This window comes from Hyperoodon ampullatus (assembly GCF_949752795.1).
Source record: "Hyperoodon ampullatus genome assembly, chromosome: 12".
Classification (NCBI taxonomy): Eukaryota; Metazoa; Chordata; class Mammalia; order Artiodactyla; family Ziphiidae; genus Hyperoodon; species Hyperoodon ampullatus.
The window spans coordinates 22486175-22558263 of record NC_136925.1 but is presented as its reverse complement, the minus strand read 5'-3'; the positions used below and the strand labels follow the sequence as shown (position 1 = coordinate 22558263).

Below are 72089 nucleotides of genomic sequence, written 5' to 3'. Positions count from 1 at the left end.
CGTGGCCTTTAAAGAGGTAATCAAGTTAAAATAAGGCCATTAAGGTAGGCCCTAATCCAACAGTACTAGTGTCCTTATAAGAAGGGAAAGAGAAACCAGGAGTTCACATGCACAGAGAAAAGACCATGTGAAGACACAACAAGAAGGTGGCCATCTGCAAGCCAAGGAGAGAGGCCTCAGGAGAAACCAAATTAGCTAACATCTTTTTTTTTTTAAGTTAAAAAAAATTTTTTTTGAAGTATAGTTGATTTACAATGTGTTAATTTCTGCTGTACAGCAAAGTGACTCAGTTACACATATGTATACATTCTTATATATATATATATATATAAGAATATATATATATTCTTTTGCATTATGGTTTATCATAGGATATTGAATATAGTTCTCTGTGCTATAAAGTAGGACCTTGTTGTTTATCAAATCTGCTAACACCTTGATCTGAGACTTTCCAGCCTCCAGAACTGTGAGAAAATAAATTTCTGTTGTTTAAGCCACCCAGTCTGTGGTACTTTGTTACAGCAGCCCTGGAAAACTAATACAGAGGGGAAACCCATAGATTAAAAAAAAAAAAAAAAGACTTAGAAGACATAACAAAAACATTTTATGGAACAACACTAAACCACAGTGTCCAGACCTACAAGAAAGTGATTACTACAGCAAATAATACAGGCAGCCTTCACTTTACATGGTTATAATGTGCACAATTTCAGGTCCCACAGTTTAAATTACACCAGTCCTCCAACAACACGGCTCAAATCTCACTTACCGTGGTGAATTAACTTTCAGAAACTGCATGAGGTACAAACTTCACTAACAGCACTCCAGTCTACAAATCACTATATAATTAATAGATGACCTTCATGATCAGTGACCAATCATGTCACATCTTTCCAAGTCTGTCCGTGATTGGTCACTCATTTGTTACTCAGTTCACACAAACAGCAAACCATGTATCTGTGTTGTCTTCTTGTCTCCCAGTGAAAAACCCATATAATAGCTTACCAAAATAAACAATTAAAATAGGTAATTAGCCAACAAAGAAGAAAGTGCAGCAAAGAAATCAAAAGTGGTAACACTGGAAGTGAAATTTGAATGGAACAGGATGGAGTCACAGAAGAAATGTTTGACTGTGGGAAAGTTGATGCGCTACCACCCGAAGCCTCTAGATGTGCAGCCAGAGGAACTGAATGAAGGGAACTGATCGCCATAAATGACGAAAGTGTGGAGATGAAAAGGATGAAGAAATGACGTTGCAAAAAGTCCACATTAAAGCAACTCCTGCAGATACTTCACAACACTGAAAACGCAAAGGATAAAATGTTGGAAACGGATCCAAACTTCTACAGGAGTATGAAAGTTCATCAAGGCATAGAAAAGATGCTTGTTGAAGATGCAGACTAGTATATATAGGAAGGATAAATAACAAGATCCTATTGTATAGCACAGGGAACTATATTCAATATCCTGTGATAAACCAGAATGGAAAAGAATATGAAAAAGAATGTATATATATGTATAACTGAATCACTTTGCTGTACAGAAGAAATTAACGTGACATTGTAAATCAAGTATACTTCAATAGAATAAATTTTGAAAAGAAAAGATGCTTGTTCTGTATCATAAATTATAGGATGGGAAAAGGCAAACCAAACTCTTGATAAGAGTTTACAAAGAAATAAAAGTCTAATTCTCAATGTTGCTAATGTTTTCAATTACTGTGTACTAAATTTTAGTATTTTTTCATTTCCCTCTACAATTATAACAGACAGTAAAAGAGTTTTTAATGTTCTGGCCAAACATTTAAAGGTCTCAGAACAATCGCAATTTCTCCCACTGATTATTAAGATAGCCTATCAGGATTTCAGCATTTCTTTATAGTACCACAGTGCCGTGTAAGGCAAGGACTGCCTGTGGTTAATTTGGAGGGAGGGAGGGAGTTATGATTGAGATGCAACCCAAGGAGGGGCTTCTGGGGTGACTGGCAAAGTTCGATTTCCTGACTGGCGTGGCTGTTATAAGGGTATTTGGCTTATAATAATTTGTTAAACTAAAAAATGTTTCCGGGCCTCAAATCCATGGGGGCAGGGGACTAGTCAGTGAGGACCCGTCTGAAACATGGGTCCAGTGGTCACCTTTCTAAGAGAAAGGAAAAGGAGAGCCACAGAAGTAAGAAGGTGACTCGGCAGAGGGCACAAAGGCTGCTGTCAGACATGAAATTGGAACCCAAGCCTCCTGGCAGCCAAGTCGCACTCTTCTCTTTAAAGCCTGCCAGTCTCCCACGAAACAGAGTTCTCCTGAAGGGCATCTGTATTGTGCAAGAGAGGTAATTCAGCCAGGTTTGAATGTAGAGGCCTGGGGTTTTAAGATACATTACCTAATGCTAATAAGAAAGAAAAAGACAAATACGTAGGGAGGCCAAGATAGAGTCATTGACCTTAAAATTTTTTTTTCCTCAATTATTTTTCAGGTAGAGTGATTAGGCTTTGCAGAGAAGAGTAACACAGTTTGGCCTCCCTGATCCTAGGGCAGCAATACACTCAAACTTAATGAATGCCATTTATTCTGAGGGGCTGAGACAGCGCTGCTGGGGATTTATGGTATCTGGTTAGGTTACAATCAATACTTGGTCTTTCCTTTTACATTTTTTTATTTTTATTTTTATTTTTTTTTTATTTTTTATTTTTTTGCGATATGTGGGCCTCTCACTGTTGTGGCCTCTCCCGTTGCGGAGCACAGGCTCCAGACGCGCAGGCTCAGCGGCCATGGCTCACGGGCCCAGCTGCTCCGCGGCATGTGGGATCCTCCCAGAGCGGGGCACGAACCCGTGTCCCCTGCATCGGCAGGCGGACTCTCAACCACTGCGCCACCAGGGAAGCCCTATTATTTTTAATTTTTAAAAATTAAAACAATTTTTATTTTATATTGGAGTATAGTTGATTAACAATGCTGTGTTAGTTACAGGTGATTTTACAGTTACAGTTACAGCAAAGTGATTCAGTTGTACCCATAGAGGTATCCATTCTTTTTGATTTTTCCTTTTAGATTTAGTACTATAACATAGAATTTTTCCCTTCATTTGAATACCCTAATAGCCTCTGACATTGCTTTTTTCATACAAAATCCAGGACTTCCCTGGCGGTCCAGTGGTTAAGACTCCGCCATTCCACTGCAGGGGCCACGGGTTCTTTTCCTGGTTGGGGAACTAAAGATCCCGCATGCTATGTGACACGGCCAAAAAGAAAAAAGAAAAAAGTCCATCATAGGGCTTCCCTGGTGGCGCAGTGGTTGAGAGTCCGCCTGCCGATGCAGGGGACACGGGTTCGTGCCCCGGTTTGGGAGGATCCCACATGCCGCGGAGCGGCTGGGTCCGTGCGCCATGGCCGCTGAGCCTGCGCATCCGGAGCCTGTGCTCCGCAACGGGAGAGGCCACAGCAGTGAGAAGCCCGCGTACCACAAAAAAAAAAAAAAAAAAAAGTCCATCATAGCTTCTGTCTGTTTACTGATTTGGGGAATATGTTTTCTCTCCACTATATACACAGCTTTTATTAACACTAACAAGAAGTACGCCTTGTACACCTGAGACATTAACATCCATCCTATTTAGTTGGCTGGGAAATTCAAAGCAAATACTTCGTCTCTTAAGATTTACTCTCTTACCCTCAAAGTTAATGTCTCTGACATTAAGGGAATTCCAAAGGCTGGGGAGAGAAGGACATAATAAGAAACAGCACGGAAGTCCTGGGGCAAAAATCTGGTACAATATTTCATGTTCTACTTTTAGACACAAAAACATGGTCACGTTGAACACAGTCAATTATAAGCACAGTGTTAGTGTTTTTGAGTCTTTAAATACCAAGGGAAGAATATAAATTTGTGAATTTAGGATTTAAAAGGACAGAAATGCACTGAGCATCAAGACAATTTGTTTTTGGTATATCAAAATAATCTATTTTTAAAGACAGAAGCCTTATTTTTTTCAAAATGGCCTTTTCTCAAGGGTTTAGTAATAGGAAGGAAAGAAATTCTGGTGTCTAGAGATAAATTAGACCTGTTGCATATTTTGCCGGGAAGAAAAGGAATGATCTAAAGCTATCATTTTAATAAAAATAGAAGATGGTTGTTTATTTAGCAGCCTCTTGAGAACATGTTCCCTGATGGTATTCCTAACTTCCCGGCAATGCTGGGCTCCCTTAAAGAGGGTATACTTTGAATGATTAGTAATTCTAATCATATATTAAATATCCTGGGTCTAAGGGAACTCATTATTGAAAGGAATCCTTTGATAATCTTACATAGGATTCTTTAAATCCTTATTAGCATATGCTTTTGAAATCAGTTTCCCAAGACATCTCCCAACAGGAAGGTATCTAATTAGCTGTTAAGTCCTTCATTGGATGATAGAGTGTTTACTTTACATTTCAGAGTACAAAATACCCTGGCTTACATCCAATCAAACACCCAGGTTTATTTCAGCAGGGTAGCAGAGACGGAAATGTTTAAAGGCACATGATCCTCAATTTTAACACTGCTTTTGAACAGCAACACAGCTCCACTCGTAGTAAGTACTGAAAGTGTGAGGTTCTTTGATTCTTCCTTCAAGTTTTTATTTTCCTGGTTTTTGTTTTTGGACTATTTTTTTGCGGGGGCGGGGTGTCTCACTTTTTTCCATATTGTATTAAAACCCAACAGGTGCCAGGGGATTTTGCCATTATTCATTAGTGGCTTTGCAGCTCTTTACTCGGTTTTTGAATAGCCAATGGAGGAAAACAAAGGCTTCAGTGAGCAAACCGTTCATTAAGTATCACATAACCTAGGGTAATACATTCTGGAGATTAAGGAAGTTATAAACCATTAAATCAGCATCCGTTCTTAAAGCACCTATAAAGCACCTGGACTTAGGTTCTTCCTCTCATAGTAACTTCTTCTGCTATTAACTTTTATCTTGATTTTTAAAAAGAGACAGCTAGCCCAGGGCTATACTGCTAATTTTAGCTTTAATTTGTTCCCTCTTAGCATCAGGAGGCATACAGAGCTGCAACGTAAACGAATCACTTTCTCTGAAGCCCCAGTGCCAACTTCCCTATCATTATTTCTATTTGAAAGCAAAGCAGCAGATGGCTGTATAGGTGCAGTCAGGCAGTCAATGATTTGATTTATACGATAAGCCCACTGCCGGGTCTCTCTGCACATGTTCAGAATGCTGATGACGAACGCCGCTGGGCAGTCCCCCTTTGGTTCCAAGCTCTCCTATATTGTAGGCAAGGCTTCAATTCCGGCTGAGTCAAGAAGCATATCTGGAGCTGTCAGAGAAACTATTTCTAGGGACCCAAGGACAAGTTGCCACAAGGGTCTGAGTTACTTGAAGTCCAGGCCACCTGCATCAGAATCTGGGGTGCCAGTTACACATGCATCTTCCCAGGCCTGATGAATCAGGACCTAAGGAATGAGGGTGGGCATCTTTGAATTTGAATAGAGTTCCCAGATGATTCTTATGCATGGTAAATTGGAAATGGATTGGTCTAAGGAAGCCTACCGGAAGACAGACTGGCAGATAGCTAACTAGAAGATCAACTGAGCAACTTGCCCAAGGTCACTTAAAGTCTACTTTAACTACCTCGATAGGTAGGTTTTATTATCCTCACTATGATGGCGAAGTGTGGGCCAGAGATTAAGTAAATCCTAAGTAGGATCAGAGTTACCTCAAACCAAGTTCTACTAATTTTAAGGGTTTAAGGGTCTAGTGAAAGGGTTAGCAAACTTTCCATAAAGGGACACTAAATAAATACATTAGGTGTTGTGGGCCGTATGGTCTCTGTGACAGTTACCCAACTCTGCCAGTATATAGTGTGAAAGCAACCACAGGAGGTATGTAAATCAATGAGTATGGCTGTGTTCTAACAAAACTTTACAAAACAGGCAGTGGGCTAGACTTGGCCCATGGCTATAATTTGCTGACCTTTGGTCTAGTGCATCTTTAATTCCAACATGGGCACCATAAAATGTAACTTTAAAAGAAAAAAATTAGGACTTAAAAGATGGTAAATATTCATTATTGGGACCTCTTCCTTAGGTAGAACAGCCCAGTCTCAACTAGTAATGGGTAAATGAAACACTACTACAGGCTGACCTCGAAGACATTGTGGATTTGGTTCCAGACCACTGCAATAAAGTGAATACTGCAATAAAGCAAGTCACACGAGTGTCTTGGTTTCCCAGTGCATATAAAAGTTATATTTACACTACACTGTAGTCTATTTAGCACGTAATAGCATTATGTCTTAAAAATGTACATACTTAATTTTAAAATATTTTATTGCCAAAATATGCTTACCATTGTCTGAGCTTTCAGTGAGTCATAATTTTTTTGCAATAGTAACATCAAAGATCACTGAACAGAGATCTTCATAACAAATATACTAAAAATGAAAAAGGTTGAAATATTGCAAGAATTACCAAAACGTGACACAGAGACACAAAGTGAGCAAATGCCATTGGAAAAATGGTGCCGATGGACTTGCTCAATACAGGATGACCACAAATCTTCAATTTGTAAAAAACACAGTATCTGTGAAGCACACTAAAGCAAAGCACAGTAAAGTGAAGAGCAATAAAACAAGATATGCCTGTATAGTTAGTGTAACTACTAAAGTTGTGGACCACTTTCTCCATGACTCCAGCTAAGTACTGGGATCCTTCACACTCGATATTCTCCATTTCTAGCTGTCGGATGCTGAATATAGCCAAATGGCACCCTCCTAGGCACAAAATGGCTTCAAGCAAATAAGATAAACAGATCCAAATCGTACAACATTAATTTCCCTTAAGAGCAAATAAGTAGGGCTTCCCTGGTGGTGCCATGGTTAAGAATCTGCCTGCCAATTCAGGGGACACGAGTTCGAGCCCTGGTCCGGGAGGATCCTGCATGCCATGGAGCAACTAAGCCCGTGCGCCACAACTACTGAGCCTGTGCCCTAGAGCCCGCGAGCCACAGCTACTGAGCCCGCGCACCTAGAGCCCGTGCTCTGCAAAAAGAGAAGCCACCGCAACGAGAAGCTGGCACCACAACGAAGAGTAGATTTCGCTCGCCACAACTAGAGAAAGTCCGCGCGCAGCAACGAAGACCCAACGCAGCCAAAAATAAATAAATTTAAAAAAAATTAAGATCTTTAAAGAGCAAATAAAAGTGACACATACATTTATGATTGTGTAACACATCCCACGGTGAAGACTGCTTTTCTTTTTTTTGAAGAAGAAGAAGAAGAAAAAAATGTTCATACCTGCCTATTGCCAGCAGCTGGAAGTAGTTTTAAATTACTATGAGAACATTCACGAACCCAATAAGATATGCATATTCTTGTTCTTTGCTAATCTTCCTCTTTGCTAATGTTCCATCTTTCTCAAATGTACAATTCTCTAGGGGGCTGGGTGACTCTGAATAAATAAAATATACTTCATTCCCTAATAAATGTATAAAACTAGATGGCTTAATCCCATTTTTATTTGCTCAACAATTATGACAAAATTGTTTCCCGTATGAAGGTCTCATCCACACTTTACACTACAAAGACATAACACTCGCTGTTTGGAAAGTGAGAAATAAATAATATGAAGGCAGTTACACTGAACTGACCAGTTAAAAGACTAGCATATTAATATAAAAGATGGCTACTTATCCACCAAAGAGTTCTGTTCCCCTTCTAAAGTGAATGATTACTGGGAATTCCCTGGTGGTCCAGTGACTAGGACTCAGTGGCCCTGGGTTCAATCCGTGATCGAGGAACTAAGATCCCGGAATCTGCATGTGCAGCCAAAAAATAAAAAATTAAATAAATAAATAAAGTAAATGATTATTGGTCAGAAGCAGCTGTCTGGCCAGGCGCTATATTTCCCAGTCTCCATAAATTGAGGTGGGGCTCTGAGCTGCTTCTGGCCAATAGAATGTGAGCAGAAGTGATGTTTTCACATGAGAAACCACATGTTGAAAATGCTGGTATAACAGGTTGGAAGGAGCCTTTATCTCGAGTCACTTGCAGAAGAGCTAACCAGGAGAGCTGCTCAACCAGGAATAACCTATTTGGACTTCAGGTGAGGTGGAAATAAACTTTTACTGGATTAAGCTACTGAGATTTGGAGATGTTTGTTACAGCAGTTAGCCTATCCTAACAGAATATATTTTGAGTTGGATAAATGAGTCAAGTCATAACTTGTTGAAGGGTTTCTAAGATGAATGCAAATATTGAAGAATCACATGTATAAGAAAAACTTGAAAGTTACAGTTTTTCCCATTTATGCAATCCATTCATATGAGTTAAAAACCAGTCTGAATGACTAGAGAGTTCTATTTATAAATAAATTCTGATACTAACATCTTTTATAACAATACATCATTGCAATAGCTCACCTAAATCACTGGATACTCCACAAGGTAGAATGTATTACATGATATATTTATAATACATTTAAAACATAAAGTGTAAACCAGAAGACAATCTGAAAATTAAATTTGCATTCCCCAAGGCAGAATCTACTGAACTTGAGTCATTCAGGACCACTTCATGAGTTTTCCAGAGCTGTACCTCAAGTATTATTTTCTTCCTATTTTTCTGGAGCCTAAAGAGGTTAGGGACAGAAATGGCAGTTGTGAGGCTTGAGTCCTGAACACACTCTAGTTCCCCATCTGCCCACTAGGGACTCCAAGATAGTTTGCTATGGGGCTCCTCTGGCCCTTGAGGAATGGATCCTGGAGTTTGTAGGATATAGGAGAGAATGGCGGGAGGCTCTGAGGGAAAAGAATTGTTCAGGCTTCTCTCAGGTTTAAACAGAAAGAAAGCCTCTGGAGGCTGTTAAGGGGAAAGATATACCAGAAAATTGAAAGGGGCTAAGACACCCAAGTGAAAGAGCCTGTTATGCGGTGGGTAGAGCTCTGTAAACAACATTTTCTTGCATTGCTTGCTAACCATTTTTGGGTTAGGGAACCATGTGAGAATATAACAAAAGCTATGGAATGTCTTCCCTCTCATAGATACAAATGAGCATTCACTTAAATACCTACACCTAAATTCTGGGAGCTCTTAGAGCATCTGTAGCCCATCAATGAACCTCAGGTTAAGAATCCCTATTTCAAACTAAGTCAGACAGAGAAAGACAATATCATATTTATATGATTATATGTGGAATCTAAAAAAGGAGTACAAATGAACTTACTTACAAAATAAAAATAGAGTTACAGATGTAGAAAGCAAACTTATGGGGACTTTCCTGGTGGTCCAGTGGCTAAGACTCCATGCTCCCAGTGCAGGGGGGCCTGGGTTCAATCCCTGGTCAGGGAACTAGATCCCACATGCCACAACTAAGAGTTCGTGTGCCGCAACTAAGACCCAGCGCAGTCAAATAAATAAATGAATATTAAATAAATAAATAATATAATGCCTTTAAAAAGAAACAAGAAAACAAACTTATGTTACCAGGGGGTTGGGGGGGAGGGATAGATTGGGAAATTGGGACTGACATACACCCACCATTATATATAAAAGAGAGAACTAAGAAGGACCTACTGTAGAGCACAGGCAACTCTCCTCAGTACTCTGTAATGGCCCATATGGGAATAGAATCTAAAAAAGAGTGGATATGTGTATATGTATAACTGAGTCACCTTGCTGTACACCTGAAACTAACACAACATTGTAAATCAACTAGACTCCAATAAAAATTCTTTTTAAAAATCAAGCATGTTTTCAGAAACATCAAAACAACAACAAAAAGAATCCCTATTTTAGTAGGAGATTTAATAGCTGCTCCTCAGGTTGATATAGGAACCTACTAATAAATAATGCAGGCTCTTCCCTATACAAGAGAGAACACAGCTCTTTCTTGCATCTCTTCTCCTATGACTGGGCATAAGGAGGAAGAGGAAAGAGAGGTAATGTCACTCCTTGGCCTTTCTGGCCATCCTGCACTGCTCTTAACCTCTAGGCCTTGGTACAGTCCAGCAGTGGGGCCCCATCAATGGGATTTTTTTTTTCACTTTTTTAAACTTTATTTTGAAACAACATTAGTCTCACATAGAAGTTGCAAAAATAGTCCATGAACCTCAAAGGTATTAAGAGTAAGTAAAATAAGCCAGTCACAAAAGAACAAATATTGTATGATTCCACTTATAGGAGGCATCTAGAATCAAACTGACAGAGAAAGAAAGTAGAATAGTGGCTACCAGGGGCCTGGGGGAGATGGGATTGGGGAGTTATCGTTTAACGGGTACAGAGTTTCAGTTTAGGATGATGAAAAAGCTCTGGAGACTGACAGTGGTGATGGTTACACAGCAATGTGAATATGATTAATGCCACTGAACTGCATACTTAAAAAATTATTGAAACGGTAAATTTTATGTTGTGTATATTTTATCACAATAAAAAAATAATGCAGAGAGTTCCTGTGTACCCTATCTCCCAATGGTAATATCTTACATAACCATAGTACAATTATCAAAACAAGGAAACTGGCACTGGTATAATATTATTAAGTAAACTTACAGAACTTATTTGGATTTCACTTTTTCCATGGGCTCACAGTGTTTGTGTGTGTGTGTATGTCTGTGTGTGTGTAGTTCTATGAATTTTATCACATTCATAGATTCATGTAACTACCACCATAGTCAGAGTACAAAACTGTTTCAAATCCCCATTTTACAGACTAGGAAACTGAGGCATAATGAGGTTAAGTAAACCGTCAAAAATGTTACAACCGGGGCTTCCCTGGTGGCGCAGTGGTTGGGAGTCCACCTGCCGATGCAGGGGACACGGGTTTGTGCCCCGGTCCGGGAGGATCCCACATGCCGCGGAGCGGCTGGGCCCGTGAGCCATGGCCGCCGAGCCTGCGCGTCCAGAGCCTGTGCTCCGCAACGGGAGAGGCCACAACAGTGAGAGGCCCGCGTACCGCAAAAAGAAAAAAAAAAAAAAAAAAGGTTACAACCAATAGGTGCCAGAGCCAGGCATCTAACCCAGTAAGATGCCTGGGGCACAGCTAGGATACTCAAATGCATCTATATATACCTACTCAAGAAGTCTGCTCTTTGGTACTTCAATATTTTATACTACATATGGCCTAATATAAAACAGTATATAGTGCATCTCAACATTCTACCTAAATTGGGTCAAATTCAGAATTTCAGCTGAGACTTACAGTTCACTTGGTATTTTCTAGCTAGAAAGTAAGTTTAAAAACTGGCACTAGGGACTTCCCTGGTGGTGCAGTGGTAAAGAATCCACCTGCCAATGCAGGGGACACCGGTTCGAGCCCTGGTCTGGGAAGATCCCACATTCTGCAGAACAACTAAGCCAGTGTGCCACAACTACTGAGCCTGCGTTCTAGAGCCTGCGAGCCACAACTACTGAGCCCACATGCCACAACTACTGAAGCCCATGCGCCTAGAGCCCATGCTCCACAACAAGAGAAGCCACTGCAATGAGAAGCCCACACACCACAACGAAGACCCAATGCAGCCAAAAATAAGTTAATTAATTCATTAATTTAAAAAAAAACTGGCATGAGACATGTTATCCCTGCCAAAGAAAGAGAACTAACTTTTAGTTTTGTGAAAACTCTGAATTGAAAATTTCCAAGTCAAATTGTTCATGATTTATTTTTCATCCTCAATAATAAATTCAAATCACTACCATCTAACCATGATGAAATAGGTTCATCTTGGGCTTCCCTGGCAGCACAGTGGTTAAGAATCCGCCTGCCAGTGCAGGGGACACGGGTTCGAGCCCTGGTCCGGGAAGATCCCACATGCCGCAGAGCAACTAAGCCCACGTGCCAGAACTACCAAGCCTGCGCTCTAGAGCCTGCGAGTCACAATTACTGAGCCCGCGTGCTACAACTACTGAAGCCCGCGTGCCTAGAGCCCATGCTCCATGACTAGAGAAGCCACTGCAATGAGAAGCTCACGCACTGCAACAAAGAGTAGTCCCCACTTGCCGCAACTAGAGAAAGCCCGTGTGCAGCAACAAAGACCCAACGCAGCCAAAAATAAATAAATAAAAAATAAATAAAATTAAAAAAAAAATAGGTCCATCTCATGTCATTACATTTTCACCTCTCATTAAGCAAATATTTTAGTCACTAGAACATCTAAATAGTTCCATTATGGGAATGAAGTATTTTTTGAGTACATATGATTAATAATGAATTTTCTTGTGTAATTTAAAAAACTTTTTAACTAATTTATTTTTCTGATTATAAACTAAATATATGTTCATTGTAAGAAGCCTTAAAATTTCCGTAAAGATGCAGAGGGGGAAAAACACCCAATACTCCTAAAACTCACCACCTAGAGGCAATTTCCTTGTATATCGGATTCCCCTGGGACTTTCCTAGAGTTCAAATAAAATGCTGACATTTTTAAAAACTGAAAACTCTAATTTACTGAAAAAAGAATATAAATTTTCTGACCTTGGAATCAGGTTTTAGAATAAGATGGTACTTTGGGTTTATATTCTAAAATGTGAATACACGCATACATAGTCTGAAAGGACTCTACACAGTAAGCTATTGATGTTCATAATAATAGGAAGTCATCAGGTTACATCAGGTTAACAATCTCATTACGTCTCTTTGGCTCACAGACCATCAGGTTGATTCAAGGGCACCGATCTTTCGAAGTGAGGAAAAAAAAGAGTGTTGCTTTTACACTGTGAATATGAATGATTTCACAAAACCATACCTTTTAAAAAATAATATTTTGGTCTAGTCCTCTTAGTGAAGAGAAAACCGAGGCTCTGAGATATTTTCTAGAGCTCCACAGCAAGTTGGTGGCCAGGACTACACTACGTTTCCTGATGTCCATCCAATGTCCTTCCATCCTCCTCAAGGACCCCCGGACGTGCCCCTCCATCCAACCCGACAAGATGATGGAGAACAGGGTTCCTAGAGCTAATGTGGAAAAGGTCACAACCTTGAAAGAACTAAGTTCTGTTTTCACCTCTTATCTACTTAATATCTGCAAGGAAAACTGACCTTATTCTTTTGTATTTATTCCTTTTACAAACATTTCTCAAAGCATATGTCCTTTACAGAAACAAAAATAAATCAAAAAAAAAAAAAAGCCTTGCTGATTCCTGTTTAGCTGTTAATACTAGTTTATTTCGAACTACTTCTCCATTCTTGGTTACTATCTGCTGATATCTATCTCCATTAAATTCATCTTTTTTATTTTTTATTTTTTTAATAAATTTATTTATTTAATTTATGGCTGCATTGGGTCTTTGTTGCTGCATGCAGGCTTTCTCTAGTTGCGGCGAGCGGGGGCTGCTCTTCGTTGCGGTGCGAGGGCTTCTCATTGCGGTGGCTCCTCTTGTTGCGGAGCACAGGCTCTAGGCGCACGGGATTCAGTAGTTGTGGCACGCAGGCTCAATAGTTGTGACTCTTGGGCTCTAGAGCGCAGGCTCAGTAATCGTGGCGCACGGGCTTAGTTGCTCCGCAGCATGTGGAATCTTCCCGGCCCAGGGCTCGAACCCATGTCTCCTGCATTGCCAGGCGGATTCTTAACCACTACGCCACCAGGGAAGTCCCAAATTCACCTTTTTTTAAAGAATGCTTTTTACTATCATGGACAGAAATATTTCCCATAATCTCCATTCTGGAACTGAAGACAAATCAGTGATGTACATGAAATTTAGTCCATTCAGCTACCAATAAACTCCCAAATTTAAATTAAACCTTTTCCTCCTTACATACCCTTTCCTAGTTTTACATGAAGATATTAAGAGTCAAGCAGGGGGCTTCCCTGGTGGCGCAGTGGTCGAGAGTCCGCCTGCTGATGCAGGGGACACAGGTTCGTGCCCCGGTCTGGGAAGATCCCACATGCCGCGGAGCGGTTGGGCCCGTGAGCCATGGCCGCTGGGCCTGCGCATCCGGAGCCTGTGCTCCGCAGCGGGAGAGGCCACAACAGTGAGAGGCCCGCATATAGCAAAAAAAAAAAAAAAAGAGTCAAGCAGTTCCCAGATGGTCAACAGACACACGAAAAGATGCCAATATTGCTGATCATCAGGGAAATGCAAATCAAAACCACAATGAGATATCACCTCACACCTGTCAGCATGACGATCATCAAAAAGAACACAGGGTTTCCCTGGTGGTGCAGTGGTTGAGAGTCCCCCTGCCGATGCACGGGACACGGGTTAGTGCCCTCGTCCGGGAAGATCCCACATGCCACAGAGCGGCTGCGCCCGTGAGCCATGGCCGCTGAGCCTGCGCGTCCGGAGCCTGTGCTCCGCAACGGGAGAGGCCACAACAGTGAGGGGCCCGTGTACCGCAAAAAAAAAAAAAAAGAACACAAATAACAAATGCTGGAGAGGGTGTGGAGAAAAGGGAACCCTCTTCCACTGTTGGTGGGAATGAAAATTGGTGTAGCCACTATGGAAAACAGTATGGAGGTTTCTCAAAAAGCTAAAAATAGAACTACCACATGACCCAGCAATTCCACTCCTGGGTAAATACCTGAAAAAAACAAAAACACTAACTCGGAAAGATACATGCACCCCCATGTTTATAGCAGCATTATTTACAATTGCCAAGATATGGAAGCAACCTAAGTGTCCATCAACAGATGAATGGATAGGATTTCCCTGGTGGCGCAGTGGTTGAGAACCCGCCTGCCAATGCAGGGGACACGGGTTTGAGCCCTGGTCCGGGAAGATCCCACATGCCACAGAGCAACTAAACCTGTGTGCCACAACTACTAAGCCTGTGCTCTAGACCCCGCGTGCCACAACTACCGAAGCCTGCGTGCCACAAGTACTGAAGCCGGCATGCCTAGAGCCCATGCTCCGCAACAAGAGAAGCCACCGAAATGAGAAGCCCGTGCACCTCAATGAAGAGTAGCCCCTGCTCGCCACAACTAGAGAAAGCCTGTGCACAGCAACAAAGACCCAACACAGTCCAAAATAAATAAATAAACGTATTAATAAAAACAGATGAATGGATAAAGATGTGGTATATATATACACAAACACATAGGAATATTATTCAGCCATAAAAAAGAATGAAATTTTGCCATTTACAGCAACATGGATGGACTTGGAGGGCATTATGCTAAGTGAAATAAGTCAGACAGAGAAAGACAAATACTGTATGGTATCACTTATATGTGGAATCTAAAAAATACAACAAACTAGTGAATACAACAAAAAAAAAGGAGACTCACAGATACAGAGAACAAACTCATGGTTACCAGTGGGAAGAGGGAGGGAGGAGGGGCTGTATAGCGGTAGGGGACTAAGAGATACAAGCTATTAGGTATAAAATAAGCTACAAGAATATATTGTACAACATAGGGAATATAGCCAATATTTTATAATAACTATAAATGGATTATAGCCTTTAAGAAAAAGAGTCAAGCATTTTGCAAAGCACTTTGTGCCTAATATCAGATTCTAATAGTTAAATGGATGCTCAAACTTTCTGACTGTCAGTTTTCTTTTAATTAAGAGTTGCAGACAAAAAGGAGAAAGCAATTCATTCTAATCCACATTTTATTATCTACAATGCAGTTTTCTACTTTATACCCTAAAACCATAAGGCATTGAGCATTATCTATAAAAATATTGAATTACCATGTTGTATACCTGAAACTAATATAATATTGTTAAGTCAGCTATACTTTAAAAAAAAAGATGTTGAATGTCAAATATAATCAGCTTAACCCAAGGCAAGATATGAAATTCTTATTTTTTAAGAAAGGAGCAATATGTTAAGTAAAAATAATGCTGATAATTTATAGATGGGTGTGAAATGGAAAAAATGGAATTATCAGTTCAGAAGAATCAAATACTTTCTCACACACAAACATATATCCAAATTTTATAGAGGGAGAAAAAAACCCTCAACATTATAAACCAAAACAAACAGAAAAAAAATTTTATGTCAATTTGGAAGCATCACCTATGGTTCTGTATAGGCTTCCCAATGATAAATGACTGAAGAAAGCAACAATAAGAATCTACAACTATGCTAGGGAAACATCACTATTGAGTGTATTCTCACAAATTGTTAAAATATCACCAGGTCCTAGCTTACGCTTGGGATCTGGGCAAGGAATAGAACAAGGGAGGAAAGGTCTATGTTACCTAAAAGGCACCGTGACAGCCATCTGCGACATCGCTATCCAAATCAGCCTTTCCTTGGAGGATTAACAAGTACCACTTATTGATAGGAATTATCATGGGATGCTCTACAATTTAATAAAAACTGTTTCATCTGAAAAGATTATCTGCTCTCTGTGCCAAAAGTATATGTGGAAATTAAATCCTACTTGAAACATTTCTTGGCCTGTAACCTACGTCCAAACTTCCCAAGACTGTCTTATGACAAAGTTCAGGCTCAATCCAATCAGTTATGACCTCCTCCCCAAACCAGGGCACATGGTGGCCAATGAAAATGAGTATTCCAAGGATGGTCTGAAAAATCAAAAAGTGTCACAATGGTACACCAGAGTTTTCTGTTTGAAAATGATAAATCATCCTATAATGTGAACTAATTACCTCATAGTTTATTTGCTAAGGTTGAGATTTCAAGTACTGGCTATTCTTAAATAGGGGCAATGACACACCTGTTACTGGACATTCATTTAGTACTATTTAACAATCATTAAAACAGCTACCATTTCTTGAGACTCCATTATATTCCAGGGCTTTAATAGATGATTTTACATACGTTATCTAGTTTAATCCTCTGAATGACCCTTATGAGGAAGGCTCTAGCCACTCCATTTTACACAGAGGAGAAAACCGAGATGTAGCCCACTGCACCCAGAAGCATAACCTGGGGCTACTTCAGGCAGACATCTTCCTCAGTAACTGATCTCTCTTGGGAAGGGGGTTTTACCTTAGACCAAAAATTCCCCAACTGTGCGCCAAGGCACTCGGGAGCTGTAGAAAATGCACAGGGGAAATGTAGGATTTTTGAAAATTTCAAGGGAAACACAGTGTACTCAATGTGCTGGACACTGAACCTACAGACTGGAGGAGTCCACAGCTTCAACATCAGATCCCATTACATTCCTATCAATGACATCATATCTCTGCAAAGCTTGGGTTTTCAGTGGTTGCTGTGATAAAAAGCAAGTGCTGCAGAAAAATTAACGTGGGACAGGAAATGAGATTGGGATCCAATCTGATCCCAAAGTTTGTGTGTGCAGCACACACACACACACACACACATCCTCTTTGTAGCTGTGGTTATTTAAGAATGATATAAATTTTTTTCTCTCAGTTTATGTGCATTCTTTTTTTTTTCAAACAGCTTGTATGTTGTTAGGATATAAACACTTATTACGTTATTTCAACCTAACTACTACTAACTACCTAAATCTAGGGACACTGAAAAAATTACTTAGATACTAAGGGGGCCATGAACCAAGTTTAGGAATCTTTGCCTTAACCAAGAAATGTCAGAATGTGTAAGATTCACGGAGGAGACCTGTGATTCAGCCCAAAGGAATAACTTAAGGTCCCTAACACAAACATTATAACCAGAAAAAGAAGAATTTAGGTTAAAACCGTTTTTAAAGGTCACTCTCAGCTGGCTTAATCCTTCAAATCCCAAGTGTTAAAATCCCTTTTTAACACTTCTAAAACACATGCACACAAATTACTGTTTTTCCAATTCTTAGAGACTCAAGCAAAGCTTTCAAAATTATAGCCTCCAAGCTATGTTGGAAGAGACTGGCCCTCCCCGACACACACAGAACGCACCCGCAGAACCTGTGCCAAAGGAAACTGGGGGCAGACCCTGACAGCCAGCCTACCCGTCCCAGCACTTGGATACTTTCAGCTTTCTGTGGTTTGCATCTTACTCTCAATATCCTGCTTTTACATTCTACAGGAATACTCCAGGTTATTGTGGAAAGGCTTGTTTGGAAACTTCCCTCCCACAGAGTTTTTCATGTAAGATATTAAGGTGAAAAGCAAGGGGAAAATAAACACAAAATCCAGACTATCAGTTCCTTGGGGAGAGAGAGAGAGAAGTGGAATGCCACAGGGAAGAGTGCTCGGGCCTGCAAGGTTCTGAGGATGCACTGGTTCTTCAGCTGGGTGATGGGTACTTGGGTGTGCCTTGTGTTCTTATTCTTTAATTTGTACCTCTCCGTTTGATACTTTCTGAATGTATGATATAGTCCACAGGGGCAGCACCAGAATTCCAATATGCGAGGGCCTTGGGAGTTGAAAGAGTACTTCGTCTCTAAGCAGAGTTGGATCACAAATCGTCTGCTTTTACTTGGATTATATGCTTATCTGGAGGGGCTCTGGAGAGGCTGATGAGTTTGAGGGGGACGCTAAGGTTAATTTTCGGTGCCACCACCGAACAAGGAGTCAACAAATTAGCATTGTGTTATCACCCTTGGTTTATACCTCCCAACAACATGCAACCAGTTGTTTTCTGGGCTCTTACACCTTTTCACCCTTCCTCCACTCTCCCCATCTCATTTAGGACCTAGAGGGCAGAAAACTCTTCCAATTTTAATTTATATCCCTAATCAAAAAAAAATTCTTCATTTACCAGATACTAAGCACCTGCTAGGGATGATGAAAGATAAATATGTATAGTCCAGCAGGAGAACAACAGGTTGCTATTGCTATTTTAAGGATGGGAAACTCCGTCAGAGACCATCAGTACACTGTGGGACCACCGTGGACCAGGGGTGTTTGTGTTCACTGCCCAAGTGCCCACTTCCATTGGCCTAACAGACATTAGCTCAACGTGAATGAACATCATCATCCAACAGACTCACAAAAAGGATGCCCAACCTTCAAGAGCGCTATGCCAAGCTTTTCACTTGCATCATTTCACTTACTTTCTACAACCATACCCCCAGGTTATGTATAATACACCCAGTTTACAATTCTAAAAACTGAGGTTTAAAGAAGTGGGTTTTCCAATGTCACACACCTAACAGGTGGCATCAAGACTCAATCTCATGACGCCAAAGGGGGTCTCTCAACCGCCACTTAAACCATCTCACCATGCTTTAGGGAAAACATTCTCTTTTTTTTTCTTTTTGGTCTGTGTTGTGTCTTCGTTGCTGCGCGCGGGCTTTCTCTAGTTGTAGCGAGCAGGGGCTGCTCTAGACTTCTCACCGCGGTGGCTTCTCTTGTTGCGGAGCACGCGGGCTTCGGTAGTTGTGGCTCGCGGGCTCTAGAGCGCAGGCTCAGTAGTTGTGGCACACGGGCTTAGCTGCTCCGCGACATGTGGGATCTTCCTGGAGCAAGGCTCGAACCCATGTCCCCTACATTGGCAGGTGGATTCTTAACCACTGCGCCACCAGGTAAGCCCGGGGAAAACATTCTTGACCCGCTCTAGGAAACGGACGCTCCTCTAGGGTCACAAATAAGACTCCACTTCCCCTCCCGCCCCTCAAATCTACCGGAAGCACCACACTGAAATTTCCAAGGCAAGTGTCCGGGAGCGGATGTCTAAACTCAAACCAAACAATGTGCTCGCTCCCTTGAGCCCAGAGAGATGCCACTTGCTAACTCTTTACAGAGCTTAAGTCCAGCCAGAGCGGACCTCCCCGGAGTAGGGCAGCCCCACGGTCCGGCGCCTGCAGCCCTTTGTGGTCCTCGAAGGGGTGAGGGAAGGGGTCAGACTGCTGTCGCGTCCGAGCCGAGCCCGGTCACTCGGAGGCCGGCCCGCAGGCCCAGGGACGGCGGGGGACGCTGGCCACCAGACGGGACCGTCCCTTACGCCCGAACACGGGCGGCCTCCGCGTCCGGTCGGGGACCCCCGCCCCGCCCCCCACTTTCTACAAACTCTTTGAGCTCACTGGAGAAAGAGGAGGGGGACGAGCAAAGATGAGAAAGTTCTCTGCCTCCTCCCACCAAAGTTCTATATTCTAGGGAAGAAACTGAAGGAAAGAGACAAGGGAGGTGCCCCAGGAAGAACCCCACCTCCAACGCCGGCTTCCCCAGAGGCCGCAGAAAAGGGGGCAGCGCGCTCTGTCTGGGACTCCTCCCCAAACAGACAGCGACCTGGGGGCGCTCCCACCCGCGACACGGTCCTCCCGGGATGAGAGGCCCCCCGAGAGTAGGGGACGCCGGTCCTGGGATGAAGAGGGGTCTCGAAGGGACCCGGCGAGGGCACACGGTACCTTTCTCTCTGCGCCGCTGGGACCGATGCCGGCGACAGCGTTGGGGGCGAGGGGAGACGATGGGCACGGGCTCCCGCTGGCTCCGGCGGCCCCTGGGCCTCGGCGCCACCCAGCGCCGCCGCCTCCTGCCGCCGCTCGCCGGTCTGCGCTCCCCGCTCCCGCAGGTTACCTGTGGCGGAGCCGCCGCGCCCGCCGCCCGCTCGGCGCCCCGCCCCGCCCCGCCCCGCCCCGCCCCGCCCCGCCCGCGCTCCGAGGCTGGGGCCGCAGCGCCCCGCAGCGGCCGGTTAGGGCACGGCAGCGGCCCGAGGGGAGGTGGGGCCCCCAGGGCCCTCGGGCTGGCCTTGGCCTGCAGCCAGCTCCCTGCTGGGCCGCTGCCGCTTCCGGGGCCTCCTGAGAGCCATCCTTATAAAGTGGGAGAGGAACGGCGGATGCCGTTGGGTGAGGTTTTCCTGGCAGGGGTTGCCAGGGGGTTTGTAGGAAGGAGAGGGGATTCGGGTGGAGAAACCATCCCTCAACCTGTGACCAAGTGTGTATTTCAATATGTTCGTAGTTCACTTAACTGGGATGTCTCAGTAGAAGCTGAACAACAATGATGAATGATCCAGGCGCATTAGAAAGCTGGAGAGAAGAAAGGAAGCCTTTATTCCAAAAAGCTTGTCTGCTAATAGCTTGTCGGAAGCATCCCATACGAAACGGGCAAAAGCATTGAACCTTCCTGCCTCCTATATTCAAATCACACTTGACATACCATTAACTCGGTCTGGTTTTGTCTGTTTGTGACAGTCACTACTTCAGTATCTAGAAGAGTTCCCTGAACATAGCGAGCACTGAGTAAATTACTGTTGAATGAATGTATGAATGAGTAGGACCTCATTCAACCTTTTGAAGAAGCGCGACAGGTATCTGCTCTCTGAACACAGAGAACTGGAGAGGGAGGTGGGGACCCTAGAATGGAATTTCGGTCTTCCCTGAGCTTATTTTGAACCGGATTTTTCTCATCCCCTCTGAAATAGGCCTGGTTTCCAGGGAAAAAAAACATGATGATCTCCTACTTTTTCTTAAGATATTTGTCTCCCTCTCTCCTTCAGGGAACATTAGGCAGGAGAAATCCAAATAGCCCTATGCATACCAGGAAAGGGTAAGTGCTAGATTTTCCTCCACTACTTCTGAACTTCCCCCAACCCCAAAGGCATAGCTAGGGTTTTACGTGGCAGAGTGTGAAACCTCTCTTCTGAGTATCCTTTGGCTTTCTTCAGATTTGCCCCCATCCCTGTTGCTCCCCATCTAAAGCTGTTAGAACACATTTCCTTTCCCTGCTCGTCAGCTCTGGATTTCTCTCCAGGCAGGTCACTGCTGAGTTCTAGGTGAACCCCCAAGGTCAAGGTAAGTACCCATTACCTTTCAACCTGATCATTTCCTTCTTAGACTTTTCCAGATTAAAGACTTTTCCTAGCCAGTCCCTTGAATAAACAACCACAGCTAAGGTGCTCCGTTCCTCCGGGAGGCTTTTATGACATCGCCACAAGGTCGAGATGAGATGGAGTTTGAAGTTACATTCATGGGCAGTCAGAGCAATCGCACATTAATCCTGCTGAAAGGAACAGAAGCCAGCCTGTACGACATGTGAATGCTCCTGGGAACTGACTGGTCTGCAGTTGTTCCCAGACCTTAGTTAATGGCAATTCCTGGCAGAGGGGCCTCATGAGAGCCAAAGCAGGCAGTGGGTGAGCTGCTTGGAGATCACGCTTGCTTGTCTCCAAGTGGGCACACAGTGTTTGGACACCTAATCAAAGGAGAAGCCTAAAGCTCCCTGTATATGAGGGAGGCTCCCAGCCTGCAGTTCCATTCTGCCTCTCTGTCCAGCTCCATCACAGCCAGCCTCATACATGCACCCCCACTCCTTCTGCCTCATGAGAAAAAAGTTCTACTCTACCAATGACAGCTTTCACTGTTCTATGAGAATATAATCTGCTCCTATTTACAGCAACATTTCTTTAACGAGTTGACTGCACTAGCTGTCTTTTGCGTCATTAGCTGCAATTGGTCCTTCAGCCCACCATTCTGACTTCCATCCCTTGCTAAGTCTTCCACTCGAGAAACCTTACATGTGCCCCTCCACGATCATAACCTCCTTGTCCTCCAGAGGAAACCGCAGTCCGTAATTTTGTGTTAATAATTCTCTTATCGAGGGCTTCCCTGGTGGCGCAGTGGTGAAGAATCCTCCTGCCAATGCAGGAGACACGGGTTCGAGCCCTGGTCCGAGAAGATCCCACATGCTGCGGAGCAACTAAGCCCGTGCGCCACAACTACTGAGCCTGCACTCTAGAGCCCGCGAGCCACAACGACTGAAGCCCGCATGCCTAGAGGCCGTGCTCTGCAACAAGAGAAGCCACCACAATGAGAAGCCCGTGCACCACAGGGAAGAGTAGCCCTTGCTCACCACAACCAGAGAAAAAGCCTGCGTGCAGCAATGAAGACCCAACGCAGCCAAAAATAAAATAAATAAATAAAATAAAATAAATTAATTAAAAAATAATCATTCTCATCACAAACACATGTAGCCCTAAATACTGTACTGTTCAGTTTTGCCTGTTTTTGAACTTTTCTGTAAGTGGAATCATTCTGCATGATTCCTATGCAACTTGCTTTTTTCACTTAGCATTCTGTTTCTGAGATTCAGCTATTCAGTTCCTCTGTCATATAGTATTTCATTGTAAGAAGATATTACAATTTATTTGCCCAGTTTACTTTTAGACATTGGGTAGGCTCCAGTTTTTGCTATTGCAAACGACGTTGCTATGAACATATTTAAATATTTCTTCTGAGGCATGTGTGCAAGAGTTTTTAGGATACATATCTAAACTTAATTGTTGGGTCTTAAGGTATGTGTGTGTTCAAATTTACATGCTAGGTAATGCCAAACTGTTTTCTAAATCCGTTGTACCAATTTTAGTTCCCAAAAGCAATGTATGAAAGTCCCCTTGCTCCACATCTTTGCCAGCGCTTGTTTTTTCTGTGGGTGTGAATGATTTCTTACTATGAGTGAGGTTTGTATTTCTCCAATTATAGGTATGATTGTTCATCTTTTTTTTTTTTTTTTTTTTGCGGTACGCAGTCCTCTCACCGTTGTGGCCTCTCCCACTGCAGAGCACAGGCTCCAGACGTGCAGGCTCAGTGGCCATGGCTCACAGGCCCAGCCGCTCCGCGGCATGTGGGATCTTCCCAGACCGGGGCATGAACCTGTGTCCCCTGCATGGGCAGGCGGACACTCAACCACTGCGCCACGAGGGAAGCCCTGATTGTTCATCTTTAAAGGTGACTAACTATTCTTGTTTTCTCTTTTGTTAACTTCTCATGTCTTTTGCACTTTTGTATGTGTTTTGAGAAATCCTTCCTGACCCTGAGGATATAAAAATATTCTCCCATATTTTCTTCTAAAAGTTGTAAAGTTTATCTTTCACATTCCATCTGAAGTTAATTTCTCCTCTCATTTGCAATGCCAGGGCTATCTTATAATGGGTTTTCATGTTTGTATGGATCAGTTTTAGATGCTCTATTTAGTTCCATTGGCCTATCCCTGTGCTCGTCACATGCAGCCTGAAAATCTACGGTTTTATATTAAATCTTGATTTCTGATTATGGAAGTCCTACCCTGACTTCTTTATATTCTTCGTAAGGATCTCAAGTATTCTTAGCCCTTTACTCTTCCATAGATATTTATAATTAGTTTGTCAGGCTCCATGAAAAATTTGGGATTTTGATTTGGAATTGCAGTGAATCTGTGTGGTAGATTAGTCATTCACAATTATTTGTTCCCTTCCCTTCTCAGTTCTAGGCTCTTTCTATTATTCTACTGTACCAACTCAGTACTGGCTTTCGTTTTTGGCTTGACATCTAGGCAGGAGAAAGGGGCAGGCCTTCTCACTGTGTTTATTTTAATTTGAGAACAAATTCCTCACAGCTGCCCCTTAAATCTATTTTTCCTTTCATGTCATTGATCACAACTGGGTCACAAAGGTGAGGGGCTGGTTATCATACCCAGTGTAAACCAATCATGATTCAACCTCTGAGCCTGGGCTTCCTTCCTCGAGTGTGTTGATACTCAAGAACAGTTAAGGATATCAAACTAAGGACAAAGTGGTGGGGGGATTATGACACCAGCAATCTCTGCCTGACTTTGTTTGATTTTGTATTCCCTGTGCCTGGCCACATGAGGCACATGGTAGATATATTTGGAAGTTTCTATTCAGCTTTTCTCCCTTTTGTTCAGAGCTGTCTCCCCACTCATGAGGATAGACCTTTGCAGCCACAAGCTGCACCCCCAGCCATAGTGGACTGGGCCATTAATTCAGCATACTTATTGGAACTGGACCACCGTCAAGCTACCATATTGCACATAAAATACAATGTAAATGGTGCGCCCTAGAGTTGTGCTTCATAGAGGTTCTGACCACCGTGTTAGGCACCGAGAACAAATCGATGAGCACAAGCAATGGTCCTAGAGTCTAGTGGTGAGTACAGTCCTCAATCAAATATTAAATGATAGCTGAGGTACGTGTGCTAAAGGAGTAGCAGTATATGGTCTTACGTAAAATATGATTGGGCCATAGGAATGGATTACTGGCCTAAACTCAACAAATCAGATTTTCTTGCCTAGGAATCAAAAATAATAATAGCTAAAACTTATATTGTGCACCTTGAAAAATGATTTTACATAGTTTAATGGATTTAATTCTTTCTACAATCCCATTGAGGTAGATAACATTATAAACAGTTGAGAGATGAGGAAATCAAGGCACAGAGAGGTTAAGTTTCTTGGTCTAGGTCACACAGCTAGTTAGGCTACCCAGGTAGCCTAGTTCCGGAACTGAGCCCACTATCACTGGGCCTGGAAAGGTGGAGCAGCCATCTCCTGCCATCTGGTGGGAGAAGCACAGAAAGGCAGTTTTCATGCAGAGAGAGAAGAAGGAAGTGAGAAGTACAGAGAGAAGCAAAACCAAGTTCCCTTTCTAATGAAGCTGTGATTATCTCCTGATATATCCTGAGACACCTTTCCTAGGATCCTCTGAATATGACATAATTTCTGAATTCACCGATAGGTATATGATCACGTTTCATCCATCCATCCCTCCTTCCCTCCCTCCACTTATAAAGGTTATATGTTGTATCAGTTAGGATACGTTTTACTGCAAAGTTCAGAAAACCCCACCTTCAGTGGTTTACGTAGAACTTCCCAACTGGTTTGCCACCACTACTTGTGTGCCATAAATGGGTTACTGATATGGCCAAGTTATTGATCCCCATCAGCCTTTGGGACAGCTGGGCAGGGACTGAGGCGGCCAAAGTCTCTGAGCCAGTCACCTCTGGCTGCAAGCAACCTGTCCATTTAGGTCAGTGTGCCATATAAATATGTGTGCCATGACTGGTCAAGGTAGGGAAGCACTGACTTAAGGAATGGACTTTTAATTTTCTCATGAAATAAGAAGTTTGGGGGGTAGGCTTTTACAGGTTTGAGTACAGTAGTTCAGCAAGGTCATCCAGGCTCCTCCTTCTTTCTATTCTGCCATTTCCAGGACAGGCTTTTAGTCTTAGGCCTGTTACCTCAAGGCTGCAAGATGGCTTTCCTAACTCCAGGTACCATGTTCTCACACAACTGTGTTCAAAGCAGGAAAGGGTGAGTGTGGGGGGTCAGCCATATTAGCCAGAAAGGGAACTAAATCACTTGCTTTTTTTTTTTTTTTAACGATCTAGGTTTACTTTTTCATTTTTTTGGCTGCGTTGGGTCTTTGTTGCTGCGTGGGCTTTCTCTAGTTGTGGCGAGCGGGGGCTACTCTCCGTTGCGGAGTGCGGGCTTCTCGTTGAGGGGGCTTCTCTTGTTGTGGAGTGCGGTCTCTAGGCATGCTGGCTTCAGTAGTTACAGCACGTGGGCTCAGTAGTTGCGGTGTGTGGGCTCAGTAGCTGTGGTGCATGGGCTTAGTTCCTCCACGGCATGTGGGATCTTCCTGGACCAGGGCTCGAACCCGTGTCCCCAGCATTGCCAGGTGAATTCTTAACCACTGTGCCATCAGGGAAGTCCCTCACTTGCTATTTGTGCTCCTAATAAAAGGAGTGATGGTGATCAACAATTTTATTATGACAAGTAGTTTTCTAACTTCTGTTCATTAGGAAGCTTTTCAATTTTTCTTCTTTTCCTTCCTTTCAGTGAATCCTGTAAATTAGTGGGCTGAGACAACAGACCCATTTTTTAGTGTCTGTGTATGTTTGGGTTCTTTACCTAGGAGATTGGGAGCCAGCTTTTCCCTTCCCCTTCTCCCTTTTCAGTTTCAGGCCATAATGTAATTGACTTTAGCTTTAATGCCATTAAATAGGTATAGGTCTAGTGTCCAGCTGAGTTCCAAAGTAGTTTCACCATCTGGTACCTTCCATGTGGTACCTTGGGTGAATATTTCTTATCTGTAAATTAAGAACAATAATATTACTTAATGGGAATATTTTGAAGGTCATATTATTTTGGAAGAGCTCCTTCCTTATTCATGTCTTTTTTTCCCAATATTAGTTGGAAAATTTTGGCAAAAGACAAATCTCATATTTCACGATGCTACAAAATATCTCTGAAAATTAAGAGTTTTTTTAGAAAGGAAGGGTTAGCAAAAATAGAATAAGCATTCCATAGTCATTATACTGTAATTCCTTCCAATCTTCAGGCAATCTTGAAGGGATGAAGGCCTGAGAGTCATCATCTCTTGCATGTCAACTCATTCTGACTGCACTCTTTTTTTTTTTTTTTTTTTTTTTTTGTGGTACGGGGGCCTCTCACTGTTGTGGCCTCTCCCGTTGCGGAGCACAGGCTCCGGACACGCAGACTCCGGACATGCAGGCTCAGCAGCCATGGCTCACAGGCCCAGCCACTCCGCAGCATGTGCGATCTTCCCGGACCGGGGCACGAACCCGCATCCCCTGCATCGGCAGGCGGGCTCTCAACCACTGCGCCACCAGGGAAGCCCCTGGTTGCACTCTTGTAGAGCATAGTTCATATTTCCCTCACTGTGGCATTTCCCAGGGTTTAGAGTAAGTAGAAAATTTGGCTTCCATTTTTTCCTGAAGTTTCCTCTCAAAAATATGCCTGGCCATGTACTGTATAACTTCCTCCCTTCTTTTCTTTCATTCATTTCATAAACTTCAGCACCTATCATGTATGTGGCTACCTGCCATGGTTACATACAACAGCAAAAACCAAGAGTAGCCCAGAGACAAATCCTCACATTTTTGAGAACGCCCTCCTGGGGAGGCGTCACAGAGCCTGAGCTCCAGGCCACAGTGATCAAGGCAGTAGCTAATTCACTGAGCAGATCCCATATCGAGTGTCTCAAAGGCTTTCAGTGTTTAGTTCTTTCTCTTTTTATTTAATTTCTGAAAGGATCCACACACACAACGTTTAAAATTTAAAAATTTCTGAGATATTTTTCAACATATTCTTTATTTGAAAGCTGACAGTATTGAAATGATAACAGAAAAGAAGAAAAGCAATAAAGATTTTTCCTGCTCTGTTCACTCAAACTTTATCAATACTGTACATTTCTGAAATGGCTTTTATTGATTTTGTGTGTGTGTGTGTGGATTTGTTCCTTTTTTTCTCAAGAATGGTCAAATTCTCAAATACCCTAGGGTTTGCTCCAATCTCCTGTTGGTGTTCCCCCCCACCTCAGGATCTCTCTTTTGGTGGGGGGAAGTCAGAGAACCATCAGGTATCTCCGTTTTTTCTTGATCTCAGGCACAGAGGGGCCTTTGGCTTAGCAACTGTACTGCCTGAACCCCTGGATCCCCAAGGCATACACAGTCAGCAAACAGCCCAAAGGATGTCCTGATGGTCTGGGCTGACCTTTGGACTGGCTTCTAGGGCCCCATATATAGCCCTCTGCACTTGGAATCAGGCCAGCTCAACAGTTCCCCGGGCTAGTGGTTTGTTCTGGGATAACTGAAAGTCTGAAAACCACTCTAAAAGAGACTACTTCCCAGGTACTTCTTTCCTTAAACAGAATGGATGAAGATGGACTAGGAAAATTACTCCTAGAATAACTTCCTCTGATAAGAGCGAGGAGAGCCTGCTTGTGCTGGATATACTATTTGCCCCCTACCCCTGCCCCTGGAACCCACTGCCCTCCCAACCCAACCTCTGAGTCCTGGACTAGGTTGCAGTCTCTCTAGCCCTTTGGCGTCCAGTTGGATTTGGCCAATGGGAACCTCTTTCAGGAGAATGAAGGGGATTCCCTGGCGGTCTAGTGGTTAGGACTCTGTGCTTCCACTGCCGGGGGCCTGGGTTCAATCCCTGGTGGGGGAACTAAGATCCTGGAAGCCGGGAAGCACGGCCAAAAAGAGAAGAATGGAGGGTGGGAGGCAAGAGATGTGAGTGTATTCCTTCCCACTGCTGTCTCCTTGACAGGAGGTGGCCCTGGCAGTGGCTGTCACCAGCTTTAGCTCCTGTTTTGAGCCCCCTGTCCAGGACTCTAGTTCCCTTCCTTTACACCAACTAGTTTAGGGGAGATAACCTCTTCCCACTGTTGTTAATCCCTGTGTTGATCCCTAAACTCTGCCCACATCCTAGTAAATTGTCCCTTTTACTTTATAAAGCCTTTTATTTTATTTTATTTTGTGGTACGCGGGCCTCTCACTGTTGTGGCCTCTCCTGTTGCGGAGAACAGGCTCCGGACGCGCAGGCTCAGCGGCCATGGCTCACGGGCCCAGCCGCTCCGTGGCACGTGGGATCTTCCCAGACCGGGGCACGAACCCGTGTCCCCTGCATCGGCAGGCGGACTCTCAACCACTGCGCCACCAGGGAAGCCCTATAAAGCCTTTTAAATTAAAATCTTTGCATGTGCCATCTATTTTTCTCCGGGGAAGGACCTTGACTGATACAGCCATACATGCCTCCACCTGGAAAATCCCAAAACCTTTCCGAGATTAGAAGGAGCCACCTCCTAGTAGGTGTCGGCATTCCACCTTCAACACCTACAGCTACTACAAAATCCAGGACCGGAGTCATGATTTGCTAGACTGGGATTTCTTCCAGGGCATGAACACTGTTCTGAACCTACGTGGAGGCCCGCACGCACCCTCACCCCTTAGCCCAGCCCCCTGGCATAGGGTAGGTTCTCCATCCAAATTCCCTACCTAGGCAGCACACTGGGGCCCCAAGAGCCTCCAGCCTCAGCTCCCTTCGTCCTCTTCTCCTCCCCCATACCACCTGCGGAGCTGCTGGCACCTGTAGAATCTGGATTATCCTGCTGGCCAGCTGGTTTATTTCTCATTGTGCTTGACAGAAGGAAGTTCATCCACGTGATTTTTTGCAGTATCCAGAAAGGGCGGGTACGGTACGTCCTGTGGTGAAAAGCTTGTGGAGGAATGCCGGTTTTAATCTCTCCCTCACACTGCTGCAAGTCCTGTCTCCGCGTCCACCGCGCCTCTCTCCCCCCAAAAGCCTTGAAACATTTTATTTTGAGATGTGGGATTTGGGATTACAGTCTATTCAACAGTGAGACAGGAGGAGGTGGCTATGAATAGCCCCTTGGTGTGTTACACACCTGAGACCTTTGCCCAAACGCCGCAGAGGAATTATTATTCAGGCTAGGCAGCCACGAGGCATGTTATATTTTCAGGAACATTTACAGCTGGGTAGGCCTGATTAGTGAATACGTCTGTTTTCTTGGTGGGAAGCACTTTGAACCACAAACGCGCACTAAAAGGCAATTGCTATGGAGACTGCGCCGCCTCTGCGGCGCATTTCTCTAGAGTTTTCTTCTCGGGGCGCTTCAGCATCCACGGGGTGTCCTAGGCACGCCGCTCGGAGAGGGGGCCTGGGCGCAGCAGTGTTCGGGGGCGGGGGCAGCTCACTTGGGACTGGAACCCTCGGCCGGGACTGAAAGCTGGAGAAGGCCGCCCTAGGTAGCGTGTGTGTGTCGGGGGAGGGCGGTGAGAGGTTCTCCGGGTGCGCGGTACCCCAGCTCGCCCGCCTGTGCGGGGACCACGTGCAGCAGGGGCGCTTGGGGGCCCAGGGCGAGCAGCCGCGGTGGGTGACTGCGCCGCGTCCCGGGTCCCCGGGTACCGGGCGAGTGTCTGTGTGCGTTTCTGGGTGGGTGGAGAGCCCCGCGCCGGCCTGCTCCCGGTAGAGTGTGTGCGCGCGGCCTCGGCCCAGCGCCCCAGCGAGCGGTGCTCCCGGGAAAGCGCGCGCGCGCCCGTGCGGTGTGTGTGTGTGAGTGTATGACAGTGTGTGTCAGGTGACTTGGGTCACGCAGTCTCTCTCTCCCTCCTCTGGGGGAGGAACTGCCGCGCTCTGGCTGACTCCTCCGCCGGCGGGCGGGCGGGGCAGGGGGGCTCCGGGCGCGCTGCGAACGGCGGGACCCAGACCTGGACGCCGACCGCCGCGGGGGACGCGCGGCCCCCGCCTCCGCCCGCGAACCTCGGGACAAAACCCCAATTCAGAAATAGGTTGCGAGTGGCAGGCCGGGAGGTTTGGCGCCCCCCACCAGAGACCCCCGTCGCCCCGGGGACGGCCGGCCGTGGGCGCGATGAGCCAGGTGCTGGGAAAGCCTCAGCCGGAGGAGGAGGAGGACGACGACGAGGAGGAGGATGAGCTGGTGGGGCTAGCGGGCTACGGGGACGGGCCCGACTCCTCGGACGCCGAGCCGGACAGCGGGACGGAGGAGGGAGGTGAGCACCGGGTCCCCCGCTCGGCCCCCCGCCCCGAGCGTCCTCGGCCCGCACCCCCGCCGGGCCCGGCGCACGGGCAGCTGACTTGGAGGGGATCCAGGCAAGCGGAGTTGGGGGGTGGGAGTGGGGAGGGAGCCAGAGGAGCCGCGGCGAGATGCAAAATGGGGGAGCCCGGGTGCAGCGGAGCGGGGGCCGGGATCGGTGGAGAGGGCGGAGGGGAAGCGTCTGGGCAGGAGGAACGCGCGCTCTCTGGCAGTTCCAGGGCCAGTACCTCCCCCACCCCTCACCCCGAGCTCTCTGCAGGGTCCGGGGGTTTGGGAGGGGAGGGGACTGCCCGGCGCGCCCTGGGATCTCTCCCTGAATGCTGCTGTCGGAGCCCGGGTCAGATGTCGTGGCTAAAAAAGGCAGCCGGCGGCAGCGTGACTGGCAGGGTCGTCGGCAGCTGCGGGTGTCAGTCTTGCCCCGTGTCGCCGCGGGAGGGGTCCCGGGGCCGCCCAGGTCGGCGGCGTGGAGGCACCGGTGGAGCGGCGGAGGGATGCACCCAGGTGATAAAGGAGTCGCCGTGTGGCCGCGGGTATCCAGAGATCCAGGCAAATAAGGTTGTTAGGACACCTTATCTCTGCTCAGCGTCACCACCTGGGCATGGCAGCGCCTGCCCTGGAGTGAGCGCGGGGAGGGGGAATACGGAGCCACTCAGAAGCAAACTGTTTCCTGTTCAAGAAGCAGGATTTAGCAATTGTTCAGCCAGCGGGGGCTTCCTGCGTTTAATTCTTAAGGACTAAGGGAGTTGAGAGCTTTTTAGGATTCCAGAAAAGTTCATCTTTTTTGTTTCCCTCCAAATCGAGGAAAAAGTCCTTTATTGTAAAGTCTTTTGGAAAGATCAGTAGAATGAGGCTGGTAAACATAACATCTAGGTGGAACTGTCAGCATCCTAAAGAAGGAGCTAACTTTTAAAATGTTCACTTGGCAGAAATTGCATGAGGGACAAAAAGTACTTTCGTGACTGTTGATTTTGAAGAACTTTAATTGAAAATTCACTGGACTTGTTTTAACTTCTCCATACAAACAAAGCCTTTCTCTTTTCATTATTTTTACGTATGGTGAGTGCTTTCAATTAATCAGAAAGGGAAGATTGTTAACTAAACCTTGAGCCTGATAGATGAGAAAGGAGCTTTCCAAGTCACCCTTTTTCATAGTGTCTGGTCCCCAGGGAGCATTTGTACTAATTCCCTATTTGCTTAAACTCGTGTGTGCACCTGTGCGCCTCTTTCTTCTGCACTCCCCATAACTGGGTCCCACAGTCGAGCAGGTGGCCACATTTTTGTGGATAAAGGTTTTCAACCCTTTTGTTGGAGTCTCTAGGGCTACCTTTGGTAGTTAAATTGTTCAGTCGCTTCATTATTATTCAAATTGCGTTTGTTAGCCCCTCCTAGATTCTTCGGAGGCTCCGGAGAGATTCAGAATGGGGATGTATTTGCAAGGTATTTGAAACCGAAGACCCACAACAGGGTGCAATTGTGATCCTCTTTGAAAAAAAGGAAAAGAAATGAGACCGTATATGGGAAGAAAAACCCTGTAATTTGATATTGTCCTGGGGGCCAGAGACTGGTTCCAGGAAAAGCACGGGACCTGTTTGTTTATTCTGCAGTTCTTTAAGGGGGCACTTTAAAATTTTGATTTGGGGCCTTGGAGTGAAATTAACGCTTTGGCTGAGGGGCGGGGATTTTCTGAACAAAGGGCTTCCCCAGATCCGGGTGTAGGATGCTCCCCAGTGCTCCTAACCCAAGGCAAACCCGCCTGGAACTGATGCTTATGATTACTTTAGTAATAAAATCCTCCCTCGTGAGTTCGTGGTATCAAACTGAAATCTTGCTATAAAAGCCCTGAGTATATTTGTGTGGTGAGAAGAGCAAACATTACTGAAGCCTGGCCTTTCTCCACCTGGGCCTGCTGTGGATATGGTCTATTCTCTGAAGATTTCCTCCATTACCTTGGGCTGCTGTTCTTTCCATGTGTTGCTGGCTTTGATTTGGGGGTTTAGGCCTGAATTGTAGAATCTCTATCAGAACATTCGCTTTCTAGAGTAGCAGATAGGCCCCTCAGTCAGCAGTTCTAGCAAGGACTGTCCCTGACACCTGTCATGCCAGCTGATATGGTCTTGGGGAGTCAGGATGGGGGTGGAGGCTGGGAGTTGTGACTTCTGTTCCTGTGGCCTTCTGTTCTGGAGACATCAAGGTGCCACCAAATGGTCATCCCGATTTCTAATGGGCCCCGGGCACGTATTGCCTTATAACCCTGTGTTATTTGTGGTAAGTTTTACATTTACCTACTCTCAAACTCAAGGCGTGGAAAGTAGCGGGTGGGGAGGACTTATTTCCTCTGAGAAGAGATGTATATGGTGCACTTTGAACCATGAGCAAAGCATTTCTCTAATGAATTCCAAACCATCCTAATGGACTTGGTTTAGTGCCTGAGCTTCTTGGAGACCTGGGGCTTTTTCCATGAGGTTCAGAAATCTACCCTGGTGGGTGGGATGCAGGCCTGACCAGCATTGCTGTGCAAAAGAATGTGATTCAAGGTGGATAGTGTGATTTTTATTTCCCATAGTCTTACAAGGAACCTCTGATCTTATTTTTAAACCGAGTGCCCTGTACGTTTTACCACATTGTGTTAAGGTTGAAAATGTAGTGCAGCTAAGGTGAGCCTTAAACTGCACTTCTTTGGCTTACATTCCAAATTTTATTCATGAATAGTAGGGGTGTTCTTGAGCACTTTCGTTCTGTTAAGGACAGATTTGGGCACTTCCCAACCCCCCCTTTCAGGGTCGTTAATCAGAGATAAGATGAATCTCATCTTCAACCCCCATGCTCCAGATAAAACTCCAGAGAGAGAGGAGACAATAATTAAACCATTAAAAACAATTGCACCAAAAATATTGATTATTTTTAGACACATGGACTTCTAAGTCTTTATTAAATTACAGTTCTTTAAAAACTATAATAACAAGGAAACCAATTAAAAGATCATATTTAGTCAGAAAGTGAAATTATTTTTTCCTGAAGTCCCTCCCAATTTTTTAAGGTTTTTTTTTAAATTAATTAATTTATTTATTTTTGGCTGCGTTGGGTCTTTGTTGCTGCACGCGGACTTTCTCTAGTTGCCACGAGCGGGGGCTACTCTTCCTTGTGGTGCGCGGGCTTCTCATTGTGGTGGCTTCTCCTGTTGCGGAGCACGGGCTCTAGGCGCGCGGGCTTCAGTAGTTGTGGCACGTGGGCTCTAGAGAGCAGGCTCAGTAGTTGTGACGCACGGGCTTAGTTGCTCCACGGCCTGTGGGATCTTCCCGGACCAGGGCTCGAACCCGTGCCCCCTGCATTGGCAGGCGGATGCTTAACCACTGCGCCACCAGGGAAGCCCCCCCTCCCAATTTTTAAGGGAAATTTGGCTAAGACAGCTGCTCTGCCACAGTCCAGCTAAGTGCGGTCCTGTTTTTGTAGCAGCCTGTGCACTCTCTCAGGGTCTGAGGAAGTGACAGTTAGGTGGTCCCTGGAGGCACAGAAAATCCAGGGTCAGCAGGTGATCCTTCCCTGGTGGCTGTAAAGGCAGTGAATCTGGCGATTCACTTCTAATCATTAGTGTCAGCTTTTTTTTCTTAAAATAATTTTTAAAATTATTAATGAAGTTACCTTCTCATTTTTTCTTGAGGGTAAGTAGAGAGAATTGTTCTTCTGATATTGAATCCGTGGCTCAGAGATGCCAGGGGACTTTTCTGCAGCCACAACATGGGCTAGAACTGAGCAAGGTTTAGGAGAGGGTCAAGTACATGGAAATGTAAGTCCCTTCCCTTGTAACTCTGCCTTGTCCAAAAAGAGTCGGGTTGACTGCAACCCTGGCTATAGCCAATCTCGGGTTTCCTTCTGGTCCTGAAAATACAGAGATATATAAGTGTTGAAATAGATGGAAACACAGAATAGTTAAAAATGATGTGACCAAGGTCACGCCTTAGGCCCAAAGCTTATTCAAATACATATGGTTAGAGAGCATATTTTTATATCAGATGTTTGTAAACATGTTTCAGTGATTCCTGGTATCATAGAATCTTGATTCTCTACTTTTATAAGAAATATCTCCCATTTTAATATTAGAACAGACCTGGGGTAGTCTAATGGAACAAAGAGGCAGAATCAGCAAGTTCTGGAGTTCTGGATAAGGTGCTGTGCCTGAGAGTTCACCTGCTTTGTTCAGTCCCCCCCAGTTTGCATCACTGTTGGTGATATGACTTTACTTCCTATCACACTCACTTGTCCTGCTCATTTTTCTTGCTTCTCCTCTCCTTCCTTTATTCTTGTATTCCTTACCTTTTTTTAAAGGCAACTTTTCAATTCTCTTTTAAAGAGGGCTTTAACGCTGTCCTGCCACAGTGGCTTTCCCTGGTTCGGCTGTAACATACAAGACAGATGGGTTTTTCACTCCTGGCCTAACGCCCGGAGAGCTGGTGGACTTTCTCCTCTTGAGGACCTCTGGGGAAGACTCCAGCTCTGTTTCTCAGTGTGTAAAATCGAGGACGACATAACACCAACCTTGATCACACTCAGAGTGATCATTTGGAGGAAAAAAAAAAAAGCTCACAAGAACACTTTTCCCTTCTTGCAGAAGCAAATCGGAACACATTAGAAACGTGTTTTTTTTTTTTTTTTTTTGGCTGTGCCACACGTCTTATGGGATCTTAGTTCCCAGACCAGGGATTGAACCCGGGCCACAGCAGTGAAAGTGCCGAGTCCTAACCACTGGACTGCCGGGGAATTCCCAGAAATGTTATTGGATGCTTATGTAAAGGAAATATTCACATATAGAATCATGTTTTTTAGTTACCTGCCAGTGTGATGTGAGAGGATTTCATAGAAAAAGATTAGGTCTTCATGTATAAATAAAAATCACCTTCAAAAACCTTTGTGCCGGGCTTCCCTGGTGGCGCAGTGGTTGAGAGTCCGCCTGCCAATGCAGGGGACCACGGGTTCGTGCCCCGGTCCAGGAAGATCCCACATGCCGCGGAGCGGCTGGGCCTGTGAGCCATGGCCGCTGAGCCTGCGCATCTGGAGCCTGTGCTCCGCAACGGGAGAGGCCACAACAGTGAGAGGCCCGCGTACCACAAAAAAAACAAAAACAAAAAAAATCCTTTGTGCCTTTGAAAATACATGTTCTGATTGCATTAAATTTTCCTTACTAAGTAGTTCGTTAATCAAACGGACAGTGAATCTTCATGATTTTTGCATATTCTCTTATTAACAGTATTAGTATTCATATATTTAATTGCCACTTGGGTTGGAATTTCTTACTGGACTCCTGGCTCTTGAATGTGTAAGTAGTTCCATTGATCCGAAATGTAAAGGGCTACAGATAATGATGCAAATAGAACCAAACCAGAGGCCTCTCCCTAAAACCGTAAGTATGTAGAACCTTAAGCCTTTGTGGACCCCACAGAATACTAATAGCAAAGACATTCTAACTTTCCCTTAAGGCTGAATGAGCCTCTCGCTGTGGTCACATTCCAAAAAAGACCTTCTCGTTACCTAGGCTTGGGCTGGGGAAAAAAAGAAAGAAGCAGGGTTGTGTGTGTGTGTGTGTGTGTGTGTGTGTGTGTGTGTGTACATGCTGACAGAGCCTGATAGATGAGGAAATAAAGGCTCATGGGCTCTGGGACATGTGTGGGCATTTACACAGCTGGTAAGTGGCCAAGCTGGGATTTGAACCCCAATCTGGCACTAACAGTACTTTTTCAACCATTCCATTTGCTACCACATTATCCTAATTCTTTTGTTAAATCTTTGTTTTATTTTCCAGTTTGGGGTCTGTTCAAAGGCATCGTCTCTTGGAGAACTTTCCTAAATGATAATAGCTCTCAATTGTCTGATACATCAGAATTTATGAAATGCATTTCATACAATACCTTGTTCTCCCCAGGAAGCCAGGGCCAAGCCTGTCAGAACTTCAATTCCCATTTTCCTGATTTCTATTTCCTTCTTTGTTGTGAACATTCCCAGCCCACAGATCAGTTAGGTGTGGCCCCCAGGCAGCCCTGTCCCCAAGTCACTGATCCATCTCTCTCCCTTACTTCTGTCGTTTTTTGTTTGTTTGTTTGCGGTATGTGGGCCTCTCACTGCTGTGGCCTCTCCTGCCTCGGAGCACAGGGTCCGGACGCACAGGCTCAGCGGCCATGGCTCACGGGCCCAGCCGCTCCGCGGCACGTGAGATCTTCCCAGACCGGGGCACGAACCCGTGTCCCCTGCATCGGCAGGCGGACTCTTAACCACTGCGCCACCAGGGAAGCCCCCTTCTGTCGTTTTTGACAGGGCTCTGCCATTTCTGGGTTAAGTCATTAGCCTGCAGGTGTTAAAGGCTGACAATGGCTCAGTTAAGTAACTCCTCCCCATAATCCTGCTCCTTGGGTGACTGAGTTTGCCTGGGTTTCCTGGCAGTCTAGTTACAAAACTGAGCTATCTGGGATTTGGGTACGAACAGGATCCAGTGGAAGATATAGGTAAGGTGTGTTCAGTGCCCTGATCAGAGTGGATAAACTTCACCTGGGCATAAAGCTTATCCTCTTGATACCTAAATGCTGGGCTGGGCCAAAGTCAGGTGTGGTTTCTTTTTAAAGCTTCAGCTAATTTAGCTTCACATTCTGCTCAATCACTTTCATTTAATCATCCCAACCAGCAAACATCTATTGAGTGTTTATCGTGGTAAACACCGAGGCCTCAGTTTTCACATCTGTGAAGGATAAATGTTATCAATTTGGGGATTAGAGATGACACTGTGTGCTATGCAGGTGCTTAGTAAATGGTAACTGCTGGTGATAAGCGGTTGGAGTGGGTTGGTTTGAGCCATTTCTTGGTGGCCGAAGCCAGAACCTCTCCAGTGTGCCCTCACCCTCAGCCAACAAGCTCAGGGAAAAAAAGGACCAATGGGGCACGGACTGCCTCAGCAAACTGCATTGCCGCTTCAAACCTGCCTGCAGCTTCATATTCATATTGCCTTCTGAGGCCCCAGGTCTTTTCCTTACCTGAGGCAAGGCCGACAGGCACCCCGGACTCAACAGCTTCAAATCCGTGTTCAGCCTCTTTACCTTTATGAACTTCATGAACAGGTCCTTATTCACTTGCTCTTCCAAGTCAGGAACTTGGGGTTTCTTTCTCCTTTGTCCCCTATATTCAGAGGATCACCAAGTACTACCAAGTGGATTTGAGCTTCTCATGAATCCATTCCACCTGCCCATTTCCACATGCTTCTCATTTGTGATTCTAGAACAACCTAATTATTGTCAGGGAGGAAAAACTCTTAGGTTCTGAGTTGGAGTCCTGCAAATTAAACTGACAAATGACATGAACAAGAGAAAAGTAGGTTTAATTAAGTGCTAATGCATGAGAGTTCACAGAAAATTCGACTTAAGGAGGCGGTTAGAATTCGGGGCTTATATACCATTTTAACAGAGGATGAGGGGGGTAGAGGGGCACTTCTGGGAGAAAAAAATGACTTCAAAGGGAATGTGGGAAGGGGCACTTATGGAAAAACAAGTCACTGGAAGGATAAATGGGCCCATAGGAGAAAAGGTGGGAGATAAAGATAGTTTGGTGACGGTGTCTGTTTGGGTGTAGGGCTGACTTCTCTCAGTCTCCAAGAAGAGAAGATGAGAGTTGCTCCTGGGGAGGACGTTTTTGACAACTGAGTTCTTTTGGGAGGGTCTGCTTTAGGCAAATAAGGGACTTCAGGAACTCCAGTGCCTTTAGCTCAAAAAATTTTTTATTCCATAGTGGCTTATTGGTGTCTGCACACTGACCCCCTCTAGGGAAGTCTGTTTCTGGAGTGAGCTTCCTGATCACGTTAGTCTCCCCTTAAAATCCTTAGTGATTTTCTCATGGCTTGCAGAGTAAAATCCAAACTTGCATCTCATTCATGAGCTAGCCTATCTCTCTATCAATTAATTTATTCAATGATATTTATTGGGTTCACACTACATGCTACAATGTATTTTGCCTGTGTATATGTGAGAGACAATAAACAAGTAAACAAACAAGATAAACAATATAAAGTAAAAAGATAACTTTGTATAGTGAAGTACTATGAAGAAGACACAGGGATATTAGGAAGTGACGGGACCCCATTGAGGTGAGAGGAGGTAAAATTGCCCCTGGGCTGAGTGGGAGGAGGAGCCAGGGGAGGCCTGGGGAAAGCTTGCTGGACAGAGGGAGGAGGGAGTCGGAGGGAGGAGGGAGTCGGGAGTCGGGAGTCGAGGCCCTAAGGTGAGCAAGCAGAAGGCCAGTGTGGCTGCAGGGCAGGGAAGTGGTGGGGAGGATGAACCAGGCATGGGATGAGAGGGTAGCCCACTTAGGGCCTTTTGGGCTACGAAGGTATTTGGATTTTATTCTAAATGCTGTGGGAAGCCGCTGGAGAGTGTGCAGGCTTTTCTTGTCTTTAAACTATGTTTCCTGAACTCCAGGAAGGCCACATCTCTTCCTGGCACGACCGTTCCCTCATTCATCTCTTTTATGCCTCCTCTCCTTTAAGACACAGATGCTATTTCTCCGGGGAACCTCCTCGCTGAACCCATAACACCTAGATAGCAGTGCCTTGTAGCTGTCAGTTATTCTTGTCCGTTTTCCCCCCTAATCGCTAAGGAATGAAGCTTTTCTTTGTGTCTGCAGCCTCTGGCTCAGCCCTGTCGAACAGAAAGAACACTTGGCAGACGTTCAGGGAACCTTTATGAGACCGGAACAAACTGCCCTCTTGTAAATTTCACCTCTCTCTGGCAACTTCCTCCAAACGCCTGCGGACACTTTTAAAGAGCCCTCTTTGGGGTCCCATGTCTAGTCCCAGATTCTCCAGTAGTTCCTTTCTGATTTTCCTTAAAAAAAATGAAGTACTAGCCCTTTTATTGCCCCTTTCAAAGCAGCTCTCATCCTTCATCCTCTTAAACGCTTTCATTTTTCTCAGGTGTTTCTTATCAAGCTTGAGCAAGCGCGTGATACTCAGGGAACTGTCATGGGGGGCGGGGTGGGATGAGGCAGCTCTCTGCAGGAGGTCCGGAGGCTGGGGTGTTTCCTTTTCTGATGGAAGCTCCCTGCTACCACTCCTCGAGTGGAAGGAGATCCTCTGAGAAACCCCACAGGGTTTCAGAAGCAGAGATATTTGAGAGAGTGAGAGAGAATTCAAGGGAAGATTTTTGCCAGTAGGCTTTTCTGATGTAAGAAACCTCCCCTATTCAACAGCAGTGGCCTACAAACATTTTTGACTGTGAGTCCACAATAAAAAGTACGTTTATATTGGGAGCCAGCACCCACCTACGTATAAGTAAATGCAAAAGAGTTTCGCTAGCAGTATTTACTCTTGTTATGCCTAACGCACTCTGATATTTTCTGGTCTCTTCTTTTGTCTTTGTTGCAGTTTTAGTACAGTGTCAGCGGATTGGTGGCTAAGGCCCTGGGTAAGGGCTCTAGCACATACCTGTCCTGCGTCCTTGGGCGGGTTCCTTCCCCCAGGTTCCTCAGGTGTAAAGCAGACTTGTACCTCCTCATTGCGTGGGTAAAGTTTGTAGAGATGTCTGTGTCTAGCGAGGTCCCTGGCACACTATATTTCTGTACGTGCTAGTTAAATATGACAAAATGCATCTGCATGCGTGTAAGGGATCTCTACTGAGTTGATGGTACTCTTGCTGATCTGACTCACTATTTCCCAGCTGTTTACATTTGGTGGCTCATGCCTCCAGCTGTGTGTATATGTTATAGCTGCATGTGTATTTCACTTCCCAGCCACTCTATGTATGTAAACACACATACACATTCCCTCCCCTTTCCACAGTGGTCTCCATCATCTCCCCACTCTCCCAGGAGGAGGAGATCCAACCTCCAGGGCACCAGTGTCAATGATCATGCCACATAGAGACTTGCAGACCCTGCTGAAGAGAAGTTACAATCTGCATCCACATCCAACAGTATAAATTGGGAAGAAATAAAGACATTTATATGCACTTAAATATTTTTGTAGTTGTACATAATTAAATGTGGTACACCTATTTTATATTTTCTACTAGTTTGAGATGCTTATCCTTATATTTTAAAAAGTTGATACATAACTGGGCTTTTCTAACAAGGACCATAGCATTCTCTTACTTACCTTTTGCCTACCTCTCCCTCACCAATCTCCCATGTCTACATTGTCTGGAATTTTAGTTTCTGATTTTTATTCAAAAATTTAAAATCAGGGACTTGCTGGGTGGCTCAGTGGTTAAGAATCCACCTGCCAATACAGGGGACATGGGTTCGATCCCTGGTCTGGGAAGATCCCGCATGCTGCAGAGCAACTAAGCCCGTGCACCACAACTACTGAGCCTGTGCTCTAGAGCCCGCGAGCCACAGCTACTGAGCCCGTGTGCCACAACTACTGAAGCCCACATGCCTAGAGCCTGTGCTCCGTAACAAGAGAAGCCACTGCAATGAGAAGCCCACACACCTCAACAAAGAGTAGACCCTGCTCGCCGCAACTAGAGAAAGCCTGCGTGCAGCAACGAAGACCCAACGCAGCCAAAAAAAAAATTTTAAATCAATACTTATTTCAAATCAATAGGTTTCAGTAAAATTTGTCTTCCATTGCTTGTTGCATTCCACTATATTTGAGTGTATTTTCTTCCAGGAGTGCATCCTTTTTTAAAAAAATTTATTTATATGGGCTTCCCTGGTGGCGCAGTGGTTGAGAGTCCGCCTGCCGATGCAGGGGACACGGGTTCGTGCCCCGGTCCGGGAAGATCCCACATGCCGCTGAGCGGCTAGGCCCGTGAGCCATGGCCGCTGAGCCTGCGCTCCGCAACGGGAGAGGCCTCAACAGTGAGAGGCCCGCGTACCGCAAAAAAAAAAAAAAAAAAAAATTATTTATTTTTATATTGATGATAAAATTTATTTTATCATCTGTTTATTCTGCTTTTCAATCCATATATCCTCCCTGCCCAACAGTTGTGTTTTTATTTCTAAGATCCATAAGGCCCTTTTTCATAACTGCTCTTATTCTGAAACTGTCTGTTCTTATTTCATGAATGCCATATTTTCTCTGATCTCTGAGTATTTTAATTATACTTGAAAGTTTACTCTGACTCCTGTATAACTCTGCTTCTTCAGGTATACATTCTTCCATTTGTTGAGTCTGTATTCTCTTCTGTAATCTTGTCTTTCCTCAAATATTTGGCATTTGAGGAAATGTCTAGAGGGAGGTTGGTGCTGCTTCCACCTCCTGAACTCCACACACATTGCAGTGAGAGTTAGGGAAGGTCAGAGTACTTAGAGGGGGTACTGTGGGTGCTTCCTGTTCCTTCTGGGCATCAGTGCCTCTAGGGCACTGCCCTCCCTCTCATACCTACACTCCTACATTCACTGCTCCCACTTGGAAGATAGTCTAGTGTGTATGTAGGTGCACAGTTTATCTGCTTGGCTCTTCTCACTATGATTCTCCAAATAACAGCCCTGTTGGTTGTTTTCATGTCCTTTCCTGTTTGAGCTTCCAGTTCTACCTTTTCCAGCAGAACCCTACCATTCATAATCAAGGGCTGCAGTTTCCCCCTTCAATCTGATCTTTGTGTTTCTTAGGGATTTCTCAGTAATTTGTCAATTTTGAGTTCTCTCTTTGGTCTCAAGCTCAGCTATCCGTGTTTATTTGTTCATCTATTTATTTATTGTTCATACCTTTTCTATTGTGCTTAGGGATTCAGTATGGGAAGGGGAGACTGACATGTTCTTAGTCTGATATTTTTGCAACTGGAAGTCCTGTTTTCTTTCTCAGTTCATGTCCTGCTTTTGCTAAGATTGACTTGTAATGACAGTACTGCAAGTATAGCATATAATCCCTGATGAAGAAGAAGAAAGCTGGTGTTCTTTTGGGTGGTTTAATTCCACATCACTCTGTCTAGGGCATATCATCCGCAATTTGTTGAATTGGGTTAAGTTGAATGGGAAAAGTGTGTGTGGGTAGGATGGGAGTAAAATGTTGCTTATAGTGGAATAGTGTCTGTACATCTACAGCTACTTACTTTTTCTTTATTCATTTACTGTTTTACCTGAAATTTCTGTATTTCCCTGTACCTATTGCAAAGTGAAACATCAAAATATTATATATAGTAAATGAAATTTCCTAAGATTCTATCAGGTAGTAACCTGTGTTTTAGATAATTGTAGAACTTTGGGAAAAATTCTTAGTTGCAATAGGGAAATAAAGGATTACTTTCCAGTCTGTATTGGATTATGCTTAGATCAGGACCAGGGTCTGAGAAAGACATAATGAGGTATAGCTCAGAAGGAAACAAAAAAGAAATGTAGAAAAATAATATATGTATATTTATTTTCCTATGTTCTGCCTTTTTTCTTAAAATGTTGGTTTCTTTTCTTGATCTTTCTCCAAGTTTCATACTGGGTCTTTTATTTTTCTTATTTTTTTGGGTCAGTCATGAAGGCTTAATTCCAGAACATTTTTATCACCCCAAAGAAAACACATACCCATTAAGAGTCACTTCCCATTTCCCCCTCCCTGTAGCCCCTGGCAGCCACTAAGTACTTTCTGTCTTTATGGACTTGTCTATTGTGAACATTTCATGTAAATGGAATCAAACAATATGTGACCTTTTGTGTCTGTCTTCGTTCATTTAGTGTAACATTTTTGATGTTCATCCATGTTGTGGCATGAATCAGTACTTCATTCCTTTTCAATGGCTGAATAATATTCCATTATATGAATATACAACATTTTGTTAATCCATTTATCAGTTGATGGCCATTGGATTGTATCTACTTTTTGGCTATTATGAATTGTGCTGCTGTGAACATTCATGTACAAGTTTTTGCTTGGACATATGTTATTTCTTTATTCTTAGGAATAGAATTGCTGGGTCATGTGGTGACTCAAATGTTTAACCTTTTGAGCACCTGCCAAACTGTTTTTCAAAGCCCACCATTTTACATTATCACCAACAGTGTAAGAGGATTCCCATTTCTCTACATCCTCACCAACACTTGTTATTGTCTGTCTTTTTTATTTTAGCCATCCTAGTGGGTATGAAGCGGCATCTCATTCTGGTTTTCATATGCATTTCCTTATGGACTAATGATGTCGAGTATCTTTTCACGTGGTTATTGGCCTTTTGTGTATCTTTGGAGAAATGTCTATTTAAATCCTTTACACATTTTTTTATTGGCTTGTTTTCTTATTGTTGAATTGTAAGAGTTCTTTATATATTCTGGATACTAGACCCTTATCACATGTATTATTTGCAGATGTTTTCTCCCATTCTTTGGGTTGTCTTCACTTTTTTGATAAGTGTCCTTTGAAGCACAAAAGTTTTAAATTTTGATGAAGTCCAAAATTGTTTCTTTGAGGCGTAACTCAAACAAGCATCTCTTTAGTGCAGAGACTGATGATCTGGGCAAAGAAGGACCTTGCTCTGGAATGCTAAGACTGGATTCTCTCCCCTCATAGTCTGCTCCAGAAACCTCTGCACTTCACACTCCAGAGTCCCTGCTTGTGATGGGGAATATCCCAGGTTTTCTGGCCCTCTGAAATTGTGTGAGAGGTGGTGATGCAGCCTTTTTCAGGGTTTTGCACTTTCTAAAAGCTGGCCCCTCCATGAGCAGGGTGATGGAGTTAGCGCTGTCTGTATTTGGAAACGTAGCATTGTCTGTGGATCATAAATCTCATCTGAGGCGGAAGTGAAACTCATCTCATTAACCGCTGTGACAGCATCTCACCCTCATTCTTGTTTTGTGGTTTCTCCAGTTCTGGACTTTAGCGACCCCTTCAGCACGGAGGTGAAGCCGAGGATCCTGCTCATGGGCCTGAGAAGGAGTGGCAAGTCATCCATCCAGAAAGTTGTCTTTCATAAAATGTCTCCCAACGAAACCCTGTTCTTGGAAAGTACGAACAAGATCTGCCGCGAAGACGTTTCCAACAGCTCCTTTGTTAATTTTCAGATTTGGGACTTCCCAGGGCAGATTGACTTTTTTGACCCTACCTTTGACTATGAGATGATCTTCCGGGGGACAGGAGCACTGATATTTGTCATAGACTCCCAGGTAAGGCTCAGTCTCGGGGTACGGTGGGACTGTAGCCCCCTGCCCCAGGCAGCCCCTTCTTGCAAACAAGTTCCTTTGCAATCGTTTTGGTTTGGTTTTTAGAGTCAGGAATAGAACTTTTTACCTGACTAGCATATCTCAGTTGGGGCTCTCAGGCTTTGCAGAGGGGAAAAGGCTCCCTTCACGCAGCCCTGACCAACTTGCGATGTTCGGGAACTGTGTGCTCTCAGCAAACCCTAGAGGAAACCTCACAGATGGGGCACGGGGGGGACCACCGTGCAGGCCAGTGACACCAACGATGTGTCCCCCCATCTGGTACTCTTGGCAGACATCTATAAAAGATCACAAGTTCTCTATAACAAAAATACATATATATCTACATTTCAAAATGTTTACTATTTCCTTTGAAGATAAAGTTCTCAGTGTGAACATTTTTCTTCTGAATCATATTATTGTAATTACCTCTAGCACACAATTACAGCAGCATGACTAGTATGTATTTTATAGGTAACTAAATACAAAATGTAAAATTCGAGTTACATATATATTTTTTTCCACTTAATTCATGTATCTATGCTTGACTAAGACAGGATTTGGCATCAATTCTTTTTTTGTTTATATAGCTGTAAGTACTGAGAAACCTTGTTCACATATGGGATATGGGATGAGTTTTGTTCTAGCATTCACTCAATTGTTTAACTCCTTCTAAGTTATATTCCCTAAAGTACCCAATTTTCTATCACAAAAAAATTATTTTTTCACAGTTTATCAGTAGACATCCTGATTGTGTCAGCAAAGAATTGGGAGCCCCTTGACTGGTGAAGAACTTTATCACCCAGGCGTTGCTCCCTTTATTGGTATTCAGACCAGCCTTCTGAACGGTCTCTTTGGCACCCTGGGTTTTTAAGACCCTGGGCCTTTCTCCTGTGAAGTATGGGCAGAGCTGGTGGTTTAAGGGGAGGAGAGGAAGGGAAGCAACAGGACCACAGATGCATCTCCGGCAGGTCAGTCTTAGCAAAGAGCACAGGGAGCAGGACTGGGACATTGACATTGACGTTCTTCAAACTCTCCATGTGCAGGGACTCTTAGAAAGTGTCCCCAAGGGGTGGCCCAGCCCGAAGGCCCTCCTGAGGGCTCTCTTTTGTAGCTGTGGGGGAATAAAAGGCAACAGGTCCTGCAGGAATGCCCTAAGCCAACTCTAAGCTCAGGTCTCAACGTTTCCCTGCAACTGTGGACCTACAATCAGACAGGTAGGGCCAAGCACTCCCAGCCCTTCAGGAGCCCAGCGGTGTTAGGGAGGAAGGGCTGTGAAGACCCTTAGTAATAATGGTTCTGAGCCCACTCTTAGAAAACCATTCTCGGACAAGACTACTCATGCCTGAGAGTATCATAAGTTCATTCACGGAACGAGGTGCCTGTTTAATATAAAAATGAAATTTTCAACTCAGCCTTTTAGTTCCAAGCGACTGCATGGTGAACTTGTGGAGCTGTAGTAGCCCTACCCGTGGGTAAGTAGATTCCAACCCTGACTCATCACTTCAAGACAGTGGCTTAGGAGGTACTTCCTTCAATACAATATTGTGCGTACATAGCAATTTACATTTATGGAATGTGAATCTCCAGTGCACCTCTATCTCAGGTGTTTGTAATATGGCTAAAATAGGCATACTTGCCTGTTTATTTTTCATTGTTTGGGGTGTTTTTATTGCTTCAAAGTGATCCCCTTTTTATGGTTGGTTTGTTTTATTGAAGTATAGTTGATTTACAATATCATGTTAGTTTCAGGTGTACAGCACAGTGATTCAGTCATATATACATGTATATTTATATTCTTTTTCGGATTCCTTTCCCTTATAGGTTATTACCAAATATTGAGTCTAGTTCCTTGGGCCATACAGTAGGTCCTCGTTGCTCATCTATTTTATACATAGTAGTGTGTGTATGTTAATCCCAAACTCCTAATTTATCCCTCCCCCTCCCACACTTGCCGATTTTTATTTTTTATTTATTTATTTTGCCTATTTTTAAATTGGAACTGTAATTTGGTTTTAATTTTACCTGAGCATGAAAAGCAGACCTTCGATTGTGGTTGGTAAATGTGTTCTTTGTTTTAGTTTGTTTCTTGGTTTGTTGGGTTTTGTTTTGGCCGTAGAGCGGACAAAGGTATAAGAATGAGAAATACATCTTTTTAAATTACACTTTTTAAAAGGTAGAAAAAAACATTGTTGAGAGTTGTCATTTACTAAAAATAAGGAATAGTTAAATAAGCAGTTTCGAGAATTTGCCTAATAGGCTTTTCTGCTGGAAGCAGCTGATAACAATCACGTTTGGGGTAATGGTGGTTTTTTTGTTTGTTTTTTGTTTTTTTTTTTGCGGTACGCGGGCCTCTCACTGTTGTGGCCTCTCCTGTTGCGGAGCACAGGCTCCGGACGCGCAGGCTCAGCGGCCATGGCTCACGGGCCCAGACGCTCCGCGGCATGTGGGATCTTCCAGGACCGGGGCACGAACCCGTGTCCCCTGCATCGGCAGGCGGACTCTCAACCACTGTGCCACCAGGGAAGCCCTGGGGGAATCTTTACTTGATGTGACTGCAAGCACTAAACAAAACCAAACTTGAGGGAAGTGTCTCGGCAACTCTTGAATGTCACTGCCTTCATTTCTAAGCAGTGCTATGTTCGTCTGACACCTCATATTTTTTTATTTTTTGCTTGTGAATTCCTCACAATCACAGGATTGCCAGATAAATATATCACCAAGGAGAAAATGTGTCCTCACAGAATGTTGTAACATAAAAGAGAATGAAAGCATCAAGAGTAATTTCCCGTGAGCTCCCCGTGTGACACTGCCAGCCCCCCGGCACGGCGCACAGAAAGGACCTCATCTCCAGGGCCACCCTCGGCCCCTGGGAGCCATTTCACACGTGCCTGGGATCCAAACTAGAGTGTCGGCTTGACCCACGTTGGTGACTGTGACCTGCCTCTCATTCCTAGATCTAATTTTGGAATAGAAACCAGGCAGCGTATTTTTCCTTTTTTTAATTTGTTGTAGAAGATAATAACAAACACAGTAGAAAAAAAATCATTCACAATCCCTCTGCTCTAATAAATCAAGTGTTTTCTTTCTTTTCATGTCATTTTTAGCCCTTGTAGATCTGTACCACTTCATCAGTTTGTTGGTAATCAGACCATTTTATATGCTTGGCAGGGAGGTTAGAGGAGTGATTTCTAATCTTTTGAGACTGTGTTAACACTCTTGACTTTGGCTGGTTTTGCTCACAGACATGTGCCCTGAACTCCTCTCTTCAGTTAAAGACATAAGGAATAGCATTTTTTAAAGTGTAATTTACATGCAATAAATTGCACTCATTTTAAATACACAGTTCAACAAGTTTGACAAATACACCTCTAACCACCTCACAATCAAGATACGGAATGTTTACACCACCCTGAAATCTTCTTTGTGTCCTTTCTCAGACGGCCCCCAAGACCCCAGCCCCAGGCAACTGCTGATGAGATGTGCTTTCTTTGTCTATAGAGTAGTTCGCCTTTTCTAGAATTTCTGTATGTGGAATTGTACAGTATTTGGACTTTAGTTTTTATTTGAGATATTGTAAGGTATTAAAAAAGTGCTTCAGGGCTTCCCTGGTGGCGCAGGGGTTGAGAGTCTGCCTGCCGATGCAGGGGACACAGGTTTGTGCCCTGGTCCGGGAAGATCCCACGTGCAGCGGAGCGGCTGGGCCCATGAGCCATGGCCACTGAGCCTGTGCGTCCGGAGCCTGTGCTCCGCAACGGGAGAGGCCACAACAGTGAGAGGCCCGTGTACTGCAAAAAAAAAAAAAAAAAAAAAAGTGCTGCAAATTATTAATCTAGAATTTTTCCAAAATGCTTAATCTGCTATCCCAGTGTCCAATATTTGTTTTTCATTTTAAACAACTCTTTAGAGTACAAAGCGTGAGGACTCTGCTTGATCTTTGTCTCTCTTCATAGTTTCCTATTAGTATCTTTAATATTTTGATTTATCTAAAAACTAGGGATACATTCTTATTAATTTAATTTGGGGAATACAAGAATGCCTAAAAACATCCCCTGTTTTATTGGCTTTTCTGTATTTGTCCAGGTTTGGAGTCAGAATTGGCAGGGGGCGCTTCCCTGGTGGCGCAGTGGTTGAGAGTCCGCCTGCCGATGCAGGGGACATGGGTTCATGCCCCAGTCCGGGAAGATCCCACATGCTGCAGAGCAGCTGGGCCCGTGAGCCATGACCGCTGAGCCTGCGCGTCCAGAGCCTGTGCTCCGCAACGGGAGAGGCCACAACAGTGAGAGGCCCACGTACCGCAAAAAAAAAAAAAAAAAAAGAATTGGCAGGGGGCAGTGAAAAGTCCTTTAAATTCTGTTCTGAAGATCCATTTCTTCAGGATCTTAGTTCCCCCAGGGATTGAACCCGGGCCCATGGCAGTGAAAGCGCCGAGTCCTAACCACTGGACCACCAGGGAATTCCCCCCTTTCCTTGTTTTGCTGTAAAAACAAGACCTATTCACACCCTTCAAATTGGCAATAATGAAGAGACCTGACAACACTGGGTGTTGTTGAGAGTCTGGAGCATCAGGGGCTCTTACACATTATCTAGTCAAGTTCAAGGTGCTCATTCCTATGACCCAACAAGCCTCCTTTCAGGGTAAGCCCTAAGAAACTTGCAGACAGGCACAGAGGTGTGTGCGTGAGACTGTCCACATTATCATCATCACCTGAATGAGCACATAACTGGAAACATTCTGAATGTTCATCAACTGGCAAGTGAGTGATAAATTTTAGACCATCCATACGATGGAATTTTATAGAGTTGTTAACAGGAATCATGTGCTAGAGTTATGTGCTTCAACAAAGGTGAATCTCACTGACATAATGTGAGTGAAGAAGGCAAACGGTAATCCACATGCAAGTTGATATTTCTGTAAAGTTTTAAACAATGTAAATGAATTCTGTATGTTGTTTAGTGATACATATGTATGCAGTAATGTATAAAGACATAAGTGATGATACAGGCAGAAGTCAGGATAGTGGTTACCTCTGGAGGGTGTGGATAGAGTGATGCGATGGGCTGGGAGGATGGGGAGAAACATACAAGGCTTCAGTGTCTAACGTTGGATTTCTTAAACAGAGATGCATACACAGGCATTCATTACGTTAGTACATAGGTATCATCTGTAGGAAGGAGAAAAAATTAGTGTTGTGTTATTTGGGGCAATTACTCTAGACCAGGGGTCAGCAGACTTTTCCTGAAAAGGGCCAGATGGTAATTATTTTAGGCTTTGCAGGCTGTGCTGTCTCTGAGGAGTTTCCACAGAGGAAGACCATTCAGCTCTGCCACTGTACCCTCAAAGCAGCCATCGACAGTGTGTAAACAAATGAGTGTGACTGTGGTCCAATAAAACTTTACTTACAAACAGTAGGTGGGCCCAGTTTGGCCCGAGGGCCATGGTTTGCTGACCTCTGCTCTAGATCAGTGGTTCTGAAAGTTTGTCCTCCTGGCTCCTTCCCCATCTTCCCAGTGACCCCTATCATGTTTTCATCCCTACTTGTTCATTACATTTCACCAAGAGACTCAGAATCCTGGAGGGACCGTATTCCAGGGAAGGTCCTGGATGGTGTGTGGTCATTTTCAATACATAAAACTGCAACTCTGACCTTTGTGATTGTCATCAAGCTAAATCATAACTATTTTTCTGGCCTTTCTTTTTCATTTCTTTGTTAACAAAACTTAAGTTTTCAGTCTTGAATTCTATGAAACAGCTTTTATTTGGGCATTTGCAAAACATTTTTTTTGGGGGGGGCGTGTAAGATTAACAGTATGTGGAAGAGAAAAAATGGTACCTGTAAGGTGATGGATTGGTTCATGAGCTTGACTGGGGGGGATCCTTTCACAATGGGTACAGATGGGTACACAATGATACCAAAACATTACGTCGTCACCTTAATACATGCAACGTTTGTCAGTCATACTTCAGTAAAGCTGGGAGGGAAGACTGTATGTGGAAGGGAAGCAAAGCAGCCTCCCTGACAGGAGTGTGCTTTGTTCCCAGGACGATTACATGGAGGCCCTGGCCAGGCTCCACCTCACGGTGACCAGGGCCTACAAAGTGAACACCGACATCAACTTCGAGGTGTTTATTCACAAAGTGGATGGTCTGTCAGATGACCACAAAATTGAAACCCAGAGAGATATTCACCAGAGGGCAAATGATGACCTTGCAGATGCTGGATTAGAAAAAATTCACCTCAGGTGAGAACAGAAACCCATCAGGGATCTCTGAGGTCCAGAGCCATCAGGGGTGGTTTGGCCCGGACAGTCATTTACCTGTGTACCCTGTTTTGTGCTGTAGACATTGGGGTAGTATTTGGGAAAAGCAAGCTTTGCATGTGCCAACTCTAGTCTTTGGGAAAAGCGGTGGGGTTTTAAAAAAATTTTTCGGACTGAAGGTCAAAGCTAAGGTTCTTTCCTCCTATGAAAAACACATAAGAGAAAACCCATGAGCTGCATCCAGGAAGTTAATCGATGCTGAAGTTTACTGGTATAGATAGGACCTATAATCATAAGTAAAGGAGTACTCTGAAAATAATTCAGATAGAAATATTCACAGAGGAAAGCCATTTCTTTAATTTTTGTGGGTAGTATGTATATGCATCATTCATTTTGCAAACTGGAAAAATGGAAAGATGAGATGCTTCAGTATCAATAATATAACTGTTATTAACATGAGAGGTGTGTATAAAGATGCTCTGGTGTGGATTCTCTTGCAGAATGTAAGGATGCTGATATAGGCATATACGGCTGCATTTTTAAGCCTCCTATAGTCCAGCCAGTCAGCAGATCAGAATGGGCACAGTTCTTGCTTTGGGGAGTTGGGCAGGAATGTCTTGTTAAGACATGTTCATTTTTTTTACTGAGGTTGTTTTGAATTCTGAAGGGGGCTAGAATGTGTGTGTAGTAAATACAGAAGGCATGATTCTGGTGTTATGACATAGCCTGAACAGTCTATTCCTCAGTCGAAGGTAAAAAGTGATGAAATATTGTTTCATCTTTCAGCTTTTATCTGACAAGCATATATGATCATTCAATATTTGAAGCTTTTAGCAAAGTGGTTCAGAAACTGATTCCACAACTCCCTACCCTGGAGAATTTGCTAAACATCTTTATCTCCGTAAGTAAATAATGCTGTCCTGTTAGAGTCATTTGCGGAATTTAAGAATAGCATTGCAAGAGTGAAAATGATCTTATGTCTACTTGCTCTTACAGCACTTCAAGTTCACTGAAATATTATTTTTGAAGATTGCGCCTATGTACTATTTTAGGGCCTTTAAAATGTAACTCCCAAAACGATTCCTGTACTTCACTTGTATAATCGGAATGTTTATTCAAGTTGTAGGCAATCATTCAATGTTAATGGAATCCTAACGGAGTTTGGGAGCATAAAAGTTGGTTTTGGCTATAAGATATATGCTGTTGAATTTTTTAAAATATGTTTAACACTGTGAATGATGTGCTGGCTGGCTGAGTCCTAAAAACCACCACCTCAAGTCAAACTTCACAAAATAGAATTAAGGCAGACCTTTGGTTGTATTCACATTGATTCTCACTGCACAATTTGAGTTTGTTTGTCTAGATTTTTTAAATCTATTTTTACATTTAAAGTTTTTAAAATTCTTTTTTTTACTTGGCCTTTTTCCTAACTGCAGGTACATTTCTAAGAGTCAGGAAACAGCACTTAATTTGTTTACCTAAAGTAAATAATCCGTGATAATTCCAGTTTTCATTTCTTGTGCAAGTCCGTTATAAAGAAGTTTATGACAATGAGGTTTAAATTGTAATAAAATGGAACAACCTAAGTTTTTGCTGGTTCATATTTGAGACTGAGGATGGCATATTTTATGTAACCATGACATGCTCTGCAATCAGCTGTCCCTTTAAGGCCTCATCTCCTTTTTTGTTTCAGAATTCTGGAATAGAAAAGGCGTTTCTCTTTGATGTGGTCAGTAAGATTTACATTGCAACTGATAGTACCCCTGTGGATATGCAGACCTATGAGCTCTGCTGTGACATGATCGATGTGGTTATCGACATTTCTTGTATTTATGGGTAAGTAGAACATTCTGAAAGGCTACAACTGAGCCATACTTTCTTCATAACCTTTGAGAATTTTGCATTTACTTATTTGATCTTAATACTTTTGTTTGAAATGACTGAGATCTATAAATACACCATTTCGTATGTAATAATAATAACAAAACATTATTGAGTAAATGCCTGGCATTATGCTAATAATTTCAGTGCCCACATTATTATCATTGAATTCTCCACTATTCCTCGAGGCAGGAATTACTATCACTATCTTATAGATGGGGCACTGAGGTTCAGAGTGGTTAAGCTTCTAACCCCTGCTCACACTATCAATAAGAGACAGAATTAGTATTGTATTTGAGCTCAAGTCTGATACCTTCTTCCTCTACTGAAAAATCTGTTATCATATCATAATGTATTTACTTGAGGGAGACCACTAGGATCCTTGGATTCTACATAAATATCTCATGTTTACCACAGTTCTATTATTTTCTTCATTACATGAAATAACTGCTGAGTTATTTGTTTTTCCAATATAGTTTTGATTGTCTTCTATGGTGGACAGCAGAGAATTATTAAAGTAAGCAAACAACATTACCTGCTTATTATTATTATCTTATATTCTTAGAAAACAGAACTTCTTGTACATTTAAAATAATATAAAATAAACAGACGTGGGGAAAATTGATTCTGTTACCAAACATAGAAATAATTCCACATAACTGTGCATTTGCTGGATTCAGGGTGTTTTACAGAGTGAGTGGGTGTGACCTCGTATGTCTATCTTATTAAGGCATCGCGTTGTTGCTGCCTTGTATTCATATTGAATCTCACATCCTCACACACTCATTGGTGAGATAAAGCTTTCCCTCATCTTCCTCTTTACTCACTGGCTGTGACTCGCTTTACAGAGCCTCCTCTGCCAGCTTCTGGGCGAGACTCAGTCTTACCATTTCTCAGTTCCATTCTCTTTCTGTTAACTGTTATACACACATGAACACCCGCAGTTCCTTCCCTTATGAAACAGGGAAAGTGATTCTTACCTCACAGGACTGTAGTGAGGATGCAATATCATTAGGCTTCCCCTGGTGGACCCTGGATAAATGTAGCTGCCATTATAATTATTATTAATTATTGTTATTATTACTAAACACTGCCACCGGCTTTAGAAATAGACCTTATTTTCCATGATCGCTGCCCTGCAGTATTCTCTTGTTTTTAAACTCTAAGTGGATGACCTTGAAATAGTCATGGAAGCTGAAACTACCCTGATTACAGTCTAGATGGCTGTCGTAATCATATACAATGAACAGCACAATTAATCTGGCACATATTTAATGATATGCATAATCATTATTTTGCCATATGGTAATTAGACATAAGTGGTAAGTTGTTCATATAAATGATGTTAATCAGAGTTACTTTTATCCAGCTGAAACAAACACGGGGAGGGAGGGGTTGGGCGGAGGAGGGAGCAGCTCCTTGCTGGTAGATTGCTTTTCTGTTGCCGAGTGCAGTGTTCCTGGGAGCCTGCCTGGTTCAGTAAGAACCAGTCTGGGTATGGGTCACAAATGGGGCGTGAGTTCTGGGGTTTCTTGAGACTGTTTGCTGGAGCAGCCATGAACCAGCCCATGTGCCCTGCAGGGGGTGGCCGGGGATGCATGCCACAGCCCGGGAAGCAGGCAGCCCTGTAATTGGAGACCCTAGAAGCAGGTGACCTGGTCTGCTCAAGAATCTCAGCTGGGATTCTGAAAACGTATACACAGTTTCAGATAAGGGAAAAGGTACAAGACGTGCTGCTTTGCCTATAAAGAAAGGATACATAACTGATTACATCAGTGTCTTCAGAGGGCTCAATTTTGATCATTAAGGCCATATTAATGATAATAGCAGTTAGCATTTATTGTGCATTTTATATGCTCTCAGCACTGTGCTTAGCACTATATATGTATTATTTCATTGCATTAGGAAACTTTGAGGTAATTATTGTTCATGTACAGATGAGGAAATTGAGGCTCAAAGAAGTTACTCAATTTGCCCAAACTTATACGATAAATAAGAGAGCTGGGATTCAAACCCAAGTCATTTGTGTTTGCAGGCCACACCTTTTCTTTTTTTCTTTTTTCTTTTTTTTTTTTTGCGGTACGTGGGCCTCTCACTGTTGTGGCCTCTCCCGTTGCAGAGCACAGGCTCCAGACGCGCAGGCTCAGCGACCATGGCTCACGGGCCCAGCCGCTCCGCAGCATGTGGGATCTTCCCGGACCGGGGCACGAACCCGTGTCCCCTGCATCGGCAGGTGGACTCTCAACCACTGCACCACCAGGGAAGCCCCACACCTTTTCTTAAATAGAACAATTTATTTATTTAACTTTTTATTTTGAAAAAATTTCAAATCTATACAAAACATGCGAGAATAGTACAGCGAACTCCTATGTACCCTTCACTGGGATTCACCAATTTTTATCAGTTTGCCATATTTGCTCTTTCTTTCTTTTTCTAATACAGTTGACCCTCCATGTGGGTTCCACATCTGCAGATTCAACCAACCAGCAGATTGAAAATATTCAGAAAAAAATACCAGAAAATGCCAAAAAGCAAAACTTGAATTGGTTGCATGCTGGCAACTATTTACATAACATTTACATTGTATTAGGCATTATAAGTAATCTAAGGATAATTAAAAGTGTATGGGAGGGACTTAATTGATATTTATAGGACATTCCATCCACGAACAACAGAATACACTTTCTTTTCAAGTGCTTATGGAACATTCTCCAGGATAGATCATACCTTGGGTCACAAATCAAGTCTTGGTAAATTTAAGAAAATTGAAATTGTATCACGTATCTCTTCCAACCACAATGCTATGAGACTAGATATCAATTACAGGAAAAAATCTGTAAAAAATACAAACACATGGAGGCTAAACAATATACTACTTAATAACCAAGAGATCACTGAAGAAATCAAAGAGGAAATCAAAAAATACCTAGAAACAAGTGACAATGAAAACACGACAACCCAAAACCTATGGGATGCAGCGTAAGCAGTTGTAAGAGGGAAGTTTATAGCACTACAATCCTACCTCAAGAAACACGGAACATCTCAAATAAACAACCTAACCTTACACCTAAAGCAATTAGAGAATGAGAAAAAAAGCCCCCAAGGTTAGCAGAAGAAAAGAAATCAAAGATCAGAGCAGAAATAAATGAAAAAGAAATGAAGGAAACGATAGCAAAGATCAATAAAACTAAAAGCTGGTTCTTTGAGAAGATAAACAAAATTGATAAACCATTAGCCAGACTCATCAAGAAAAAAAGGGAGAAGACTCAAATCAATAGAATTAGAAATGAAAAAGGAGAAGTAACAACTGGCACTGCAGAAAACAAAGGATCATGAGAGATGACTACAAGCAACTCTATGCCAATAAAATGGACAACCTGGAAGACATGGACAAATTCTTAGAAAATCACAACCTATTGAGACTGAACCAAGGAGAAATAGAAAATATAAACAGACCAATCACAAGCACTGAAATTGAGACTGTGATTAAAAATCTTCCAACAAACAAAAGCCCAGGACCAGATGGCTTCACAGGCGAATTCTATCAAACATTTAGAGAAGAGCTAACACCTATCCTTCTCAAACTCTTCCAAAATATAGCAGAGGGAGGAACACTCCCAAACTCATTCTACGAGGCCACCATAACCCTGATACCAAAACCAGAAAAATATGTCACAAAGAAAGAAAACTACAGGCCAATATCACTCATGAACATAGATGCAAAAATCCTCAACAAAATACTAGCAAACAGAATCCAACAGCACATTAAAAGGATCATACACCATGATCAAGTGGGGTTTATCCCAGGAAAGCAAGGATTCTTCAATATATGCAAATCAATCAATGTGATAAACCATATGATCATCTCAATAGATGCAGAAACAGCTTTCAACAAAATTCAACACCCATTTATGACAAAAACCCTCCAGAAAGTAGGCATAGAGGGAACTTACCTCAACATAATAAAGGCCATATATGACAAACCCACAGCCAACATCGTTCTCAATGGTGAAAAACCGAAACCATTTCCTCTAAGATCAGGAACAAGACAAGGTTGCCCACTCTCACCACTCTTATTCAACATAGTTTTGGAAGTTTTAGCCACAGCAATCAGAGAAGAAAAAGAAATAAAAGGAATCCAAATTGGAAAAGAAGAAGTAAAGCTGTCACTGTTTGCAGATGACATGATACTATACATAGAGAATCCTAAAGATGCTACCAGAAAACTACTAGAGCTAATCAATGAATTTGGTAAACTTGCAGGATACAAAACTAATGCACAGAAATCTCTTGCATTCGTATACACTAAGAATGAAAAATCTGAAAGAGAAATTAAGGAAACACTCCCATTTACCATTGCAGCAAAATGAATAAAATATCTAGGAATAAACCTACCTAAGGAGACAAAAGACCTGTATGCAGAAAACTATAAGACACTGATGAAAGAAATTAAAGATGATACAAACAGATGGAGAGATATACCATGTTCTTGGATTGGAAGAATCAACATTGTGAAAATGACTATACTACCCAAAGCAATCTACAGATTCAATGCAATCCCTATCAAACTACCAATGGCATTTTTCACAGAACTAGAACAAGAAATTTCACAATTTGTATGGAGACACAAAAGACCCCGAATAGCCAAAGCACTGTTGAGAAAGAAAACCGGAGCTGGAGGAATCAGGCTCCCGGACTTCAGACTATACTACAAAGCTACAGTAACCCAAGACAGTATGATACTGGCACAAAAACAGAAATATAGATCAATGGAACAGGATAGAGAGCCCAGAGATAAACCCATGCACATATGGTCACCTTATCTTTGATAAAGGAGGCAAGAATATACAATGGAGAAAAGACAGCCTCTTCAATAAGTGGTGCTGGGGAAACTGGACAGCTACATGTAAAAGAATGAAATTAGAACGCTCCCTAACACCATACACAAAAATAAACTCAAAATGGATTAAAGACCTAAATGTAAGACCAGACACTATTAAACTCTTAAAGGAAAACATAGGCAGACCACTCTATGACATAAATCACAGCAAGATCCTTTTGGACCCACCTCCTAGAGAAATGGAAATAAAAACAAGAATAAACAAATGGAACCTAATGAAACTTAAAAGCTTTTGCACAGCAAAGGAAACCATAAATAAGACCAAAAGACAGTCCTCAGAATGGGAGAAAATATTTGCAAATGAAGCAACTGACAAAGGCTTAATCTCCAAAATTTACAAGCAGCTCATGCAGCTCAGTATCAAAAAAACAAACAACCCAATCCAAAAATGGGCAGAAGACCTAAATAGATATTTCTCCAAAGAAGATATATAGATTGCCAACAAACACATGAAAGGATGCTCAACATCACTCATCATTAGAGAAATGCAAATCAAAATTACAATGAGGTATCACCTCACACCAGTCAGAATGGCCATCATCAAAAAATCTACGAACAATAAATTCTGGAGAGGGTGTGGAGAAAAGGGAACCCTCTAGCACTGTTGGTGGGAATGTAAATTGATACAGCCACTATGGAGAACAGTATGGCGGTTCCTTAAAAAACTAAAAATAGAACTATCATACGACCCAGCAATGCCACTACTTGGTATATACCCTGAGAAAACCACAATTCAAAGAGTCGTGTACCACAATGTTCATTGCAGCTCTATTTACAATAGCCAGGACATGGAAGCAACCTAAATGTGCATTGACAGATGAATGGATAAAGAAGACATGGCACATATATACAATGGAATATTACCCAGCTATAAAAGGAAACAAAATTGAGTTATTTGTAGTGAGGTGGATGGACCTAGAGACTGTCATACAGAGTGAAGTAAGTCAGAAAGAGAAAAATAAATACCATATGCTAACATATATATGGAATCTAAAAAAAAAAAAAAGGTTCTGAAGAACCTAGGGGCAGGACAGGAATAAAGATGCAGACATAGAGAATGGACTTGAGGACACGGGGAGGGGGAAGGGTAAGCTGGGACGAAGTGAGAGAGTGGCATGGACATATATACACTACCAAGTGTAAAATAGATAGCTAGTGGGAAGCAGCTGCATAGCACAGGGAGATTAGCTCTGTGCTTTGTGACCACCTAGAGAGGTGGGATAGGGAGGGTGGGAGGGAGGCGCAAGAGGGAGGAGATATGGGGGTATATGTATATGTGTAGCTGATTCACTTTGTTATAAAGCAGAAACTAACGCCATTGTAAAGCAATTATACTCCAATAAAGATGTTGAAAAAAAAAGTATATGGGAGGATGTGTGTAGGTTATTTGCAAATACTGTGTCATTTTATATAAGACACTTGAGCATCTGCAGATTTTGGTATCTGCTGGGGGGAATCCTGGAACCAACCCCCCCCTGTAATGAGGGATGACTGAACGTGTTTGTTTTTGCTGAACTAATTGGGAGGAATTTGTAACATGATTCTATAGGAATCATGTGCTATTACAAGGATGTTTTCTTGTAGGATGACAGTTTTAATTTTCAAATTAAACTTATTTAACATATCTGCATTACTCTGTTATCTAATATAGAGTCCATTTTCAAATTTTACCAAAGGTCCCAATTCTATCTTTCATAGCAGTTTTTTGCTGGATCCAGGATCTAGCCCAGCCTTTTGCTGCCGTCTCTCTTCAGGCTGCTTTATTTTGGATCAGTTCTTCACCCCTTCTTGGTCTTTCATCAGGCTGTGCTTTGGACAGGCTGGTTATTCTGTCACCAGAGAAAACTGCAAGCCCTTGTGGGCCACAGAGGGGAGAAGAACTAACCTCCATCCCTCACCTGTGTTTCTCAGGTGCCTGGAGAGTTGCCCAGCTGACACACCACACTCAGTGTGTCCGTAGGAAAGTGACTGTCATACGCTGTGTACATTCTTGTGATTGGGGGTTTCTGAGATCTTTAGCCGAAAGGCACTGTAAGTGTAAACTCCCTGCCATTATGATTATCCTTCTCTGTGTGAAAGCCGGTCTCCGTCGCTGGGTTACAAACTGAAGTCCTTTCTCAATGGTCAAATATGTTTTGGTTTCTGTCCCCATTTAGTCTCAAAGAAGATGGAGCAGGAACCCCTTATGACAAGGAATCAACAGCCATTATAAAGCTGAATAATACAACAGTTCTTTATTTAAAAGAGGTGACCAAGTTCCTGGCTCTCGTTTGCTTTGTCAGAGAGGAAAGCTTTGAAAGAAAAGGTAATTTTTTGTGTGATTTAAATGAAGCATTTCCATTCAGACGTTGAATGCAGGTGGACAGCAGTGTGCCTTGGGAGGCTTCCAGACTTTAGTCACAGGCCCCTTTGCCTCCTGCCCACATCCTGGGGTTTTGGGATCCGTGAACCAGCCTGCCCTCTAGTGATGCAGCTGCCGTGAGGTGGTAGTGGAACCAGACCATCCTCCCAGGGAGGGGCCTGAGCTTTTCTGGGAGCAGATCCAGCTGGGGCGTTGTTGCCAGGCTGTAGATCTCTTACCCCGGGGAGGGCCCCTTGCCTACAGGGGGTGCCAAGGCCTCCCTCTTGGGCCACACCTCTAGAAGGTATTAGGGACCTTGTGACCACTTGTCCCCCCCGTGTAAAGGATGAAACTCCTACAACATTAAAGCTAGATGTTATTTAACTTCTGTTTAGCCCTTGTCCATTCTTTAGTCCTAAAACACAGGGACAGCATCGTGATTTCAAAACAGGGAGATATGAATATATTTAATAACGTCACCAAATATCTTTTTAGGACCAAATTTAGTTTTAGTCGGAAACAAAAGCAATTAACCCTCATAAAGATACTCATATTCCCCCACCCTGCCCCACACCGCTATGTAAACTGGGAAATATCGGTTTACTGGTGTAGCTAGGGATTTTATTTTATTTATTTATTTATTTTTTGCGGTACGCGGGCCTCTCACTGCTGTGGCCTCTCCCGTTGCGGAGCACAGGCTCCGGACACGCAGGCTCAGTGGCCATGGCTCACGGGCCCAGCCGCCCCGCGGCATGTGGGATCTTCCCGGACTGGGGCCCGAACCCGTGTCCCCTGCATCGGCAGGCGGACTGTCAACCACTGCGCCACCAGGGAAACCCTGTAGCTAGGGGTTTTTGCTAGTAATTAGGGGATGATTTACGCTAAATTCCCAACAAAGTGGCAATAGTAACATTTTCTGAAATAGCCTTTCTTCTTCTTATATGCAATACATGTTCATTATAAAAATATTTTGAAAACTTAGGAAAGTATAAAAAAGTCAGTTTCACCATCTAGAGCTAAACTCCATGTTAAATTTCTGGGATTTCTTTTCTCCTTCCTTTTCTCCCTCCCTCCCTTCCTTCATCCCTTCTTTCCTTCCTTTCTTCCAACAAAAGTGGTGCCATGTTGCCTAAATAATTTTCTATCCTGTTGTTTTCACTTATTTATATCATGAAAATCTTCTTAATTCATTGAGCCTGAAAACATGATTTAGATTTTTTTTTTTTTTTTGCGGTACGCGGGGCTCTCACTGTTGTGGCCTCTCCCGTTGCGGAGCACGGGCTCTGGACACACAGGCTCAGCGACCATGGCTCATAGGCCTAGCCGCTCCGCAGCATGTGGGATCTTCCCGGACCGGGGCACGAACCCGTGTCCCCTGCATCAGCAGGCGGACTCTCAACCACTGCGCCACCAGGGAAGCCCATGATTTAGATTTTTATTACTTCTTTTTGTTACAGAGTAATAGGTTCATTTAGAAAATTTAGATATAATAAATAAGCAAAAAAGAAATAATTATTGATAAGCTTCTCACTCATATAATCACTCTTGATATTTTCTGTATAACTTTCCAGTTTTTTCATAGATATCTCTCCATATGGGATTATATAATAAATACTACTTTATAACCTTCACTTAAATTATTACAAACATCTTTCCAATTCATTAAATCTTTTTTTAACCACATCATTTTAATGATTAGTTTCTTCTATTGTTAGAAATGTGTGTTGTTTCTAGATTTTGATGTTATAAATAATCCATAAAGACCTTCTTTCCACTAAATATTTGTGTACAGCTTTGGTTATTTCCTCGGGAAAGACTTCAACAAATGGAATTACTTAGATCAATACATTTTGGTAGCTTCTAATGCGTATTACCAAAATGTCCTTCAGAAAGTTTTTACAGGTTTATGCTACTAAGAGAATATGAGTGTGTTCATTTTGCTTTATTCTCATTGATATTGGGTATTAGCATTAAACATTGATAATTGAAAACAAATTTACATTTTTTCTGCTTCTTAGTGAAGTTGTGTATTTTTTCCTGTATTTACTATTACCAGCCAAATTGCCTGTTATGTCCTTGGCTCTCAAAACTTTTAATTAAATGGTGGTAATCTTTTACTTTTTATTTTCATCTTGCTGAAACTAAGAACAGATTATATAAAGGATTCATGGAATTTTGAAGATAGACAGGACCATCCTGTGTTTCACTCTTTCAGTTACTGATGATTTTACCCAGACCCAGGAAACAGAAGTGACTTTCTCCTATGGTCATACCACCAGTGTATGGCAGTCTGGGCTAAAGATTTCTAGGCTTCTCCCTGTATAGAATCAGTTCTGTGTATTGTGTTTTAAACCATTATACATACATTCCCTTGGTTAAAGATATTTCCAGAATTTATATTTGGTGATTAATATTTTATGTTGATTTTGGAAACTAAGGAAAGTAAAAATAATGCAAATAGTACAACTATAGACCCCAAAACATCTAGGGTGATGACAAGTCCTAAAATTTAGGGTACAATAACATCAACCTTGAGAGCTTGTTTATTTTGAACTGATTTTAGACTTAACAGAAAAGTTGCAAAAATAGTACGTAGTTTATATACACTCCTCATCCAGCTTCCCAAAATGTTAACATGTTATGTACTGTAGTACAGTTATCAAAGCTAGGGAATTAACATCAGTATAATACTATCAATATTAATAAAACTTACAGACCTTATTCAGATTTTACCAGTTTTTCCAAAAATACCTTTTTTTCTGTTCCAGGATCCCAAATTGATTTAGTTACTGTTTCTCCTAGTCTCCTCCAATCTGTGATGGTCTTTCATGACCCTGACACTTTTGAAGAGTACTCATCACTTTTTTTTTTTTTTTTTTTTGCGGTACGCGGGCCTCTCACTGTTGCGGTCTCTCCCGTTGCGGAGCACAGGCTCCGGACGCGCAGGCTCAGCGGCCATGGCTCACGGGCCCAGCCGCTCCGCGGCATGTGGGATCTTCCCAGACCGGGGCACGAACCCGTTTCCCCTGCATCGGCAGGCGGACTCTCAACCACTGCGCCACCAGGGAAGCCCACTCATCACTTATTTTGTACAACGTTCCTCAAATTGGGTTTGTCTGATATTTTCACACAATTGGGATGAGATTATGCAATTTGGCCAGAATACCACACAGAAATGATATTGTGTCCTTCGTGTATCATATGTTTATGATGTTGGTTTGGCTTATTACTGGCGATGCTGACCTTGATTTAGTTAAGATAGGGTCTACCAGGTCTTTCCCCTGGAAAGTTCCTACTTTTCACTTTGTTAATAAATTAATAAATACTTTTATGTTAATAAGTTAATAAATACTTTCAAACTATGCAAATCCTCTTTTCCTCACACTTTTGCCCACTAATTTTAATGTCCACCTATGGTTGTGTGAGTTAATTTAAGCAGGAATTTCTCATGTGGATCTTGGGCAACTTATTGTTAAACCACCTAGGGAGGATCATCTCTGATGATAGGCAGATTTTGTAAAATTTATTAAACTAATTAGAAACCTGAGTATTTGTTTTAATGTGATAGAGAGCTAAATAGGCAGACAAGGTTTAACCCCATGACGTTAAGCTTGTTTGCTAACCAATCCCCATTTGCCTGGGACAGAGGTAAGGGTTCCTGAAACAGGGGACCTTCAGGGCTGCAACTGGGAAAGTCCCAGGCAAATGGATTAAGTTGATCACCTTAGCTTTAGAAAGAGCTTGATGCTTTACATATGCATGGAGTGGTTTGGTTTGTTTTTGCTGCTTTAATCTCAAGTGTTGAGTCCTGCTGGTGCTGATAATCAACACTTGTTGTGACTTGTCCTGCTGTTGGTCTCTGTCTGTGTTTTCATGGATGATTTCTGACTGCTTTGGCAGAAAGGGGAGGATAGAAAGCAGAAGTGGGATTCTTGGTCTTAGCTGCACATCATAGGCACCTTGGGAAGGGAGGTGGTTAAAAAATATGGCCATCGAGGCCTGCCACAGAACAATTAGAACAGAATTCCTGGGAGAGGAACCTGGGGTTTTTTGTTTTGTTTTGTTTTGTTTTTCCGGTATGCGGGCCTTTCACTGTTGTGGCCTCTCCCGTTGCGGAGCACAGGCTCCGGACGCGCAGGCTCAGCGGCCATGGCTCACGGGCCTAGCCACTTCGCGGTATGTGGGATCTTCCCGGACCGGGGCACGAACCCGTGTCCCCTGCATCGGCAGGCGGACTCTCAACCACTGCGCCACCACGGAAGCCCGGGTTTGTTAATTTTTAAAAAGTTCTCTGGATGCTTTTAACGTGCAGCTATGATTGAGCATCACTGAACCAAGAGGATGTAGGACCATCCCATAACTGCATATGGTGCTGAAGATAGTTCTTGTTCTGTTCATGTCTCTGTTCCTGTATTTTCTTTTTTTTTAATTAATTTATTTATTTAGGGCTGTGTTGGGTCTTCATTGCCGCATGCGGGCTTTTCTCTAGTTGGGGCGAGCAGGGGCTACTCTTCATTGCGGTGCGCGGACTTACTGCGGTGGCTTCTCTTGTTGCAGAGCATGGGCTCTAGGCACACGGACTCAGTAGTTGTGGCTCGCAGGCTCAGTAGTTGTGGCTCACGGGCTTAGTTGCTCCACGGCATGTGGGTTCTTCCCGGACCAGGGCTTGAACCCGTGTCTCCTGCACTGGCAGACGGATTCTTAACCGCTGTGCTTCTAGGGAAGCCCTGTTCCTGTATTTTCAACTGCGTTTTATGAAAGAGTTGAAATAAACAGCAAACTCTTTGTAGGCACTTCCTTTAAAAACCTCAGTCATGGGCTTCCCTGGTGGCGCAGTGGTTGAGAGTCCACCTGCCGATGCAGGGGACGCGGGTGCGTGCCGCGGTCCAGGAAGATCCCACATGCCGCGGAGCGGCTGGGCCCGTGAGCCATGGCCGCTGATCCTGCGCGTACAGAGCCTGTGCTCCGCAATGGGAGAGGCCACAGCAGTGAGAGGCCCGCGTACCACAGAAAAAAATAATAATAATAAATAAAATAAAATCAGGGACTTTGTTTTCCCCAGGGCTTATGACAATGGCTCTGTGACCTTGAGATCCCAGCTATACTCCAAGTCAGGGTCTGCCTCCACTCAGAGTCAATTTAATAATACCTTTTGGGGAAAAAATACTAATAAGTATTTCACTTAAGGTATATCTTAATTGTTCTTACAATCTTTAATTCTGAAAGATTTTTTAGAAAGGCAGTTCAATTGGTTCTTCAAACTTTTGGGGTCATAGACACCTTTGAAAATGTGGTATATACTCTGGAACCTTTCCTTAGTAAAAATATATATATTCACAAGACTTTGCCTGCAATTCCTGAAGCCCAGCTGCACACCTCCTAGAGAAATCTATAGATCTTATGTTAAGCCTGCTCCTCTACCGCCCCCTACTGGCTTGTCTTCTCCATAGCTGCCATGAAAAGAGATTATTTCTAGGCGGCACCTCTATAAATATTTTTGTTTTCTTCTCCAGGGCTGATTGACTATAATTTTCATTGCTTCCGGAAGGCCATCCATGAAGTTTTTGAGGTGAGAATGAAAGTGGTGAAATCACGAAAGGTTCAGAATAGGCTGCAGAAGAAAAAAGGGACGCCTAACGGGACGCCTAGGGTGCTGCTGTAGGTGAGGTTTCAGGAACATCTTTTGAAATCAGACCTTTCAATGAGGCTGCTGCTCTGTGTTGCACTAAAGGAAAAGGAAGAAGGAGATGGGGACACATGACATATATTTGCTGTAAAAAAAAAAAAAATTCCTGCCGCCCTCTTGATCTTCTCTTTTTTTAAATAAAGTAAGCACTTTGAAGCAAAAACGTATATTAACAATGAAGTGAAATCTACTGTAACTTCATTACACAAATGTAAACTTTTATGGTCTGTAGTCAGAAAAAATCCTGTGTGAGAACTGCCAGGAACTGTATATATTTTGCACTTTTTCATGTTTTTGGTTTTTTTCCTCATTGAACTAAACTTTGATAAAACAACTTTTCTAGGCTCTTTTCTGTCCTTGGTGTCTAGGACATGCATACCGAGTCCATATCTATAGGGCAGTCAGAAAGTAATCAAAAAGTGATGCGTTGGCAGTGACTTTTTATAAATTTGGGAATCTTTGCTACCAATTGTTGAGAAGAAACATTTTTCAGTGGAGGAACAGATTGGAGCAGCAAGCTCCTGGAGCAATAAGAACTGTCCCCTGTTTATAACTGACATAAATAGAAGCTTTATAGAATAACATTAGCACCAAACTTATCTAAAAATTTCTATAGCCGTGACAGTGCTTCCCTAGTCGACCCTTTTTACAAAACTCTTTACCTCAACACACATCTCTAGAATCATTTTATACAGAGAGGTTATTTCTTTTCGCTGCATTACTGTTCTTCAGAACCTGTGGGACCAGATTTCCAAAATGGTGCCGATCAATGGAGAGAAATCAGAATGTCACTAAATTGCAGGCTTTCTGGAGGCTTTTCTGTACCTGCCACTCAGGCTAAAGTCATAACATCAGAGGCCACATGGTTTCCCAAATGTAGGTGATTGGCAACTGTAGATTTTAAAATATGTCCTATACAATGTTTGGCCCCTGTGGAATGAGCCTCTTACTGTGCAACATTGCAAATGTTTATTTAGGGCCAGTTTTTTTTGTTGTTGTTTTTGCATTGCTCCACGACCACAGGCAATATCTCAGTTCTCTGCCACAGAGCTGAATCCTGATGGGCACATGTGTCACCTCTGAGTCTCCCTCTCACCTGTGACAGTGTGCCTTGTGGACTCTGCCTGTTCCCACCTTATGATTGAACTAGAGCTCGGCTCTCCAGCAGCGTGTTCTGCATGGCTAAATAGGCATCCTGAAAACCTCTAAAGGTCAGTGGAAAAGGATGGCCAGAGGAGACATTACAGTTAGCTTTGTGCCTGTTTCTATGAAATTCTTCCACTTATGTTTACTTTAGGCCAACAGCAAGTTAATAGATTCTAAATCTACCCCCATCCCAAACCATTCCAAGTAGATTATTCTAGATCCATCCCAAGGGTCAGTGCCCTAAGTAAAGCATGTTGGCAGGTATTAGAAAATGTACATATATATATGTTTTTAGCAGAGCCTCATAGGGATAGCAATGCTGATCCTAGCAAAAGATCAGGTTCCTAAAGCAACTTGTTCTTGAAGCTACCCCACTACTATCTGCAGCTTCTTTCCATCCTCTCCCCTTCCGTCCTTTTCCCAAGTCCTATTCCTTTGAGGCTGGTAACTGTAATTTAAGATGGTAGCTGATTGGGGTTTAAGGTTTGAGCCCTCCCAAGGGTCTGTGCATTTTGGAAGGAAATTTCTAAAAATCATGAAGGTGCCCTAACTCCCTTCCTCATGATTCCTACTCAGAAACACAGGTGGGTAGGAAGCCAGGGTTCCAGGGAAGTCTTTTTCCTAATTTTCAGACCTATAACCTGTTAGAACTTTGCCAACATGGTACATGGAAGTTATTCTTATAAATCTATTCTTTAATATTTTTTACACAGTGTTCCTTTTTGGATAAGCAAATAATCACTTTTCTAAAGTGACTTTATCCTCAAGATAGAGACATTTACCTATCTGGTAAATCACACATTACTTAGGTATATATGTTATTATAACCAGGTGGAGCTTCCATTTTTAAGCTGGGTATATGATGGGTTTTTGTTAAAATGTGCCTTAAAAGCCTATTACTTCAAGAGCAAATGATTCTTTGGGGGAAAGGCAAAGTTAATGCTATGACATCAGACACAAGTTCATGGTAGTAAGTGCACTCTTTGATTAATGACACACTGATACATAGACTACTGCCTCAAAGCCGTAAGCATGGCAATGACCTCTTAGTTAAAGAGAAATGTAGGAGTTATATCTAAGCATTCAGTTTCTGAAGTCTGTGCTATTGGAATTACAAAATCTCTTCAATTCCTTTTTCATTTTATTTTTGATATGGGACTTAGCTTACTTGTGTGTGGCCACCTTTAGGTCTCAAATGTAATGCTATAAATATGTATAAATATACAAAATAATGTATAAATACAAAGCCCAAATACATGGCTACAGTGACTGCTCTGGAACATTTTTGCTCGTTTTCAAAGGTTGAGAACTTGACCTACAGGTTTCCAGGGCAGTTAGAACTTCTATGTGGGGATGAGACTCTGCTTGTGAAATACCATCTTTGGTTATTTTCAGTGATGTAGATTAGTGTGTATGACCAGGGTAGTGTGTTTCTGAAGGAATATAAATCAAAAACTGGTTGACATTCACAGACAGTAATGTTTTGTGAACATGATATATTTGGGGCCCTTAAATGTAAAAATGCCTAAAAACACAGCAATATTGTTATATACGGGTTATATGAAACATACTCGAGAAAAACAGCTGAATTGTCTTGATTATTAAAGTGTGGTATGCATTCAACTTATGTGGACTGGATGTAATTTGTAATCAAGTATAGTATTTAGTATTATGCTTTACTTTAAGCAGTACATCATTTATAACCATTGTTAAAGCATTCCTTTCAAGAATGTTAGCTGCCCATTTAAAAGCGTGTGTCATACGCTCATGATTTGGTAACACTCTCATTTTATTTCAGACGTATTCATAACTAATATTTCTGGGAGCGGAATGGTCTCTGGTGAAAAGAAAGCATGGTCTTTCATGTTCGTGAGGTTGTTTACTGTATACATGCGTATCACTGCTGGGTTCCTTTAGATAAATGTGTTTGTCCTAATTAACCAGCTGTCGCTTTATGAAAAAGAGGATAAATTGATCTATTTAAGTTGGATTTACATTTTTATTTATTTTTTTAAACACTCGTATCTCTCCATATTTTTGATGGGGACTGTTTTGGCTGTAGAACTTATTTCAGTAAACTTCAGATATTCTTGCTGCTCTGGCCCTAATCCCTAGCCATCCGAAAATTCTTTTCCTAACAGTCCACCTTTTGATTTTTACTTGCTTAGTAAGATTCCACCGTATAATGACTTTTACAGATCCCCTCAGAGTTCTCAGAGAGGGCTAGCATTAGATGTTAAATATGAAATCCTGTTTCTCATGGGAAAATCTGAACTGAAATAATTATTTCCAGACCTCCCTGGTGGTGCAGTGATTAAAACCCGTCTGCCAATGCAGGGGACACGGGTTCAATCTCTGGTCCGGGAAGATCCCACATGCCACGGAGCAACTAACAACTGCTGAGCCTGTACTCTAGAACCCGCGAGCCACAACTACTGAGTCCGCGTGCCACAGCTACTGAAGCCTGCACACCTAGAGCCCGTGCTCCACAACAAGAGGAGCCACTGCAGTGAGAAACCTGAGCACTGCAAGGAAGAGTAGCCCCCCGCTCTCTGCAACTAGAGAAAGCCCGCACGCAGCAATGAAGGCACAGTGCAACCAAAAAAAAAAAAATTATTTCCAAGTTTGTTTTTTTTTTTGGCTGCATTGTATGGCATGTGCGATCTTAGTTCCCCAACCAGAGATTGAACCCATGCCCTCTGCAGTGGAAGTTCAGAGTCCTAACCACTGGACCACCAGGGAATTCCCCAAGATTTTTAATCAGTGGTGATGTTGAGTTTAGGGGAAAGAAAATGTCATTAAAAGCATTATTTAATACTAACAGATATTGAGTGCACACGATATGCCATGCGCTGCTCTTAAATGCTTTTACATAATTATCCTCATAAACCCGCTGCGGAGCACAGGCTCCGGACGCGCAGGCTCAGTGGTCATGGCTCACAGGCCCAGCCTCTCCGCGGCATGTGGGATCTTCCCAGACCGGGACACGAACCCGTGTCCCCTGCATCGGCAGGCGGACTCTCAACCACTGCGCCACCAGGGAAGCCCCGGATGATATTTTTAAAGGTGTCAAATTTGGCCTGGCAGGTCCTCCAGAAGATCTACCTTTATCAAAAATTCAAGTTCAGTTCAGGCAGGGATTATATTTCAGTTGTACCGTCAGTATCTTTGCAGTTTTTTTGTAATTGTCAGGGTAAGGTGAAAATATAGGCTTTAATGGTCCCTATTATCATTTAAAAAATACTTCAGATTGTATCATGTTATTCCAAGAAACAATTCAATTTCATGAAAACAAATAAATTTAGGGAATTCCCTGGTGGTCCAGTGGTTGGGACTCCGAGTTCTCACTGCAGAGGGCCCAGGTTTGATCCCTGGTCTGGGAACTAAGATCCCACAAGCCATGTGGGGTGGCCAAAAAAAAAAACTAAACAAATAAATTTAAATTTATATTATATATAAAATAAGTAAAATGATTAAAAATAAATGAATAAATAAAACAAGTAAATAAAAAAGAAAATCTGAAACAAGATCTTTAATCCAGTAAATACCAGTCAATAGTCTTTCTTTATAGAATTTTACATTTTTTAGCTTCAATAAATGATTTACACTTAAAGCTGAGATGGAGTCTGGTCCTCGGTATTCAATATTGAAAAAGCAAACTATCTTAAAAATCAGAATGGGGGGTGGTGGGATGAATTTGGGGGATTGGGATTGACATACATACACTTTTTTTTTCCCCTCAAAAATTTCAATTTATTTTTAGATAACACTTATGGAAAAAGAGATAGACAAGAATATTCACTTTTTACGGTCAGTGTTTTGTTTTGTTTTGTTTTAAATTCGGGTATAGTTGTTTTACAGTGTTGTGTTAGTTTCTACTGTACAGCAAAGTAGAGTTCCCTGTGCTATACAGCAGGTTCTTATTAGTTATCTATTTTATACATATTAGTGTACATATGGGGATTGACATATATACACTACTGATACTATGTATAAAATAGATAACTAATGAGAACCTACTGTATAGCACAGGGAACTCTACTCAGTACTCTGTGGTGACCTAAATGTGACGGAAATCCTAAAAAGAGGGGGTAATGTATACGTATTGCTGATTCACTTTGCCGTACAGCAGAAACTAATACAACATTATAAAGCAACTATACTCCAATAAAAATTTAAAAAAACAAAACAGAATGACCATGTGAACTCATACCCAAAGCAATGTTTGAGTGGATGCTTAAAGCTGCCCTGGGACAGAACTGCAGGAGTCAACCCTTTACGACGTCCATTTTTAACTTTTTGTTGTGAGCCACAATAAATACAATTCACAATGCAAACTGTCATGCCCTCATGCTTACAAATATTCCTTTAAAAAAATCTCATGAAGTACTGTTCTTTCCACATGCAATGCATTCTAGTATTTTTCTCTTTCACTTCCTTTATAAAAAAGATCTCACAATCCACTAATGGGTCATGACCTGCAATTGGTAAGCACTGGTAGAGGGAACCCACTGGCTAGATCAGAGATATCTGAGGCTTTCCTTTCTAACCTAAAAGATTTTCCTTCTCTCTGTGTTAATTTTAAGATCTTACCAAACAGGGAAATTCTGAGAAAGTTCTTGAATTTTTCTTTCATTTGATCAGGGCTTTCTGCTGTGTTGACCAGAGCAGCTTCACTTTTCACTGCCATGCCTTGGATGTTTTTGTATGTTGGGTTGTCGTCCGGGGGCTGCAGTCTCTAGAGGATCATCTTTTACTATAGACTCTATCCTTGACTACAATAAATAATTAACTTGGAGTTTAGTGATTCATGAGTTCATATTTAACTTCTAAGGGGTCCTTTTTTGATTCAGATGACATCAGTCTTATCCAGCATCAAGAATCCATGGGTTTTG

At 43.0% G+C, this 72089-nt stretch overlaps 1 protein-coding gene across 1 annotated transcript; it reads left to right on the top strand.

Moving 5' to 3' along the window:
- Window positions 1-30708: 30708 nt before the first annotated feature.
- RRAGD (Ras related GTP binding D) lies at window positions 30709-66159 on the top strand (the record flags this gene model as incomplete). Its single annotated transcript, XM_079716578.1, has 7 exons — window positions 30709-30850; window positions 44651-44946; window positions 51023-51222; window positions 52027-52141; window positions 52934-53076; window positions 60178-60326; window positions 65876-66159. The coding sequence occupies 7 exons, from the start codon at window positions 30709-30711 to the stop codon at window positions 66022-66024; spliced, it is 1194 nt and encodes a 397-aa protein (XP_079572704.1). The 3' UTR covers window positions 66025-66159.
- Window positions 66160-72089: the final 5930 nt, after the last annotated feature.